The following is a 52,549-nucleotide window of genomic DNA, read 5'->3' as shown; positions in this document are numbered from 1 at the left end:
CTGATGAGGAGAGGTGATCTGCTAGCAATAAAGATCACAGCTGCTAGCTTCCCCACAGTGCCTGACCTCCCCCCAGTACAGCTGCTGTGAGCTTCCCCAGAGAGTGCCCTCAGCCCCCACTGCTGTCAGCTTCCCCCAGTGGTGCTCTGACCCCCCAAAGCTGCCATCTTTCCCTGACGCTACCACATGCCCTGTATTTTCCAGGAGAAATTTCCCACCGCAGCCTCCATACCCTGGCTGGCTGCCAAAACAGCCCTTGCTGCTGCCCCCAAAATGGCCAGAGTGAAGCGTCTCCATCATCCAGCCCAAAGCTGGAGAGCAAGGCAGCGGCAGTGTGTGTGTGTGTGTGTGTGTGTGTGTGCGCGCGTGTGTGTGCTGGGGGGGGCGGGGGAGCGGGGCGATCAGGCCAGTCTCTCCCCTTTAGTAAAGCAACTGCAATGAACACGCTGACCAGTGTGTCCAGGGCAGAGCTCTGGGAGCCAGGACACATCCCAGGCACCCACTGCCTCCACCAGCAGAACGGACACAAAATGCAGTCCCTCCTGCTCCTCAAGAGACAAGCCAGAGGAGCCGTCTCCAGCCTCAGGCGATCCAAGAGCAGGACTGCAGGTGGCCAGATGTCATGAAATTCAGCAGAAGGGACCAGCTCCAGCCTTGGCTGAGACACAAAAGCAGGTTTCCTTGTTCTATCAGGAAACTGCTTTGAACCAATTCCTCTGGCCATCACCCCTGCTAGAGCAAAGCAAAGCACGTCGGTGCCCATTGGCCTCCAAGGTGCTTCTGCCTGTGCTGCCCCACCTCATGCACTCGCCTGGTTGCCTAGTTATGATGTCCCAGTCTCTGATGTCACAGTGGCTGGTGACCACCGGAGGAGATGGTCAGGTTCTGACGGGCTCAGTTGTCTGCCTTCCCTCCACCTTTCAAGTCAGGCTTGCTTTAGTGCATTGCCTGCAAGGTGTACTGGGAAGAACCCCATCTGAGCAGCCTCTGGTACGGAAAGCAATCTGAAGAAGGCAAAGTCCCTGTTATCTGGAGACGTCAGCTGCTGTGCAAATAGCTGTAAGCAGCACAGATGGTTGCAAAGGGAAAGTCTTGACACTGGGGATACCCGTAGCTGTTTGAGACTGGAGGGCATTTTCATATTTGCAGCGTGCTTGGAGGGTGAAATGCTCTTCACAGTCCTCCTGGGACACATTTCCTGGGGCTGCTGCTTGGTGCAGCAATGGTTTTCCTGTGGGAAACACTACAATCTTTGTGGAAGGTAAATTTCACACAGAAACCTGAGCAGCTTCACGTCTTGCCCAGCAGCATCTCTAAGCTGGCAGAGGAGGTGGCCTTGGATGGTACTTATAAGCCGTGGCTTTACCGAGGTGCTCCTCAGGTGCAGATAATCCCCCCAACCTCAGAACCCATTGTTTTGGGTCCTCACCATCTCTTGCAGCCTCCCCCACCTGCTACCTTCCCCTGAGAGGTGCACACCATATACCTCCGCCTGGCACAGACACACACCACCGTGCCTCTCCTCACCCCTCCCTGCTCTGTGCACGCTCTGCACCTCTTTCTGCACGGCCTCTACCACACATACATGTGTTTATGCAGGACCATGAATCCCTACCAGGCAAGAGAGCATGAGATTCTGTCTACCTTGCATCTCTTCTCTCAGTCAATTGACAAAAATCAGAGAGGGGAAAGGAGAGTCTTGCAAATAAAGCTTGGAGTTGGCTGCACCTCACACTGTGGCCTGGGACCCATCGTATTTCCCATGTCTTCAAAAGGGGACCAAACAACTGCTCTATCCCATGTGGGGCAGTGCATCCATACATCTGCAAGGTAGAAATCTGCAAGTGGAAGGCAAGAAGGGAATGGGAAGGGTCTTCATTGTACTGACTGTGATACCGTGAATCTAGCCCTTTCCCAGAGCATGGTTACTCCCTGCAGCAGCTTCACAACGGAGCCATAGCACCAATCCCAACCTGAGGGCTGTAGTCAGTGATCGACTTTGCAGGGGCTCCAAGCGATGGGTTTTCCAGCCTTTCCAGTCTCCTCCTGAATGACCCTCTGCTTTGCTCCTTCACGGCGAGACATGTCCTGCCACAAGGCCAGTGCCTGGAGAGCCCAGTTTAGACTGCCGGCCCATGGTGGATGCCAGGACCCACAGGAGTCATGCTGGGACAGAGACCTTTCCTCTGGGAGTGTTCAGAAGAGGAACACCGTGCAGGAGGCCAAAGAGGAGCAGCATGCTCCCCTTTCCCCCTCCCACCTGGCTGCGGAGGAATTCGCCAACTTCATCGACTTCCTCACCGACAGGGGTGTGTTTAACAGCCTCTGCACAGTCCTAGAAGAAACCACCCAGAAAATAAAGGAGGTCAGGGTGGCATACGGAGAGCTCAACCGCAGCCCAGAGACGGAGTCTCCAAGGTGTTCCTGTCAGAGCGAGAGGATCCATTTCCGCTCCTGCCACTACCCTGCCTCCTCCAGCTTGGGAGGGGACTGGGAAAAGCAGTTCATGGCCAGAGTCGGGCAGAACCCACAGTGGAGCATGCTGGACACCTCTGCTGCCCAAATCGCATGCAGGAAGGAGAGGAAGAGGACAGAGGAAGCGGTGAGGGTTTGCCACCCAAAGGTCTCTCTCTTTTAAATCTCAGCGCCCTGGGCCTTTTCCCAGACTGGAAAGCCACAAAGAACATGATCCGATTTGACTGGAAACTAAACGTAGAGTGTTGTGTAGAGATAACACGCACCAAAATCTCAACATTATCCCTTCCCTGTGAGAGCTGCATGCACTTGTACACATGACCAGCTCTGTGTAATGTCCTCCTCTGCACCCAACAGTAAGTATTTGGGGTGTAAGGGAGTGAGAGAGGAAGAAGGTGGTAAATCTCTCTTCTTGGCTTTCATCACTTGAAAGCTGAAGCCCAGCATGGGCAGAAGGCACTTTTGTTAAAGGCGTGTGCCTTGCAAAGGATGCTTATAGTACTGGGCCTTACCTCCTCTTTGGGCTACAGCGAGGCCCTGGGGGATGTGGCAAAGGCCCTTCTACACAGAAGCCCTCACCCCACAACGACTTGAGCAGAAGCTTCAGGCTCATACACTGTGAGCACATCCCCAGAGAACAAACCTGGTGCTATAAGCAGGACAAATGCGTGGGGCTAGATCCTGGAAGAAGAGCAAGTACATGCTGCTTTGCTCTAGATTAGGCTCATGTAGTGTAGGTATCAAAACCCTCCCATAAGCCAGGCATTAAAAGACTAACAGTTTTAAAATTCGGACTGAGACAGAGACATTGTGTATGTTCTGCTACCTTCTGAGCTATTCAGAGCAGGCTTGGATCACGCTCTTAAGGGTTTTTCCCACAGCTATGAAGATATAATAACTATCCCAAAACAGAAACTCTTGGAATCCACAGTCTGCTCATTTCTGGAGGGTGGCGCTTAAAACAAATCTCCTGAGAAAAATCACACTCAAATTACAAGAACTGTGTGGCTGAATGAAAGCTGCAATCTGGTTCTGACTGTCCTGACCCTGCCCTCATGCCTGGAGAGGCACAAGTGCCACCTGTGTCATGAGCTCAGCTGGGCTCACAGTGCTGCCCAGCTCTCTGCAAGTGTTGGGGAGCACGTGCTCAGCAGCATCTGGAGGTGTCCAAACCAGGACATTGAGCTGTCTGAGCTGAGCTCCACCTCGGGGTCAAGGTCTGAACTTGCCCACTTAAAAAAAATGAATTCCAGCAGACCTCTCATTAAAAGTCACTGAGGCTTGGACTTCAGACTGGGCTTTGGCGCCTCTTCAAACCAGAGGTGGGATTTGCTTAGTTTAGTCTTCCCTTACTGCCTCTCTGTGCGTCACGGATTTCGTATTTCACTTTCCTTTGACTCATTCTCTTGTTTACTCTGGCAAGATCTTCACCCTCTTCCTTTCTCTTGCAGAGGGTTCCTCAAAAGGCAGCTGATTTTCTGCCTCACAAGACCAACATGAGACCCCCACCAGGGGCTAGCAAAGACCGTGAAAAAGAAATCACAGCTGTCCTGAAAAAAGCAACCCCACATGAAGTTTCTCATGGTCTTCGGGGCCATTTTCTCTCTGCCACTCCTCCTTTCTTCAAAGAAAAGACAGCATTATTCTCAGCCCTCCAAGATATCACCAAGGAGGTTGTTGTCCAAGTATTCAAAGCAGCAATGGAAGAAGGGTCCCACCTCCCTGACAAATCCCAGGGACATGGGGAGACCAAGCCAAAGACACCTGGGCAGGAACCTTAGCCCAAGCTCTGCTGGCTAAAATCGCTCCAAGACCACCACTGCAGAAACCTCCACCTAGACCAAACAACGTGCCACCTCCACTGCGGAAGCGCAAACTTAAAGCCAAGAAATTGGAGATGGCCAAAGAAAACCCTCCAGGTTCCCAGGTAACTTTCTGTTTTTCCAGCTCAACCAAAACAACATCCTTGCATCAAGCGTATGTTGCAGATGTTTCTCTTGTTCTCCCATCCAGCTCTGCATGATGTCTGCCTGAATTGTAACTTTACAATGTCTGCCTAAGAAGCAGATCTTGCTTCCTTTACCTTTCACTAGAATGACGTAGTTTTCAAATTCAGGTATTCTTAGGGTTGTCCCTAAGATACTGCTTTTGGAGTAGTCACACGCTAGCCAGTGAGCTCTCTTGGCACAGCAGAGACACAGGTGCTTGATGTCACTGCAGCTCTTGTTTTTGCAGTAGGCGGTGCATGTCCTGTGCTCTGTGTCTTGAAGGCAAATTCACTTTTGGGGTAGGCAGATACCTGTAAGACAACCTCTACAGGGAAATGGGGCACAAAAATCGTCTCCAGCAAGACAGTCGAGGCAGGCAGGTCTCAGGACTTCAGTGAGGCTCTCTGGGGGCTCAGGCAGCTGCAGGACTCACGGTTCTTATAGCCATAGCACCTCTCTAAGCCTTTACATGAACCCTTGAGCCACCAGACACGCACAGTCCCAAGGTGAGGAAAGAACAGCCTTCCTGCACTCAGGGATCATAACCTCAGTGCTCACTGAGAGTGAATTTTAATCCCTTTGCTACTGCCGTCCTTCAGCGGGCAATTTTCGCTCTGCTGTATTTCTTCCAGTGTCTCTCATGCAGACTGAAAATTAAGTCGTAGCTGAGGCTGAGCTGAGCTCTAGCATCCACGATTGCTGAGCAAGTTTGAAAGGCAAAGCTGCTGCTTTCTGTTACAAACACCTCTGATGCCTCAAGCTGCTGAGGTCCACTCAATATCCAAAGACGCTGGTCAGGAGAGAGTTGGGGCAGGGAGCCCTTTGACAAGACAAAATGATGGCTCTCAAAATAGTGACTGCTTAACTGTGGGTATTAATTGTTTAATCTAGACTCCCACATCCCATCAGCCAGTATATCCCACCAAAACTCTGTCATGTCTTCAGCATAAGAGGCCATTTGCTCTTTTCCACTCCACAGGTATCAATCCCATCTTGCTCCCTTGGCTTCAGTGTGCATGGTCCAAGCAGGAGCAGAGTCTAGCCCGGCTCTGCTTTTGATCCATGTTAATCAGAAACCACTACTACCAATGAAAACACACCACGAGGGGGTCTTCATGTTTAGAAAATATTTGCTAGTTTTTACATTCCCAATACTAATGAAATATATCATTTTTGATTTTTTTTTTTTCCTCATGCTGATTCTCTCTTGGCAACTGCACATACGGACAGGTGGGACCTCATCTCCCTCCGAGGACCCTGCTTGCTAAAAGGGTGGCAAGGAAGGATGCGTCGGGAGGAGGCAAGCGTTTCCAAAGTCAAGAGGAGATTATCGAGTCTCTTGTGGAAAAGGCGGTCAGGCACATATTACACAAGGATAAGCATGAACAATCACTTTCAGAGAAACTTGGATTTACCCTGGTTCCGGTAACAAAGGTACTCCCTGAGATGGAGTCGGGCTTTAAAAAACTGAATGGCACTTGCAAACGGTTAACATCACAGACTGACTGGGCTGAAGCGTCTAAGCAAGGAAATCTGAAGAGTTCTTTGAAACCTCGAAAGCTGATGGGCAAAAAGATTTCTCCTCCACAAAAAACAATTCTCAGCAAAGCAGAATTGCCCAAGAAACCCATCAGGCAACATGCCACTCCTCTGCCAGCGACCACAGAAATACCGCCTCCAAAATGCCCACAAGTGCTACCCCAAAAGGCAAAGGACTCAGCACAGCTGGCCACTGTGCAACTTCTCAGGCAAACAGCATCTTCTGCAAAACCAAGGATCACAGATGACAGCCCGAGAAAACTACCTGTTTTACCAAACACTCAAGTCAACACCTCTGCAAGGCGCTCCTTACCTCCTCCAAAGCTGGTAGGCAAAAGGCACTCGCCGTGTTCCCAGACATTGCGGGAAATCGGGCAGAGCCTCCCAAGTCCTGTGCCCACTCTGAAACAGCTACTACGACCCAGGAGAGCCTCTTTCCCAAAGACCGCAGAGAGGGCACAGACACCAAAAGCCCGCTGCTGTTCTCCCCCAGATTTGAAATTCTCTCTGTTTAAACATGGATATTGTTGCACAGATTTTTGTCCAGTGTATGCTTTGTCTTTACCAGTTCTACTTATAGTCTTCTGAGATGTATTCAGTGTGAACAATCAGAATATCAGGTTTTGGCTCCCTCAACCTTCAACAAATGTCCCCAGGGATGAGAAGCTCAGCACTTCCACAGATTCTTTGTGCATTATATTTTGTTTTTTTTTTTTTTTTTTTCCTGTGGCTTCCATCTCTCCTTGGGAGACAACACTACTGTTATTAACACTGTTGGTCATTTGTACTATGGCCGTGCTTCAGGGTCACAGGGAAGAAAACTCTGTGTTAGCTGTGGGAATGGATAGAGATGCTTGATGTGGGGCGAGGTTATAATTACCACCAGTTCATCAGTGTGGGCGAAAGAAGGACACAGAAGGGAAGAAGCCGAAGGTGGCACAGACTGTTTGCAGGCCTGATTCGCCACAGAACATGTTCCCGCTCTGTCTTTCTGACCCCACCTTCTTCTGGCGACTATCTGAACAACTTCAAAGAAAACTTTTTTCCCACAACAGTCTTCACTAATTTCCCAGTTGCTCAAATATTGTTATTTGGGAATTCCAAGCGCTAGGGCATGTTGAACTGTGTTGGTTCCCGTGGGGTTAGCCAGGCATCCAAATGGTTCTCTTAGCGATGATTTCCATTTATCTGCTTAGACAGAAATCCAGGACCTTTGCAGGTGAACATCATTCATCAGCATTTCACCTTGAGTGTTTCTTTAAGTGACCTCTTTCTGCGAACCCAAAGCAGTAGATTTAGTGCACAGGTGCAGAGTGGCCTAGAGAAAGGACTGCTTCATTTGGAAAAAGCCTCTTGCCTAGGAGATCCCACAACAACTCTGGCACCCTGTTCCAGTGTTTGACTACTGTCACGGTGAAATAATTACTCCTACTATCTAACTGGAGCTTCCCTTGCTCCAGCTTCTGCCCATTACTGTCCCCGTGCGCCTCCAAAAAAATCTGGCGCTCTATCTATCTTCTCTGCAGCCTCCCACAAGGCAGCTGCAGACAGGGACAAGATCACCCCTCAGTCCTCCCTTCTGCAGGCTGGACAAGCCCATTTCTTCCAGTCTGCCCTCGTGCAGCTGGTGCTCCAGCCTCCCACCATCCGCATGGCCTCTTCTCGATTTGCTCCAATGTATGGCAACATCTTTCTTGTCCCAGGAGCCCCAGACTGGACACAGTGCTCCACCTGCCCTCTTGGAAGTGCCGAGTAGAGGAGAAGAACCACTTCCCCCGCCCTACATGTCTGCTAATACAGCCCAGGGTGCAATTGGTGGTCTTTGCTGCAAAGCCACACTGGTGACCCCTGGTTAACTTGGTGTCCAACAGCACCCCCCACGTCCTTTTCTGCAAAGCTGCTTTCCAGCCCCTCTCCATCTGCAGCCAGTCTTGCTGCATGAGGTTCTTCAATCCCCCAAAAGCAGCACTGGGCATTTGCTCTTGTTGCACTTCATGAGATTTCTGTCACCCTGTTTCCCCCAGACTGTCAGTGCCCATCTGAACAGCAGCTTCTCACCCATTTCAGAGAGCTTTGGGAACCTTCGTGTAGGCAACTTCAATGAGCCCTTGATGGCTAACTTCTAGATGACTAAACTTAGCTGAAGAGAAGCCCACTTCAGGTAGTGGCCTGGTAATAGGGGAAACATTTTACTGTTCGTGTCTCTGCAGTATTGCCTACCCAGCAAAGGTAAAGTCTATTGGAGCAGGGAAACTGGGGTGAAGACCCCTGCCCTCGGCTGCACGGCCAGGGCACTGGACAGGTGATGTCTTTTTGTCTGGCCAGGCTCCAGGTGTGGGGTAGAGGCCAGCTCGAGGGCAGGAGCGCCGGGATTTTCATGGGCTTCCAGTGCAGCCGTGACTGTGCTGAAGGCAAGTGGACAGACCAGGCACATGCAACTGCAAAGGCTGGGGGTGGGAAAGGCATGGGGGGAAAGGGGAGCACGGGGGGCAGTGGGGCAGGGAGAGCAGCCCTGCTCAGGGCCCTGCAGCTGGGCCAGGGAGGGCTGATGGCTCTGGGGCTGGCTGGGCTCTGGATGCTGCTTTGGCGTCAGCTCCATGCTGGGAACGTTGGGGTTTCACCCTTTGCAGGGAGTAACCTGCGCTGGGGCCATGAGCGGGGCCCTATCTGGACCCAGGCCATGTCCTGCTCAGAGTCAGAGGAGGACGAGGGAGTGTGGGGATGGCCAAGGGCTCTGTCCCTTGCCCACCGGCAGAGCAGCCTGCAGGACAGGCGGAGACTGTCTCTGTGCCCGCAGTCTTTCCATTCATGGAGTGGCAGAGGAGTTTTGGTGGGAAGGGACCTCTGGAGGTCTCTAGTGCAACCTCCCATGCCAAGCAGGGCTGGCTGGAGCCCTACGGTCTTGTCTGGTGATCACTGGGCTGTGCCTGATGCTGGTTACCATCCCCAAACCTGCTCTGTTCCTCTTGGCCGGGCACTGCAGGACAGCACCTCTCGCCAGTGGGTCACTGCCCTGCCTGCCTTGCCGCCATCCTCGGCTCCCAGATCCCCTTCCCGTACGCAGCAGCTCCGCTCTCGCTGCTCCTGACAGCATACTCTTTGTAGCAGCAGCCCAGTCACAAATGGTGCATAAACACTTGAGCTGCGATACAGAAAGCCCTGCTCTCCTAAGTGCCCATCGTAAAACCAGACCCAAGGGGCTGCCTTCACTTTTTCATCCAGATAACACTCTGTGCAGTGGTACCTGCATAGCGGGTCCAAACCCAAATCACTCCTTCCATATTTAATCTGGCTGTCAGGCAAGAGTTGCTGTGGGGCTGTATGGGGACCTTTTGTGCCCACAGCCTTCTCTGGGATCTGCTTGCATCCACCTTTCTTTGCCAACGCTTTTTTGACTGCAGTGCACAGGTATGTCTGAGGTAGAGATGGGGAGTCAGGTCAGCAGGACGGGGACTGCGTTGGGTGAGGGCCTGAGAGGGGCAGGGCCAGGCACAGGCATGTCCACAGCGTAACTCAGGCCAGGCCCAAGGACAAGGGCAGCAGCTCCCCGGCAAGGGGGAGGAGGCCCCGCAATGACACCCGTCACTCTGTCTCCCCTGCTCTTGTGTCCAGCAGATCCCCCTCCCTGTCTGCCTGCAGACCCTCCATGCCCACCCCGCTGACCAGCACAGCACGAGAGCCCTGGCCCTGCAGCCCCTCCGGCACCTCCTGCTGCTGCAGGGACAGAGCAGCCTGCCCCGAGCTGCACCACAGAGAAACCTGTTTCTCGTTCTCATTTTCCATCGCTGAATGCTGCCCTGCTTTTCTCCTGGGACATCCCTGCTCCCCACAGAGCCTTTCCCCACGTGCGAATGTCCACGCTGGCCTGTCCAGCCATGCCTGCACCCTTCCCTGGTGCTCCCCGCAGGGCCCCACACTGACACTGCTGCTCTGCAGCGTGAGCGAACTGTGGGGCCACAGGGGAACTCCTGACTCGGCACTGGCCATGCTGGTCAGGTGGCAAGCGGGCCCAGCCACACAGGCATCACCACCACTGACACTGCTGGCACGTGCCTGGGCTCATGGACAGTGCTCAGGGTGACCCCAAGGTGTCTGCAATGGCAGGAGATGTGTTTGGGTGGGCACTAACTCCAGCCTGTGGTGCTTCATGGAGGGGGCACGAATCCCTCTCCAGTCCCCCTTCCCACTGCCTCCGGGGTCCCCACTGCCTCTCCGCGGGTTGCAGAGCCCTCCTTTCCCTGTGCATACCTGGATTTAGTGCTGTACATTCTGGTTACTCCACCATGGACTGTCTCTCACTTTGTGAGGCTCCACTCACTGCCCACCCACAGGCACACATTGTCCCCTGAGCTCTCCTGGGGGTTCAGATTCCCCTCCAGAAGTGTGGCCATCTGCCATCAGCACTGTCACCTGTGTGATAGCCCTGGGTGGGCAACTCAGAGACCATTCTCCATCTCCACTGGCACTGGTCACTGGGGAATGAGCCCCAAATCCAATCCGTGGTCCCTAACAGATCACTTGGAGACTCTGAGCTTGTCCTCCAGAGCCCATGGAGTTCACAAGCAGAACAGCAAGCCCTTTTGTCGTGCAATCCCATGGGAATATTCTTGACTCCCCCCTTCTGAAGAAAGGCCAGACTTCAGGCACATCACAGAGGAGATCCCCTTTTATTATAGAAATGTTGCTCTGGAGACCAGCTCAGGCATAAAGGTGCCCAAAGCCTGCTCCTGCCTGTTCTCACAGGAATGCACAGGGAAGCACAAGCCTACCACCAGCACGTTAGGAGAGCGCTTAGCCCATATAGCCACACTAGAGCACAGCAGGACCAGGTGGAAATAGGGAGAATAACCCTGAAAGGAAAAAGTCCTGCTGGCTTTGCTGGATGTGTCTCCAGGAAAGATGCTGGTCCCATGCAAAGGCTGCAACCCAGAAATTCCTGCTGTGGCAGTGGGGGGACGGTTGTGAGGAGCACAGGCTCTGTCCCCACAAGCTGTGTCCGGACTCTCCTCCCCTCCCCTCCTCTCCGCTCCTGCTCTGCTTTGAGTGTTGGAGCAGTGTAGAGGCAAGGGACCAACCCACAGTGACAGCTGGCTGCCAGCCTTACAGAAGAGGGCAGTGGAATCACAGTGTGACTGTGGCCAGGGGAGCTGAGCTCTCCTAATGGACATGGGACCCATGGTCTCAGCCCACCTGTGCTCATCCGAGCCTGACTCTCTTCCCCTGAACTCCCTCAGTATCAGTGCCGAAAGCGACACTGCAAAGGGAAACTCCCCTCATTGCACTGGGGGCATCTGAAGGAGCTCAGACTAGCGGGCTCTGAGGTTCCCCCATCTCTGCTGATGAAGGGGGAAGCCTGGCTTCCTGCTTCAACACGGTCTCTGCGTCAGATTCAGATGAGAGTTTCCTGAGGAGAGGTGGCATGAACCAAACAATTATTCTTTTAACAATGATGTAAAAGAGAAAAGTAGGAAAGAAAGACCAGAACAGAGCCTTGATGCCAGATACCCTGCGAATGATGAGTGGATGCATGTGGGACAGTTATGGGTGCTGACATTGTCCCGGTTGAATCAGTTTCTTCAGTGCACCCTTAAGCTCCTTGTTCCTCAAGCTGTAGATGAGAGGGTTCAGTGTTGGAGGCACCACCACGTACAGAACTCCAACCACCAGATCCTGAGTTGGGGATAACATGGAAGGGGGCTTCAGATGGGCAAACACAACAGTGCTGACAAACAGGGAGACGACAGCCAGGTGAGGGAGGCACATGGAAAAGGCTTTGTGCCGTCCCTGCTCAGAGGGGATCCTCAGCACGACTGTGAGGATCTGCAGATAGGACAGAAGAATGAAAACAAAACATCCAAAGGTTAAACAAACACTAAACACAAGAAGTCCAATTTCCCTGAGGTAGGAGTCTGAGCAGGAGAGCTTGAGGATCTGGGGAATTTCACAGAAGAACTGCTCCACGACATTGCCTTGGCAGAGTGGTATGGAAAATGTGTTCCCAGTGTGTAGAACAGCAATGAGAAAACCACTGGCCCAGACAACTGCTATCATTTTGACACAAGCTCTGCTGCCCATGAGGGTCTCGTAGTGCAGGGGTTTGCAGATGGCGACAAAGTGATCATAGGCCATGACTGTGAGAAGATAATTTTCTGCTGAGAACAAAAAGAGAAGCAGAAAGACCTGGGCAGCACATCCCAAGTAGGAAATGGCCCTGGTGTTCCTCAGGGAATTGGCCATGGATTTGGGGACAGTGGTGGAGATGGAGTAAAGGTCCAGAACAGAGAGGTTGAGGAGGAAGAAGTACATAGGGGTGTGGAGGTGGTGGTCACAGGCGACAGCGGTGATGATGAGTCCGTTGCCCATGAGGGCAGCCAGGTAGATGCCCAGGAAGAGCGAGAAGTACAAGAGCTGCAGCTCCCATGTGTCCGCAAACGCCCGGAGCAGGAACTCAGTGGGGGAGCTGCTGTTGGACATTTGCTCCCTCAGGGCCCACGAGGACTATCCAAGGAAGAGGAGACAGTGAGAAGACAGGAGACAGTTTTGTATGAGCAAAACTTTTGTGCAGAACCCCCCCCCCCCAAACATACACATTATCTACCCTCATCTTGCCAGGAGCATCACTGAGCTCCATGGCTTGAGCTCCCCTTTTTGCTGCCTGAGTTTGCCGTGAGGAGCAGGGGCCTCTTCCCATGGGCTCCAGAGGGGGCAGTCCTGACCCACAGCACTGGGGACATGGGAGCACAGGTGACTAAACTTTCAAAGTCACAGTTTTAGTCAGATTTCATCCACTCACAATGTTGAAGGGCTTTCCAGCATCTTCACTCTCCGTTCTAGACAATGCGTGCTCTTCAATAGCTTTAAGGATTCTTTTGTTTTCTTTTAGATTCCCCTGTCATCCCTGAGGAGGATTCTTGGAGACAGAGATCCTCAGCACTGCAGCTGCACTTAGAGTGAATAGCTGTGATTCCTGAGAGGCCAAAGGCTTCACTCTGTCTTTAGTGCAGAGCGAGGAGAGCTGGCGTGTCCATCAGTCTTGTTCCCAGCTGCCCTGTGCTTGCACCTCTGAGGCGGAGGACATTTGCACTCATGTTACCATAAAAAGAATTGACACTGCTGAGAGCAGAGGAATCGAGTTTCAAAATGCAGATCACCAAGCCCAGGAGCCTTTCTCAGAGTATCTGAGGAAGGTCTCAGTACTCCCCTTTTAGCCAGGAAGACATCGGGGTCATTCCACCTGCCCACATGCAGCATTTTCACGGCCTTAGCATCTAGGTGGCTTCTGCATGGGGCACCTTGATAACACGCAGATGCAATGGGAGAGCTGTGCCCTTCTGGAGGGTAACTTGAAGCTCAGCCAGACATCCCCGAGAAACAGTCAGACATCCTAAAGATGGGGTGTCCTGAAGAGAGAGTTGGCTCCTTCCCAGCCCCCAAACGGCATTGCCCGGAGCCCCACAGTTTAGAGGGGCACTTGGGCACTTCAATGCCAAGGACATGTCTGCATGGCAGCACCTGCAGGATTGGTGTCTGAATTGCATCTGAAATGCCCCTGCCCAGAGAGTCCAAGGGGAAGGACAAGGGCAGCATGGACAGGTGGGGAAACACACAGCAATAGCATGATATTTCTTCTAAAGGAAGAAGGGACATGGAGAGACAGGGGACACTCAGAAGTTTCTCCTCTCCAGATGTCCATCTGCGAGGAAACAGCCCATGCCCTGGACCCCACAGCCTTGAGGGCTGTGCTGGGAGAGGAGATGAGACATTGGAGCTTGTAGTTTCCTCTCACTGACCGTGACTCTGCTGCCTGGAGCTGTGCCTGCAGGGAGCTCTTTCTCTGTCCCATATGTCATGTCAGTGCTCACAGACCCCATCCCACCCACTGGGTGCTCAGCTCTGCCCTGCAGACACCTCCCGGGGGCAGGGCACTGCCCAGGGGCACCTCGGTGTTTGCAGGGGCTAAGGAGCATCTGAGAGAAACCTTGATGAAGCTGGAAAGGTGATGCTGGTTCTGTCTGTAGGCTGAGGGGTGCATGAAGGCATTTGTTCCTCTCTCACTGTCACTATTTTGCAGTCTCAATCCCCCGTTTAAACCTGACAGATCCCAACAAAGAGAATAAAACTGAAAGCAGAGACTCCTGATTCCCTCTCAGGTATGCCTGTCTTGACCTTCCTTTTGGAAAGCCACCTCCAGAAATGTTCTCAGGGTGAGCCGGAGCTGAGAGCAGCCCTGACCCATGCAGCACCCTCTCAACAGGAGAATGAACATGTCCTGCTGGTGGTCAGTCATCCCACCCAGAACTTCTCCCCACAGCACCGTGGGCAGGCTGAGTGCTGACCCTTGCAGGAGGCAGAGTCACTGTCCCGGACACACAGCACTCTGGGGTACAGGGACACTGCTCTGAATTACAGCCCTGAGCAGACCTGTGTGCACACCTCTGCTTCACACCCTGCCAGCATCCCTGGGAGAAGGTAGGAGGACGCCGTTTCCCTCTGACAGAGTGGCTGGGAATCCCTGCTCTAAAGCACCTCCTGCCCCACACAGGAGGGACTGGGATACCCATCCTGACAGACCCTATCAGTCATGGGATGTGCTAGCTTTAGAGAAAACCTCAGGATGCCTCAGCTGCATTGCCCTGCAGCCAGAGACTTACTGTGTTAGGGGCTGTGAAGATTTCTCCTCCAGTGAGCTCTCAGCCGTCTACCCACTCCTGATTGCCTTGAACTTCTGTCTCACTCATCTTGCTCATCTTCTTCATCTCATCTTGGCACTTGCAGGTAGTGCCTGGAGCCCTGCTGCCCTGCTGCCCAACTCCCTCCTCCGGGGAAATATTCACTGAGGTAGACTAAAATAATCTTCTTTTGTCTCTCTCTAAATGCTGAAGGGAGACCCATTCCAGCATTGCAATTTGTCACATCAGAGGGTGCTTTTCTAAGAGAGGTGGCAATGTCTCACTCTGGAAGACCCTATTCCCATCTCTTAACTAGGCAGGACACCTAGACAGGGACAAGAAGGCAGTTCATTTTCCCATGGTTCAAGTACTCTTCAGATGAGTCAATCCAGGCATCTCATGCTGGTTTAGAAGCCCCTGGCCTGCAGGGGGATTCAGATCCCTCCCGTGAACTCCACAACTCACAGGACGTGGGATTCCCCTTGCCCAAGCTGAAGTGTGAACAACAGAGATGTCTGCACGCGAGCTCCTTGTCTAAGCTCCCATTATTATCAGTGGAGATGGAGGGTGGGAGTCAGTTGCTCACACACAAACACCTTGTGCTATTTGAAGAGACAGAGGTGGTCTGAGGCATGTGCCAGTGTCTGCTTGCTCTGATGGAGCAGCTGGGAGACCAGCATCCTTCTAGAGCATCAGGTGGAGGCCAGCTGGGGAATTTCCTTGGTCATCTGAAATGGCACTAGGTGCCTGCTATGAGGAGAGCTCCACTCACTAGGAAGCTGAGACACATGCAGATCCCTACGCTGCAGACCACTGATATAATTCAGTGCAGACCCTTGATTTAATGACATAAAAATAGGCCATAGGCAGGGCCATGGCAGGTGCCTGGGGTGTGCAACACAACCACATGTCTCCAGGAGATACAGCATGGGACCTACAGGAAAACCACGCCCTTTTGGAGAGGTTGCTGGGCAAATGCCCCAGGGCATCTTAGCTTTCCTACCTGTGCCCAAAAAGCTAAATCCTACCACTGCCTTCAGGCAAAGTCCATCCAACCTACATCCAAGAGTGCTGCATAAATGGGAGGCACATCACACCAAGGTCTCCACTGTAAACCTACACTCTTGAGCCCTGCTAATTCTCCTCTCCCGAAACGTCTTCTCACCCCCCAGATGATATGAACAGGGACTGTGCTATTGATGTACAAGGGTGGCTGGATCACAGGCTCTCCAGGCCCAGGAACTTCTCAAAGCACCTTGTCCTTCCTGGACATTGGCTCACCTCTGTCAAAGGCTCCCAGATGCTGCAGAGTCAGCTCAGGCAGCAAACTTCTCTCCTCCCATTCCTGCACGGACCAGCTCTGTTTCTCCCTGGCTTAGGGTACTGCAGGGTTTGCTCTTTTAGTGGGAACCTTGTTTCACCATTACTACCTACGGCTACCTATGCCAGCATGTCTCTGCTCTGAATCAAAGTGTTTGCATACATGAGGTAACAGGTTTCCCCATGATAAATCTTGGGGCCTTGAGAAACTTGGAGATTTGGCCAACAAAAGCCTCATAAAGTTGTACAAGGAGAAGTGGCAAGTCCTATATCGGGGGGCAGAACAACCCACGCATCAGGCTGGGACCTGACCAGCAGAGGAGTGACCCTGAGGAGAAGGGCCTGGATGTTATGAGATATGCCATATGACCCAGTGGTGCGGACTCACCACAAATGGGACCAGCTGCATATGGGGCTGCATTAGGAAGAGAGTGGCCACCCACTTTTTCTTTTTTTTTTTTTTTGGCTTACAGAATAATTGATATCAACATTCTCCAGTTGATATTGATCTACAGGGTCTCTTAATGAAGTCTGGACATGTAGGAGAAACACTATTCTTCAAGTCAGACATGCATGGACAATCTTCCTCCCCAGCTGCCCAACCCCATCTTTTCCCATCAGCCACCTGGCACTTAAATCATTCTTAGCTTTTTCCACTGAAGTCTGCAGCTGAATATTACAACTCATAGGCACCAATTCCCACCTGCTTTCCTTAGACAACTAGCTGCAAAGAGACATGGAAGGATTTCTCTTAATGACAATCAAACAAAAGTAGAATGTGATACAGCTGAAAAAAATAACAAAAAACACACTCCTCAACTCTATGTTAAGTCCAAGCTTCCTCCCGTGAGGTCTGCTTTCCATAAGGGATAACCTCCCTAGAAATGCTTTAGACAGAGGGATAGGAAAGGCTAGATGGAAACATAATTAAGCAGTTGGCTAAAAAGACAATTATACAAACTACTGGAAGACAGGGTAAGTTTTCAACTCCCTGAAGCTCAAAGCACAAATAAGGTAGCTGACAGGTATCTGAATGAACAAATAGTGACAGGTGGAGGAAAACTCTGCCAAGTGAATATGTCCAAATGGTGTGCTGAAAAGGCTACTTTGGAAAAGTACAAGTTAATAAGGAGACATGTAAATTTGTGAAATATTAATGAAATGAAATACACAATAGTACAGACCTCTGTAGCAGTGGTAATGCAAGTCCGGGGGAATATTTCTTCTCCTGAGATTCATACCCTTCCTGAAAACTTCTGTTCTGGCATCACAGGAAAACACTCACATTTTATAGAAAGTATCCAATTATTGCAGCTGATGCAAATGTGCTCTTATGTTTTAAATGTTGAAAAAAGTTCTTTGGCTTTCCAGGCAGAGCTCAGGTGTCTAAGCACAAGCATGCAGTGGCACTTGGAGAGGCCCCAGTGTATCATGTGAGGCACCTGCCAGGGCCTGGCAGCTCTCACAGGGGACCTGCAGGAGACCAGAGCCCCTCGGAGCTGCAGATGGAGGCTGGGCAGAGAGGACCAGGGCACCTGCAATGGCACCAGATGCCTGTGACCCTGTCACTGCATGACACCCCAATTCTAAATGTCACTTTCCTTTTCAAAAAAAAAAAAAAAGAAAACAGATCGTACAAATTCCCCCCAAAAGACCAGTATATAAAAAGGAAACATAACCCAGAAGGGCAAAAAGATGTCAAAGTACTGAAAAAGTTGAAAAATACAACAAACAATTTTCTTTGCATGAGATCATGTTCTTAATTTCTTTCTTTTTCCTTTTGTATTGACATTTTCTAAAAATGTCTGTTATAATCAGGACTCCACCATTACACAGCTGTTCTGTCTCTCATTGTGACCAACCAATAACCCCTGCAATGGGAGAAGGCTCAGAGGGTAGGTGCCCATGAAGTTCAGCAACAGTGTAGGATGCGGCTCGTTAATCCTTGCTGTTGCGCAGAGAACTGACTTTATCTCAACACAGAGGGGACCAGAGGGTGACCTTTGTTTTAGGTAAGTAGCCATAGCCATTAATTGGACCAGATGTAACTGTTTCTTCCTGAGCTGATCAAAAGCATGTGAACGTCTCCCTGAATTAGCCAGACCAGCATGGAGGAAGTGTATACGTGGCTCAGCCCAACATCGAGTATAAAACCTCAACAACTAACAAAGGAATTTCAAAGAGAGCAACGGGCTTGAGCTGGCTTCAATCCACGTATTCCTTCCCGGCAACTGGGGACACCCAGCGTCGTGACAGTGAGCATATTATAGAGACCGGTAATGGGAATCACATTGGTATTGTGATTGAACTGCATGAGTGTACTGTGATTTCAGTATATTGCTGGATCACTCTGCTAAATCAGGAATCCCGTGTAACATCAAATATCTTCAAAGGAAACTTTTAGATTAAACATTGCACTCCCCGTGTGGGGGGGATATCTAAAAGAACCTAGTCAGAGAGTACTGGACTCTGACACTCCTGCAAAGCCCGGTGCCTCTGCAAATACCCCCTGCCCAGGGCTGTCCACGCCACTCCTAACTCTTTGCACAGAGCAAGTCGCATCCTGGGCTGTCGAGCTTTCTCGACTGACAGAGGAAAGCAGGGTGACCAGCTTCAGTGAAACGCTCTCTTTTGGGATGGCCAAATTTGCACAAGTCTCAACAGAACTGTCTTATTGTGATATCTTAAAGGTGTCCCAATAAATCTAGCCACACTCCCCTTTCAATCCCTGCATGGTAACTGAAGTGCGACTCCAGTTTAGACGACAACAGCGATGAGACTGATCTCACCCAGTGCCAGACCCCTTCAGTGCAGAGGCCTCTGTCCAGTCCAGCTGTCCGGACTTCCCTTTCTAGTCAAGGGAGAGAAAGAAGGTGTCTCCCTGAGAGGTCTTGAGAGACTTCTGGTGACAAGCTAATGCTCCTGAAAGCTTCCCATAGCTCCTAGGTCACATTTCCCAGCATCATATGGGATCCACAGGGCATCTCGAGAAGCAATAGCCTCTATATGTTGGCAAATGAATGAAGGCCTAAATGCAAACATTTAGATATAAGGTGAAAGCTATTTTAAAGTAACTCTATGCAAGAACAGAAAAATATCCACATTTCCACAATTTCAATAATTTTTTATCAATCTGAATTACTTTGTTCTTTCTTTTTTAGTGCCAAGCACTATGTGATGCACTGCAGCAATTACTTGCCCTATGTGAGTATACAGAGGCAGAAAGATAGAGAGACATGGATCTGTATATACAGTTTGTCATCAGAATGCATTTCCTACCGACACTCCGAATGGAGAAGATCTGAGGAACTGCTATGTCTATATAGGCATATTTCCCATCTCTTCTTCTGCCTCTTCTTCCCTTACAGAGCTCTCCAGGGGCAGATTCATTGAATCACAGCACTTAGGGCTTTTTACATTCATGTAAAAGACAACATGAGGGCCTCTGTCCTCAAATTCACTGCCATGCCGTCATCATTGTACATGTGGTGCTATTCTGACTGCAGCTTTCAAGGTGTCCCTGAAAAGAACAGGATGTAGGAGGAAAAAGTGAGATGGAAGGGTCTAGAAGGGAGCGCTAGAGGCACCAGACGATTGCAGTAGGTCCATGAAAGTGCAAAGAAAGCTTTTACATGTCCTAAACCATAATCGCTTTCATTCTAATGAAGAAGAAAGTTGCAATATGTCATTGGCTATGTCCTTCTAAGACAAGACCTCAGGAGGCAATGGTGGCCAGGATTAAAATTCCCATTGGCTTCAACAGCATGGGGATTTTACTAATTCACAAGAGAGATGTAGTTTGTGGAAAAGGAAACTAAGCACAACAGAAAATGATGTGACTCTAGTGAAAGTCAGCTAGAAGGGATTCCTAGCCATGTCGAAAGAACAGAGGAAGTATCTCCCTTTTACACCAGGGCACTCCTCTTAAATGTGTCTTAATTGGAAATGATGGCAAGAAGAACTCTCTAGCGTTTGGAAAACATGCATAGAAAAGCACTGGATAGAGCTGATAAAGATGAAAACCAAGAAGAACTATTTTCTTTCTTAAAAAAGAGAAATTATTTTGATCAGACAACTGCAAGGCATTCAGTCTCAGTCTGTCTTTTTTGACTTGTTCTGATACCAGGAATGAAACACTGCACTCCCCAAATGGCCCCCAGTGTTTCTCATTGGCGGTTGTTAGTATTTTGTTTACTCTATTTTCTGTATTTTCCTCACACAGAAAGACCCAGAAGCAACTGAAGCACCCAAAGACTATAACGAGGTTGTACTACTTTGCCAGTGGGAAACTGTGATTGTCTGAACTCCAGTTTTTCAACTCTAGGTTAAAAGCTGTCATTGCATCTTTACATGTCTGTCAATAGACTTCCCTGTCTATAATAGACTTACCCTGGCCAAGAAGCACAGAAACAACTCCTCTGCTCTTACTAGGAAATGAAATGTGAGGAAATATTCCTTCACTCCTTCTAATTTTCCAAATATCCTTCAGAAAGGAAACAGAGAGGAAGAACGAGGTCTTTTCCAAAGTATTCATAAATGCGCTATATAATATTGAGTACACCCACTGTGATGAAAAGAAATGAAAAACGGAGAAGTCAGGTCTGTGATTACTGTGGTGTACTGAACCACAGTTAATGTAAGTCTGTCCTACTTTTAGAATGACAGTGTGTGAAGCAAAAAAACCCATACCTTTTTCTTTCATGGTAACTCCTTTATACAACTAAGGATTGGAGGACATAAAAGCAATAGCACTCAGAAGTACCATCTTGTCCAGTTGAAATATAGGCTATGAAAACACATGAAAGGTGTATTTGCTAATATTAAATATAATTGACAGGTGCTGGGAAATGCAAAGAGTAGTGAAAGGAATTTCAATGCCTGCTGAACATTTTGTCTTTTTGCTGTTGCTGTTGTTGTTGTTGTTGTTGTTGTTCTCCTCGGTTTCCATTCCTTATTTGACTTTCCTGCCTCATGAGCTGATATTTAACCAGAGTGCCAAACTCTGCTGATAAAAACTCTGCCCAAATGAGGCCGTTAAAGAGTTTACATATCTTTGGGTTATATGACTTGTCCTTCACAGAACTACAGCTATGTGGATAAGCAGGATGTGACACCAGGGACGGAATTACTTCAGAAAAGGAATCTCTAACAGTAAAGATAGCACATTCTTTTACAAACAATATATTCCTTCCATAACTGGGTCACATTGACTTCGGCAAGGCCATTGCAGATGTTTTGTGCTAGACAGGCCTGCTTCCACACAGCTGTGCCTAAAAGTACCTGGGGGAGGATTTGCAGAAACATAGAATGGTTGAGGGTGGAAAGAGACCTCTGGAGATTGACCAGTTCAACCACCCTGCTCAAAGCAGGGTCAGCTAGAGCAGCTTGCTCAGGACCATTCCCAGTTGGGTTTTGAATATCTCCTGAGATGGAGACTCCACAATCTCTCTGGGCAGCCTGTTCCAGTGTTCAATCACCCTTACCGCAAAAAAGTTTTTTTTTTCTCAAGTTTAAATGGAATTTCTTGTACTTTGGTCTGTGCCTATTGCCTCTTTTTCTGCCCCTGGATACCACTGAGAAGAGCCTGGCTCCATCTTCTTTACTGCCCCCCATTAGGTATTTATACACTTTGATGAGATCCCCCCGGAGCCTTCTGTTCTGCAGGATGAAGAGTCCCAGCTCTCTCAGCCTCTCCTCCTGTGACAGATGCTCCAGTCCCCTCACGATCTTTGTGGCTCCTACCTGGACTTGCTCCAGTATGTGTGTGTCTCTCTTACCCTGGGGAGCCCAGGACTGGACACAGCACTCCAGATGCGGTCTCACCAGTGCTGAGTAGAGGGGAAAGATCACCTCCTCTGTCCTGCTGGCAGCACTCTTCCTAATGCAGTCCAAGATGCGGTGCTTTGCTTTGCTGCAGGGGCACATTCCTGGCTCCTGTTGAACTTGTATTGGGTCCAGAATCCACCCCTGGGGTATGTTGCTGGTGCCTGGCCTCCAGCTGCCCTCCATGAGGCTGATCACAACTCTCTGAGCTTGGCAGTTCGGTGAGAGTGACCATTGTCATGAGCCCTCCCTGAATCCTCCTTCTGCAAGCTTAAGTGTGGGAATGTGAAACAGGCCCTGAGAGTCGAGTGCTGCCTGAGCACTGCTGGACTTTTCCCCCCATAGTGACTCAGTTCGATACAAATGAGCATGCAAGAAGCAAGGAAAACATTAGAGTAATGCAATATCACTTGCATATAGATAGACAGATACAACATCACTTTGTTTTAGAGGCTAGAGATGGTTTTTGAGGCTTCAGTGTAATTAACTACATCTTTGTAGTTACGCCTTCCCCCTCCACCCTGGTAAACTATCTTGCACTGAACTCCAGCCTAACCATTTTTGTGAACTTGTTCCCCTCCTCCATTGTAACCCTCCCTCCATTTCCCTTAACCCCAGTCAGCTGGGCATGTGTCATCCCCACCATCCTGAGGATTCCTTCCACCCTTGGGAGACAAAAGGCTTCCCACCTGCTCCTCTTACTTCTTGGTGGCAACAATTTTCTATGGCTCCTAGAAAGGCTGCAGGACCATTCAAGGAGGGATGTGTCCTCCCCATCCCAGGCTGTGAGTCATCAGGTGTTGTGGGGGAGCTGAGCCTCACGCCTGCATCAGAGGGGACCCCCCCCTCTGCCCCTGACGCCCACCCCCGTAGCATCCCATGAGTAGCTCTGAGGGGTGCTGAGGCCTCCAGCTGCCCTGGAGAGCCCAGGGTGTGGGGAGAGCCGCAGGCTCTCGCACCAGCCCACCGACCCTGCATGATGCCAGGCCAGCACAGTGAAAGGCCCTGGATGTGCCTCAGGACATCTGCACAGTGGGACGGCAGACAGTGCAGCATGCAGGGACTTGTGTATTTCTCAAGGTGCTGCTGAAGGCCAGGCTGGAGACCTGTCCCTGGACAAAGTGGCCTGGCACGAGGTGCCTGCCCCAAAGCCTCTTCAGGATCTGCTCTAGAAGAATCCCAAGCAGTACAGTCCTGGAGGGAAGAGGGATCACCTCCCCCAAGCTCAAGAATGAACTATCCTGACAAACTGAAAATCAAGAAGAAGCATCAGGAGGCCTGCAGGTATGAACCAGGAGCTGCTGACAAAACTCAGATGTAAAAAGGAAGTCTACAAGAGGTGAAAGCAGATACAAGTGACCTAGGAGGAATAGAGAGACACTGTCCAAGCATGGAGGGATGGGGTCAGGAAAGCCAGAGCCCACCTGGAGTTGAATCTGGGGAGGGAAGTGAAGGGCAACGAGGAAGGCTTCTACAGATCCATCAGCAGCAAGAGGAAGGCTAGGGAAAATGTGGCCCTGCTGCTAATTGGGGTAGGGGCCTTGGTGACAAAGGAGAGGGGAAAGGTGGAGGTATCTCCCTTCTGTGTTGTCCCTCTGGCAGATCTCGGGGTAGGTCAAGCCTGCCTGAGCACCAGGGCCTGTGAATAGGAGGCTTCTGCTGGTTGTCCGAGGAAGGCCTCATCTACTCCTTCCTGACCAGGCGGTCTAGAGCAGACACCCACACAAACATTGCCCATGATCTGCCCATTAATCCTAACCCATCAGGTCTCGACCAGCTTATCCTCCATCCCCAGGCAGAGCTCCATGCCTTCCCGCTGCTCTCTCACACAAAGGACAACTGCCCCTCCTTGCCATCCCAGCCTGTGCCTCCTAAAGAGCCTCTGTCCATCCCTCCCAGCATTACAGTTGTGTGAGCTCTCTCACCACGTCTCCATGATCCCAATGAGATTGCAGCCCTGTAAATGCACACACATTTCTGACTCCTCCTGTTTGTTCCCCCACTTCCTGGCAGGGTCTACCAGCAGCTCTCAAGTGAACCCCCGCTCCCCTCCCAAAGTGGGCACACAGCACTTAGGTGTTGTCTCTCTCTGCAGGAGTTGAGTATCTGTGACACTGTGTTGGGGCTTTTTCACCAATGGGTCAAGTCCCTCCGTGGTATCCCTGACCCAGCATGGCTCACCTGTGGGCTGCTGTTCCTCAGGGTGTCCCTGCTCCAGCGCAGGTTGCCTTTAGACCACAGTATCTCAGAGGTGTACCCTCCGGGAATGGAGCATCTCCTTCCAAGGGCCTCTCGTCCTGCCAAGGGCACCACGGAGAAGATTCTGGCTCCACCTTCTTTACTGCCTCCCATCAGATGCTTATAAACCTTGATAAGAGCCTTTTCTGAGCCTTTTCTTCTCCAGGCTAAACAGTTCCAGGTCTCACAGACTTTCCATGTATGAGATGCTCCAGAACCTTAATCATCTTTGTGGCCCTTTGCTGGACTTGCTCCAATATGTCCACGTGTCTCTCCTGTACTGGGGAGCCCTGAACTAGACACACCAGTCCAGAAGTGGTCTCACCAGTGCTGAGTAGAGGGGGAGGATCACCTCCCTTGACCTCCTGCCAACGTTCTTCCTAAGGTAGCCCAGGATACCATTGGCTTTTGCTGCAAGGGCACATTGCTGGCTCACAGTCAACTTGGTGTTCACCAGGACACCCAGGTCCTTCTCTGCAGATGGCACCCAGCCTGTACTGGTGCATGGGGTCATTCTTCCCTAGGTGAAGAACTTGGCATTTTCCTTTCCTGAACTCCATGAGGTTCCTCTCTGCCCTTTTCTCCAGCCTGTCAAGATCACTCCGAATGGCAGGGCAACCATCTGGTGTATCAGCCACTCCTCCCAGTGCTGTATCATCAGCAAACTTGCTGACGGTGCACTCCTGAAGCCAAGGGCATGGGACAGAGCTTTGTAAGCTCCTGACAGGGTTCTCCTCCTCCAGGAAATGGTCTTCTAGTTGGGCAGCAAAGTCTTGTCAGAAGGGCAGTGTCTCTGTAGTTTCCTTCTCCCAAGGGGGACCAGGGAGATGCCATGACTTTCTCTGGGTCAAGCCCCAGCCCCTGCTGCAGAGACACATGGCCTGGAAGACCTTGGAGCCAGCCTCCGGGTACACAGAGCAGCAGGAAGTCAAGCTTCCAGCTTCTGGTTGAAAGCCAGTTCATGCTCAAAGCTAACAGGCGTGTTTCCAGGAACCATTTGAAGCACAAGGACAGCAGTTGCCTCAGTGATGAAAGCTTCACACTTGCTCTACAGGCAGTGAACAAAATGAAGAAAACCCTAGCTGATCAGTTCAGTACTGAGCTCCACCTCTTGGTCACTTCCTTGGGTGTCACGGGTCCTCCTCCCGCTCCTCACCCACTTCTGTCTACCAAAAGCTCTCCCAAGCCTCCTCCACTCTTTCTGTCTCCCCATCACGTTCCCCAGAGCCCTTTGGACCCCTTGTCCCCCCTGGTTTGGCCCCATGGGGGAGGAGGGGTCCCAGCACCACTTGTGTGCACCCCTGTGCACCCAGAGCTGTTAGCTGCGGTGGATGGTGCTTCCCCCCACCCAGCAGCACCAGCCCTGACCCCAGGGGATGGCTGTGGTGGTGCCAAATGCTCCCACAACTGGGGTCACATCTGGCACATTGTTCCAGGTGTGGTTGGAGACTGGCCCAGCAGAGACCCCCACCAGGAACAGCTGCTCTCTGTTCAACCTTGCAATTATAGAACGATGCTGAGTGTGGATAAAATGCCACCCTGACTGGTGTACATGACCACACTCACTAGAGACAGGTGGATATATTTCATAAGGACAATTACTCATAGCACACATTCTTCAGAATTCCTTCACGCAAACCCTTTGCAAGCAAAGTGCTGTGGTCAAAATGGATCCCAAGATGCAGGAAGACTGGCCAAATGTCTCTGTGCATCAACCCTACATGAGGTGATACATCAGCTGGAAGCACAACGACATGGGTACATGCTTCCTGAAAGACTGGTGAGGAAATTGAGGGGACGCTGGGCTGCACCAGCCACTCCTCTGCACCCCCTGGATGTACTGGAAAATGAAGAAATGGGTTGAAACAAGAAGAGATCTAGAGCCCAGCTTAGACAAAGACAGGGTCCAATAGTCCCCTGGGAACACTGGAGTTCAGTAACAAGCCTATGGACAGAGGCTTATGCTCTGCTGGGGCTGTCCACACTGAGCACAGAGAAGGTGGACTAAGAGCCTGCCTGTACTCAGGGAAAGGGAAAGCCTTGCTCAGTGTCACCACGGATGAGATTGCTCTCACTGAACTTTAGGTGAACAATTCAGAGGTCAAAACAGAGGTGCCTAGTCCTAACCTAGATGCATTAAGATGGTAAGAGAGGTCTGCATTATGTTGGCAGTTATAACTCTGAACCCTCAGGTTCACACTTCCTTTTGGAGGGGTAGAAGATAGTCAGGTGGCCCTTAGGAACCAATGTCTCACCCCTGAAGAGCTCCCAGAGGTCTGCAATGAAGATGCCTAGATGTCAGTCTGTCACTCCAGCCTCCCTCTGCCCTTAGAGAGGAGGAATCTGTTCCTCTCCTCTCCTTTAGAAATCCATTCTGCGAAAAGTTGAATCATGTCCTAAACTCCACTGACTAACCTAAGGCAACCTAAGGTGTCTACCTCTTGAACATTTAAAATCTATCCTTTCGATGTCCAACATTAGAAAGATAAGGCAGGGAGTGTGACAGTAGCTCCACAGAAGCTGCTTTCACAGGTTACGTTTCTTGATAGCACCTTTTAAGATTTGGTGTTTCTCTCTCTTAGGCTGCCTCACAAAATGGATCTACATTTCTGCAGGGATTAGGTCACCTGGGTACCAGCTATCATTTTAATTAATGTCCTGTCACCCTCTCAGACCGACTCTGCTGAGGAGCATCTCAGGAAAGCACAGAGGACCGTGATTCTTCAGGGAATGCCAAAGGACTTTGGGTGGTTTTACTTGAAAGGAAAAAGAAAATCAGAGCTTACTTCTGTCTGGCAGCACAGTGCATCAGAACAAACGGCATTAGCAGCTGACTCAAAGAGGCTCTGCAAGAACCTTGAAATGAGACATGCCAGATTGTTCTCTCAAGGTTGTGGGAGGAGAGGGAAGGAGATGATGGTCTGCAGAAATTCTGCTGGCCTTCTATTTCCCCTTGATAGTGTTTCCTGCACATAGATTAATGTAAGTAACTGCTTTGCTGCATTTCACCTCATTTTCTGTTGACTGCTATTTTTGTTGTTGTTGTTGAGTTCCTAGACTGCCTGCCTGCCTGCCTGTGACTGTCCCCCTTTGCCTGTGATATTTCTCAGGCAATGAGACCTTGCTGACCAGTCTGTGTCTATGTGCCTGGGTCTCTAGCCCTTCCTCTGCTTCAGCTTGTTGGCCAGGTCCAGCTAAGCTGCACAGAGTAGTATTGTTCTCTCTTTTGGGCTTATACAAGTTCCGTGAGCAAAAGCAGCAGGATGGAAAGGAGATGGTCTATGTAGGGGTAGACTGTCCTGAGAGGACTGCATTTAGAATTCATTGTCTTCAAGACCTCAGGTAATGAATTCAGGACCGACTCCATATCAAACCAAGCTTAATTTTTCCAGTGTTCACAGTAAATAAATAAATAAATAAAATGGTCTTTTGAGTCTCTGTTAGTTTATTTGTCTATTTGCTTTACAGGATAGGGCTTTCTTTTATCCCCAGCTGAATGAATATCCTTAATCTTTTTATCTCTTTGGTTTTTTCTTTTTTTTTTCCCCTCTCTCTCCTTTGTATTCCTTTCTTATTTATTTTTCCTTCTGATGGCCAGAAGGTTTTATCAAAATCATTTCTCAGCAAGAAAGATTGCTGTGACTGAAGAAAAATCTGTTTATAAAGATTTCTGCTCTATATGGAAAAGTTTCAGCTTGGATGGAAAGACAACAGTTTTAATCATAGAATGCTTGTCTTCCCTCTTTTTGGCTTTTTTTCCCCCTGAAAATAAAATCATTCCCAGGGAATAAAACTTTCCTCTTATCTAACTCTCCCATTCACCTTTATTTTCCATATGCCTCCTCCTTTATCACCATCCTCTTCTGCTTTCTCTCCATTCCTTACCTAATCAAAAAGTTAATGTCACTTTGAAGAGATGTTTTATCTTTCTCCAGGATGCATTTTATCTCATCCTAAAATATAGGTTTAAGATAGACTAGAGAAAGAATGATTAAGAAATGTCTATTTTTTCTCCATTGACTCTAAAGGGACACTTGGGTGAGAAGCTCAAATGCAAAAACTTACAGGTTGTTAATAGTGGATTCCTACTCTAACCTAGAAACTAAGTTTGTTGTTACTGTTTGAAATGGTGTCTCCTTACTCTATGGTGTTTCTCCGTGCCTCTCCTCTCTTCTCTGTTTTCCTTACAAACTTTTTGTGAGTAACCCCATGTACTTATTTTGTTATACTTTTACATTTCTCTACCTGTCCCTACTTCCTCTAACCTTCTGAGGAATCGTTTCCTCCACTCACCATCTTCTCTTACTCACTGCAGCTCAGTTGCAGATATGTTGAACCATACGACTGTCACAGAGTTCCTTCTCTTGGGCTTCCCCTCCCTCCACCATCAGGAGTACCTAATAGCAATCACTTTCCTGGCTTCCTACCTGGTGATCTTAGTTGGAAACCTGCTGATCGTTGCCCTCATTCTTTCTGACCGAGACCTCCACAGACCTATGTACTTTTTCCTCTGCAACCTCTCCTCTTTGGAGATCTTCTTTGCTACATCCATCATACCCAAAACAGTAGCAAGCTTGTTGATGGACAGCAAAGCCATCTCCTTCCCAGCTTGCTTAACTCAGTTCTATTTCTGCACCTTCCTGGGTGTCATCAAATTTGTCCTTCTGGCTGTCATGTCCTACGACCGTTATGTGGCCATATGCTACCCTCTTCAGTACCCCATGCTCATGAACAGCCAGTTTTGTGTTCAGCTCCTGTTGGGGTCATGGACTGCAGGCTTCCTGGCCACCATTGTCCCCACTGTCCTAGTTGCCAGGTTGCCCTTCTGCAATGCCAATCATATTGACCACTTCTTCTGTGACGGTGTGCTTTTGATCAAGTTGTCCTGTGCAGACACACGGACTGTGGAGCTGATAAATTTCATGAACGCTTTCATCATCCTCTTTGGCTCACTGGTCATGACAGCAGTGTCCTACCTGTACATCATTAACACCATACTAAAGTTGCCCTCAGCTTCATCGAGGAACAAGGCATTTTCTACATGCTCCTCTCACTTCACCATTGTCATCTTGGGCTATGGTAGCTGCATCTTCCTGTATATGCGGCCTTCAAGTCACCACATTTCCTATAACAAAATGGTGGCCCTGCTCAACACAATGGTAACTCCTCTGATGAGCCCCTTCATTTTCAGCCTGAGGAACGAGCAGATGAAGAAGGCTCTCAAGGTGGGCTTGAAGAGAAGCGTGATAATCTCCAGGAAATGTTTTTCCTTCTGAGAAGAGATTCTGTAAGTGGAGGGAAAAGGGAGGGGGGGGGATGGAACAAATGATTAGGATTCATTTGCTGAAATTGCACCTTTCTTTCTTAGCAGTGTGAACTTTCATAAAATCACACCAGTTTCTCTCCTGAAACATATCACCATGATAAGACCTAATCCTCAGATAGGGATGCCTTTCAAATGGTCTAAAAGCACTTTACAAACCCTGGTGAATACCCTGGTGATGGTGTTTTCTAAGTGTGGAAACTGAGACAGAAAGCAACAAGCTGAGGAGTTCCTCCTTCCTTGGCACACCAAATTCTCAAGACGGTTCACCTTCCTCCAGTTTGAATGCAGCTTCTCCTTGTCACACAATCTGGTTTCCCCTGCTTATTTTGGTGGCAGAACTTTGTTGAACCTCTTTGCCTTTAGAAAGAGACAGAAAACAGGTGGAACAACAGAAAAAGAGAACAATAATGGCTTTACTTCTCTGCTAAGTGGCACTTGCTTTCTCCCCATTAATCTCCTCACTGGGACAAGAACATAGACAAAATAAAGTCTAAATTACCCACCTAACATCAGCTCTCTTTTAAGCTGCAACTAAATCCAGAATATTGGTCAGTAATTTAATTGTTGAGTAACAATGCAATTGTCCACAGGTCAAGCTTAATGAAATAAATGCCCAGTGCTTATGATACAATACTGTTAGAGCCAATACTTCATCTGATAGAACAGATTCACGCAGTAGAATTAGTTTGTCCACTTATAAACATTTGTAACTTAAATGCCCTAAGCTGAGTGCATTGCCTGCCCTCCTTTGATTGTGGGGAAGAATCAGCAGTCTAGAGGATTATATCATCTCCTCTTACGCTAATTGTCCATAGCATTTCAGAGGAACTATACTGAGCATAGAATTGGAAGCTCAACTTTTTCATAGGAAATACCAGGTGCGCTGAACCACACGCTGGGCAATGTGTTATAATTTGCACAGGTGAGGGACTCCAGCTCAGTGAGGTGCATCCTCTGCAGCCCCAAGGATTAGATCTAGACCTTAAGTTCTCTCCAACCCCTTCACCAAACAAAACCAAAGAAAAAAATCCTTTTCTCTAATCCTTGTCATGGTATTGCCATTTTGTCATTTTCATGGATTCATTTTCACTCACGATTTGCAAGACAAATATCTTGTTTTGGAATGAGAATCAAAAGCAGTATTTGTTTATCCATTTTAAATAAAAATATGACATTATCATTCTATCTGAGAGACATTTTTGTTATTTAAATCACTCACTCCCAATAGTACAGAAGCACAAGATGGATGAGTTTAGTCTTAAATGCCTAGCATGGAAATTTTGAAGTTATTTAGTTGGATGACTCCCATCCCCTTTAAGTTGGCAAAGAATCCCACCAAGACATCTTCAGTGAAGAGACTTTGGAATCACAGATAGTGCTTTAACTTAGTTATCTTAGGCATCTTATTGTGAAAAATCCCCCTCAAAGTCACTGTGGCAGTAATGTCTCTGATCTTTCTGGATAGAAAGCGACAGTTTGACTATCTGTGTGAGAGCCCCACCTCTGGTTACAGCACAGAAGTAACAGAACCTCACTGTTTGTCCACTGCTACCTCTACACCAATATCTTAGGTGCTTGCTTTGCTCTGATGGCCTGGCCTCCAGACTGTTCACTTTATTCACACCAGGGAAAAGTCCAGGTGCAGTTGTGGGGACAGTTCATTCACGAATTTGCTTCTTCCATTGAAGGAACAGGTCACTCCAAGAGCTGTCCCTTGCAAGGGGTACAAACAAGACTGTGCTGGGTGTTGCTTCCTCTGCTCTGTGCAGAAGTCGAACTGTATTTTATGCCCTAAGGCATGCAGCACATATCCTCACTGCCACGCTATAAAACAAAACAAAGCACATGTTTTGTCAGCGGTGATCAACAGCCCTCACTTGATTTCATGTGCCTTGAATGGAGGAAACACACACAAAACTACGTGCCTGTGTCTCTGGGCTGCAGGGGCACTACGTGGGCCAGCAGACACCCAGGAGGCCCAGAAGTTAAGCAATATGAGCAGCATTTCCTGACAACAGGGTCTGCTTCCTGTAATAAATGTGCACAGTAAATAACAGACTTTCTTCTGTGGATAAAGGTCCCCTAAATAGCTATCCACCTCCCTGACACCTGAGCTGCATGAATAATGGATTAGTGGGTAAATTGAAAATGAAATAAGTAAATAAATAAAAAAAAGGCGGACCTTGAGGACTTTGCTAAATGAACACAGAAATATTCTGGTCTACTGCAAAGCCTTTCTTAGATCTAAAATGTTACGTTCCTTCTGAAAGTACTGACAACAGAAGTTGCATTCACCCCAGCCAGCGAGAGGGTGGCCCTGAAGCTCTTGTGTTGCCTACTCCTGTAAAGGCGTCAGTAACATGCTCCATGAATGTGACAGGAGAAAGTAAGTGCCCAAAGTAAGTTTCTAAGATCTGCATGAGAGAACGTAGGCCAGAAATCATTTGTATTCCATTACTTTCTTTCCGGAAGACTCTGCCCATGCTGCCATCCAACAGGGTAGGTCTTCTTTCTGTGCAAAACTTTCAAACATTTTTGCTTCCTTCTAACAGAAATATGATGATATTCCTCTTTAGTTTCCTCCTAAATTATAAACCAGCTCAAGTGAGATAAATAATTTTGTATAGCTGCCTATTTCTGTTCCCAAGTATAAAGGGAGGCCAAATGATTAACACAAACTAAGACAGCTCAACTCCACAAGTGCAAAGGCCACCCTACCAGACTTCTGCTAAGTCACTGTTTTCACAGAGGGACTCCATATGATCTTTTGATAATGCACCCTACAAGCTTGGGAAGAGAGTTTCCCCTGTGTCAGTATGATTCCAGCCCCCCAGTTTGTTGTGTGATAAGCACAAAAGAACAATCTATGGATAAGCAGTTTGTAGCAGCATGGGTGCCCTCTTCCCTTTCTGCTCCCTGGAAGACATGGACCTGGCTGCATATTTCAACACTACGCAAGTTCAAGACGGAAGTGTATTCTGGAAAAGGAACTAAGGGGTGGAAAAGGAATGGTCATGAAGGGACAACTGTTGAGAGAGGAAGCTAGAATTAAAATTTTCAAAACTACCTCTTCATGCCATGGTAGCGACTTTTTTAATCCTGTAAACATTACTACACATCTGGCACTGATTTTTTTTGCCATAATTGTGAATATAATTCATGTACCTGCTTCCCAGCTATCCTAAACACAGGAGTTGTTCCAAAGCTATATTAGAACAGGAAAATATTAAAACTCAGCTTGCTCTTTCTCAGATCAGGTGACAACAGGCTGCTCAGTTTTGGAATCTGTCTCCTGAATATGTCTACTTCATGCAGATCACTGAACCATCTCTCTTGGGATGAAGACGCACATTCAGACAGATGCAGGCATGCATGGTTAAATGCATCTTTTCTGTCATGATATGAAAGATAAAAAAGAACTGGTTGGGGATGGGATTATCAATGGCAACCTGAGCATCTTGATTAGAAGAGTGAGGGCTGTGTAAAAGACAGAAAACCCTTTGCTAGGGGTTGGCAGGGTGTTGGGTTTTGGTAAGAGATACACAATGATTAGGGTGCTGTAGAAATTTTTACTACAGGGAGGTGGAAGGAGGTGGCTGAGAAAGCCTTCTGTCTTTCTCTGGTAGAAGGGGTTCCCAAAACAGTGAATAGGGTACTAACACATCCCATGCCTGGCAGAATTGAAAGGCATGGGAATGCTGCTCAGCAATTACCAACATAATGAAGTGGATATTCCCAAGGAGAGTCATAATGCAGATAACTAGAACCATCAGGAAGAGGAAGGTCTGAAATTCTGGGACATTAGTGCACCCTAGAAGGCTGCTTTTGGTAACAGATGTCCCACCGTCCCACCTCTATTCCATAGGATAGCACTAGATGGCCACTGGAAATGGACATTCATGAAGTTCATTTGAAACACGCTAGTGTAACTTTGTTAGGCTTAAACATGAGAAACAAATGAAACCAGAATACATCATGTGCTCATTCAAAACTTTTGTGCTTAACAAAACTCTTAATTTCTCCTACTAGCCACCCTGCGGATTAGAGGCAATGAGAAGCTCATTAGGGTTCCCACAGTCTTACAAACTCCCAGGGGAAAGTTGCCCAGCGTGAAGTGAAATCACAGGACTAAAGTGCCTTGGAGGTTTAATGGGGCTTGCTGAGGGCTGTTAGAGATAGAGCTGCTGCCAGAAGTCCATGTCCCTCCCCAAGCACTGATTAGACCAGACCATCAGAGGCACCACTTGCAGGAAGACAAAGGAAAGGGACAGAGGTTCTTCCCTCAAGAAGCACCTTTGATGTGGGGTGCCTCTTCCATTTTTGACACACGTGCCCTCACAGAGTTTTAATGCTTTGCTTCAATGCAGTCTACACATCCCTGCAGCCCCAGCCCTGCATAATTCTCCCCACATCATCCTCCGTCCTCAAGCAGTGCCTCTCAGGGATGAAATATAATCCTTGCAACTTCAGTCTTCCTGATACTCCTCAGGCCTAGACTGCAGGCCCCCTGCAATCTGACCCCATCTGTTGGTACCCAATGTCTTCACAAGGAACCTCATGGTATCCGAAAACTGCTCCGCATCCCCCAGATCCCACTGTTTGAGTGGTGCCTCTCAATCAGAAATCACAAGCCACTCTATGTAACACCTGCCCTTTTTATCCCTGAACTTCCACTCACCACCAAAAGTTTTAATCTTCAGCTCCTTCTTCTCCCGGCTCATGAAGTGGGCACTTGGGATGCTCTGTAGTGTGTAAAGTTATCTGCATGGGGCTGGTAAATGAAACCAGGGCATGCAAGAAACTGGCAGCCACCTGCTGCAACAGCTAGATAACAGGCTGGATATCCTAGGACATGTAAAATGGCACTAGACAGCTGCTTAAGCCATTGAAGGCTGGTCGGTGGAATTACTCCCCAGCCCTATGAACTGAGTACATTTCCATGTGAGATCAACTACGCAGCTCATGTGGAGCTACCTGCACAAGAACACCCACAGTCAGGTGTCTAGCTCTCTGAACTGAATCTTCTCTGAAGCATCTTCCTTAGGATGATTTGCATCCCATTGGAAAATCAACTTATTCTCTTCATTGATGGCCAGGGTACATCAAGCTGTGGCTGTCTGCACTTAAAATATCTCAGTTTAGCCAAGGCAGAATCTCTTCCTGGGGTCTTCATTTCTCAAGGAGAGAGAACACTTTTTCCATCCAACCCCTCTCCCCACCCCAGCTCACCCCCTGCAAAAAAGCAAAGCAAAGCAAAAGAAACAAGACTTGAGAGCTGGAGAAAATGCTTTGCTGTGAGGGTTTCAGATTCTGCCTTAGGCACAGGAACTTCCTCCCACGGAGTCCCCTCCCCAGCTTGCAGAGAAGGGCAGGGATGGGGTGCAGTAAGGAAACGTAGCTTGCGAGCTCTATGGCAGAAGCTGTGAGAAGGGGTTGGATACTGATGTACTGTTTAATAGACTACAGTCAGGAAGCAATCAAGGGGACATTTTTCCCTGAAGAACTTCAAAAATGAACCCTGAAGAGAACAAAATCTACAAAATTGAGATGATCATTGCTGTAAAGGAAGAAAGAAACAGCTGCTGGTAAAATGGTATGGCTGGTCCATAAATTGAACAGTTGCATAGAAGCCTCCCAAGTGTGCACACCTAATTTGGGGGAATGGAGTGGGGGAAAAAAGAGGATAGAGGACAGTGCTTTTCACATCGTACTGCCTAGCAATGCCAGCACCAGGGTTTGCCACCAAACCCAACTCAGACTTTGCCATAGGGCAGGTGAGGACCCTGGAGCACTCAGGCAAGTGAGAGCTGGGGCTGGCAGAAGTACAGTACCTGCACAGCTGGATTAGCACCAAAGATAAACTACCTTTGGAACCGCGCTGCTGGGTATGGCATGGCACTATCCTTCACAGAGAGGCTGTTCACTGCCCCTCTCCATCCTGGTGGATAGCAGGAACAATCTTACTCACCCCACAGCAAAGCTTCAGTGATTGACTTGCCAGCCATAATCCTGGTCTACATGGTATAATTAAGAAAACAAAGCTTAAAATAGATGAAAACTTCAAAGCTTTTGTACAGCTGGGGGCTAGTGCAGGGGAATTAGCTGCCTGATTTAGAGTTAGGTGTCAGCTCAGATCTTAGCTTAGCTTAAGCTCAGAGCTAAGATTTAGACCTGAGCTTGCACTAGATGCTCTGGCAACTGAAATTAGGTGGAAAAAATTCACCTGCATATCTCCGTATTCGTATTTTCTTATTCCTGGGGGTAGTAGGACCTTAATATCCCACACCCAGATACTTGATACTCCCAGTCTTTTGCAGTGCAGCCATTTCAGGCCTTCTCTGAATGCCACACAGCTGACACCTGAGAGAGCACTGAGTTACTTGCCAAGGCTTACACTGTGGAGCAGGCAGAAGGCAGAGGCAGGACCTATCAGCCACTTCTGGAGTTGCATCCTTGTTCTTCATGTGTCCTGTATGAACAGAGAGCAACATGGAGCTCCAACATGAGCACGGAACTGCAATGAGATCAAACTCCCAATGACACACTGAGGAAGAGGACTAAACTGTCTCTTTTTTGTTGGCAGTTTGCACTATGTTAACCAGATGTGGACCTAGAATAAGATGATGCCCAGGATGAGATGGGAGCTGGGGCATTTCTGAGCAAGAAAGGAACAATTTGGCACAAGCTTTTGCTTTTGCAGAATTGAGTTCTTATATTATTCTTTGCTCTATCCAAGCACTGCGTGAAGGCAAACTGGACCTGATTTGTCCCAGGTGAATGCATGTTAAGCCCCCTTTCTACAACTAGAATGGCAGCTGTGATGGGGAATGAGAAACAGAAGCGATAAGTGCAAATAGCTAAAGAATGGAGGAGGTGCAATCAGTCTCAGACAATTGTATACACCTTGGAGAAAGCTGCAAAGTCTAAGCTGCTCTTCTGTACTTCCTCTGGGGTCCATGGAGAGAGCCTTCCTTGAGGAAATCCATTGCTTTCTCATTCATTTGTGCAGAGCACTTCTGGTAAATCACTCTCTTCATAATGTTTCCTGTTGGCCAAGGGGACCATGTCTTCATCTGGAGGAAAGATGATGGTCCACAAAGGGAGCAGATACTGCTGGAGTGGTTTCAGCTGCCCACATGAAGTCGGATAAGTCATGCTTCCTAAATTCTGCCTTTTCTTCCTGGGGAATCAGAAGAGAGGCTCGATGATAAGGTCAGATGTAGCTATTATATTAAAGACATCTATACTTGGGCAAGAGAGATCCTTCGGCAGACTTTCAGGTGGCAGAATTAGAGAGCAGTGAAGCCACTCCATTCTGACTGGACATAAAGGAAAAAATGACCACGAGGAGAGTCAGGTGTTGGAACACATCGCCCAGACAGGCTATGGAGTGTCCCCTCTTGGAGGTTTTCAAGACGCCACAGGACAAGCCCAGAGCCTCCTGGTCTGACTTCACTACACACCATGCTCTGAGCAGCTGCGCAGCCTGGATGACCTCCCAGGGTTCCTCTCTCCCTTTCACACTCAGTGGAGAGGCAGAGGAGTCTCCTTGTCATGAGGTGCAAGTCAAAGAGAGCTGAGAGGAATCATGCCCTCCTGCTCCCCTTGACCTAAAGCAGGGGCGGAGGAGAACGCTGTGCACCTCCCGTGTAGGAAAGAGGAATCCTGTGTGCGAGTCTGTAGCAGTAACTTGGCTTCCTCTGGCTCCCAGCAAGTCAGGTACCTTTGCCTCTGGGAAAGGTCTGGCTTTCCTCTCTCCTCAGAGGGCAGAGCCTGGCACCTCTGAGGGTGAGGCATGGCATCCCCCATTGCAAGTCTCCAAACGCCTGCTGACTCTGCTTTTCTGCCCACTGAGCACTCATGGAGTGTGCAAGGAGAAGCTGTGGCACCTGTCTCACTCTAGTTCTGCCCCATGAGTTTGAAGAGACCAGTGCTCATTCCCCTGGCTCGTGCTCACTCTTCCTAAGAGCATGCTGAAAGGCCATGGAGGTGTGGGCAAGGGCAGCTCAGAGCTTTCATCCCCACAGGGCTTCAGTTACCCAGGGCTCACTTTCTGCAGCACAAAGAGAGAGCTGAGCTGCAGCAAGGACCTTCAGGAGACTCACTTGTGCCATAAACACCAGAGACACTGCAGAGCAGGTGACATTCAGGTGCTGCTGAAGACTCACAGCAGGAGATGTTGAAAGACAAGTGCAAGGGCAGAGCAAGGAATGAGCCTTGGCTCAGGGTCTGCAGACATACTAGGAAAGAGGGGGATGTAGTGGGGAAAAGGCCGAGGGGGAGACCCAGGCCTTGCCTTTCATTCTCAGTTACCATTGGAGGAAAGGTCACCACACCATGCTGAGGATTACAGGCAGGAGCTGTATTTGCTGAGGCAGATCTGGGTGTTGCTAATGTGCCAGTGGCCCTTTGCGCAGTGACAACCAGGGAGGGAGACATGTGCCTCACTCCAGGCCTTTCCTTGATGTCTTCTTACTCCAGCTCACTCCTTCCTCTAGAAGCCCTCTCTGAGTCCTTGACACTGCTGAACAGAGATACAGGGAGCATGGCTGTGGTGCAGAGTTAGAGCTGTGTGGTTGCTGCAGGGCATCAGCTGATGGGCACTCACACACTTCAGCTGAGAGAAAGAAGAGTTTGGGCAGAGTGTATGGGACCACTGTGCCTATACATGTGCCTTAATTTCCTGCCTCTCTGAATCTTTCTCTTTCTCTCCATCTTGCTTTTGTTTTAGGGATCAGTCTCAGTCTCCCAGCTCTCTCACAGCTGACTCTCAGCCATCCACCAAAGATGTGATCCACAGGCAGCAGTGAATCTGGGACACCCTCCCTATGGAAGCACCTTTGGCAACAATTCATCCCCGTATAGGCGGGGTGAATCACTGACTCATCCATCCCAGGAGCTCCCTGGGCTGTCTAGATGGCTGCTTCAGCCGTCTCCAACGCACTGTACAAGGTCTAAAGTTTGCAGCAGGGAATCACCAGGGACATCATTTTATCTGACCCCAGTGTTATGAAAGGGCAGAGGAGGAGTGGGCAAAGAGCTCTGTCTTGCAGCCATGGACTTTCCCTGGGCAGCTACTCAGGCATGTGTTGGGGGTTACCATAAGCATGTGCTTGACCCTGCTTCCACACTACCTCAGTCCCTACTCACCCTCGGGTCACTCATCCGCCTTCATCACAGTGCTGAACAGGGAGCCCTGAGAGCTCAGCTGGAAATGCTGAGGTCCAGGTGCTGTGCTGCTGCTGCTGCAGGTGACAGCTCAAATGCTCTCAGAAATTAAAACCGAGGAGGAAAAGATGTGCAGGAAATGAACTTCCCTCTCCTTTTCCCTTCTTCCCCATACAACGGTTCTCTTCCTCATGTTGCTTGGATGGCTCAGGTACCCCTTCTCTGGCATTCACTTTTTCCCCTCCCTTCTCTCCCAAGTTACACAACTGCTTGTAAGTATCTTCTCTAACAGTCCATTTACAGTCCCTTCCAAGACTGAGCTAGTAACTCCTGACCACTCTTTGCCAACAGAAAGAGATGGACTGTCCAGTGCAGAATCGTCTCCTCAGAAAGCACGTGTTTCAGGGAGTTGAGACCACTAACTCCGTTCAGTGTGCATCCTTCTTCTGTGAGAAGAAACAACCTTTGGCATGATGTGTTCCCCTAAAGGCTATTTTTGCATGACGGGGCTTTTTCTCTCTGGCACATCTGCCTGTTGCTCGAGAGCAGAAGGATTTGGCCAACAGCTATGCTGCGTATTACCGGGAATAACTTCAGGCATAGTAGGCTAAATACGAGCAAATGTACATTCCTTTTTAATCCACACAGTGAAAGAGGCACCTCAATGGAGCAGCTCATCTGTCTCATCAGAGGAGGTTCCCCTAGGATGAGCAGTTTTGCCCTCCAGAAGAACCTGTTCCTGTCCTTTCACTAGGAATGAAGCCCCTAAACCAAATGTGAATTCGGTCAGATGAGTGCAAATCTCATGTTGTCTCTGTCAACCTTTTTACCACAAACACAGAAGCGCATGCTCTTTCTCTGCGGTTCCCTTCCTGCCAAATGGGTTTGACAAGAAGGACCTGCAGTGCTACAAGGAGAAAGAGGAATGGAGCAATTGGACATCTCCAGTGGAGTTCCTCCTGCTGGGACTGGGTAATGTCGCCAAGCTTCCGATGCCTCTCTTCCTCCTCTCTCACATGATCCACCTGGTGACCACGTTTGGGAACATCCTCGTTGTTGTGCTAGTGGTGGCACGCAAGCGTCTTCATACCCCCAGGTACTTCTTCTTGGGGAATTTCTCCAGCGTGGAAATCTGCACCTCCACCATTCTGCCCAGGCTGCTGGCCAGTTTCCTGACTGGGGACAGAACCATTTCTGCTCATGGCTACATGACACAGTTCTATTTCTTTGGCTGTTTTGCCGCTGCTGAGTGTGACCTGCTGGCCACCATGTCCCTGTGATCGGTACTTGGCCATATGCCAACCCTTGCTCTGTGCAAGCCTCATGAACTGGAAGGTGTGTCTCCAGCTGGCGTCTGGGTCTTGGCTAGCCAGATTACTAATGTCTACAGCAGTGACGTGGTTATTTTCTCAGTTACAGTTCTGTGGCCCCAATGCCATTGATCACTTCTTCTGTGGTTTTACCCCTTTGCTAGCGCTCTCCTGCAGTGACACCACAGTGCCTACGCTGGTTACTTTCGTAATCAGCTTTCTGGATGTAGTCTTCCCTTTGCTATTCACTCTGGCATCCTGTGTCTGCATCAGAGCTGCTATCCTGAGGATCTCCACCAGCGTGAGGAGGCAGAAGGCTTTCTCCGCCTGCTCCTCTCACCTCACCGTGGTCACTGTTTTCCACGGGACCCTCACCATTGTCTATATGATACCCAGAACAGCTCTGCTGAGACAGCTCAATAAAATGCTGTCCCGTTTTTCTACACCATCCTCACACCCGTGGTCAGTCCACTCATCTACAGCCTGCAGAACAGGGAGGTCAAGGGGACTCTTGGAAAGGCACTCAGGAAAACTGTGGCCTCCACACAGAGCTCATACTAGTTGTGATCCACCAGGAATGAACTGACCTAGCATGGCAGACTTGGAAATGCATGTTCTGTGTATCAGGTGTAGCTTTCAAAGTGCAGCACATGGAGAAGTTTGTGGAATGGGAAGGGGGAGAAGGGAATAAATGTCTTAGGGGAATATAGGCCTGGTGTAGAAGAGTGCAAAGAATATCCCTGGCTGTCTTCTTTCTTTAAAATAAACCCCATTATCATGCTGGAAGCAGGAGCTCTTGAAATGTCTTAGCTTTCTTTTTCTGTGAAGAGCATAAAGGAATTCCAGCCGTAATGTGAGCTCCTTCCAGGGTCAAGCATTGACGTATTTTCCTGTCTGTGGGCTCCTGAGATGGTAGCCCTGTCGCTCAGCTGCACATATTCCCAGAGCAGAGGTCTGTATTGTTAGTTACTGTTCTGTTCAGTGAAGATCGCCAGTGCAACAGAGTTGACTGCACCCATGCATGCACCTCCTATGGGTCAGGATGGCCTCAGGTACGCCGAACATCGATGTGGGCAGGGGTCACAGAGCTGGGGCCTAGTGAAGAGGTCTGCTAGGGACTGAGGCAAGAGGGGGAAAACGGAAGCAGAAATGGGAAATGTGCAGGCATGTGAAAGGGCTTCCAGTGCTCACGTGTGGCCAACAGCACTGCTGCCTGTGGTTGAGGCCGTCAGTGAAAGCCTGGCTGTGAGTCAGCCCATCCTGAGGTTGGTGCCTAACGCAAGCCCCATGCAGCACCTCACTCCTTCCACGGTCCGACCAGGGAGCCTGGGCCATCAGAGCAAGCGGAGAAGGCTCCTGGATTGGCCTGTTGCCCTGCTGAGATGAGCCTATCCCTCAAGCCTCCCTCCTGTGCGTGCCTAGAGCATGTCCCTCACGCAGCTTTTGGCACCTGGGCTGGCCTTCTGAGGAGATACAGCTCTCATCTGTGGAGACACAAGCATATAAGAAGTATATCAACAGAAGCTGATTGCGATTTGGTCACCAGAGGCAGGGCCTGACTTCATCTTCCTCTGAGCCTTTTTTCTCAGCCAGCCTCCCACCACCCTGCGGTCCCACCTCATCTCTTTTGCCAGGTCAGTCCTCATGTGTCTTGCATCTGCTCTGCAGTGGGAGAAACCTTACTCTGAAGTGGCTGTTTTCCCTCCCATTGCCCAACTAAGTTGAGGCATGGAATTCCTCTGCACATCCCAGATACCGCAGGGCTTCTCCATATTGACAGTGATAAGTGGGCAACTGAATCAAGCCTTTCCACTGGACATGTCTACATTTGGGAAGATGAATCCCATCCCTCCTTTCCTCTGAGGTTTCTTGCAGAGGGGAATTGTGAAAGGCGATCTCATAGTCTCAGCCCCTCTAAAAAGTTGTAGGTCCTTCTGCAGAGGAAAGGTACATTTTCTGGGTCTTATTTTCCCAGTACTTTAAGCAGAAACCATACTGCCCCCTTCTTCCCTTTGCATCATTTCCTACACACACATACACACACACACACACACACACGCACGCACACTTTAATTACTCATTTGCTTCCCAGTGGCTAACACAGATCTTATGAAGGGAGCCTTCATATTTTCTTCTTTTCCTATCCCCAATCCTTTCTCCTTGCTTTACTCCCACAATTGATGCTTACCATGGCCTCTGAAGATCTCCTCAGTCTTTCTTTGCTTTCCCTTGTCTGAATTCATAGATGAAAGCCTGCATTTTTTTTTCTTTTTAATAACTGAACCAATACCGTCCTGCTGCAGTGGGAGATGAAAAGACGAGGGTGTTGATAATACAGGAAGCTTCTCTAAGAGTCAGGTGCCATACCCCAAGGGATGAGTATGGCATAAGTGTAGAGTGACAGAAATCAATCATGAAATTCTGCATACCCTGAATTTCCTCCAGCATATAACTATAACCAGTGTGTAGATTCTCTGGGTGGCATTCATCTACCTTAACTTCAGATATTTGAATGTTGATCTCTAAGTCTTAACACAGTGGTACTGGCTCTGTTACACACTTAAGAGCAGCATTTGCAGAGGATTGTTCAGTCTCCAAGAACTGATGTGTTGGATGCCCAGGAAGTGGTTTCATCATTCCAAGATTCCTTTTTCTCCCCACAATAACTTTCTATGGGGATTGAAAGTGGGGACTTTGAGCAGCAGTATGAGATGGGCTCTCAAGCAGAAACATAGTGAGCTCTTGACACACGCTGACTCCCAGGCAAGGGGAGTGATGGATCACACGGCGCTCACTCAGGACAGTGATGGGCTTGGCTTGAGTGTCCTTGGGCGGGTGCTATCTTCCTTTCAGACAGAAAGAATGGGTACCAGCAGGTACAGTCATCATCTCTGATGCTGCCCAGTCTGCTGACCTCCCCCCACAACTCCTTAGCTTGGCAGCACAGCTCCTCAATGAGCACACATCTCCTGCAGGCTAGAAAACCATCTCTCACTGCCCAAGCCTCAGCAAGAGGCCCCAGGCACTCCCTGCAGCCCAAGACCTGCCGAGCTGCATCCTCCTCCTGGAGCTCCGTCTACATCAAAGCATTAGGAAGAGCATCGCCAGCAAGTCTGGGGAGGTGACCCTTCCCCTCTACTCAGCCCCGATGAGACCACACCTGGAGTGCTGTGTCCAGTTCTGGGCTCCCCACTACAAGAGAGACGTGGGCATATTGGAGCAAGTCCCGAGAATGGCCACAAAGATGGTTAAGGTTCTGGAGCATCTGACATACAAGGAGAGGCTGAGAGAGCTGGGACTCTTTAGCTTGGAGAAGAGAAGGCTCAGAGGCAATCGTATCCATGTTTCCAAGGATCTGTAAAGAATAAAGAAGGTGCAAAGAAGACAGAGCCAGACCCTTCCCAGTGGTGCCCAGTGACAGGAGCAGTGACAAGAGGCAATGAGCACAGACTGAAGCACAGGAAATTCCACTTGAACACAAGAAAGCACTTCTTTACTATGTGGGTGGCTGAACATTGGAACAGGATTCCCAGAGAGGTTGTGGAGTCTCCATCTTTGGAGATATTCAACACCCAACTGGACAATGTTCTGAGCAACCTGCTCTAGCTGACATTGCTTTGAGTGGGGGGGGGGGGTTTGGACCAGATGATCTCCGGAGGTCCTTCCCAGCCTCAACTATTTTATGATTCTGTGATTCTGTGACACTGGAAAAGCCTCTAGCAAGGCTCTGAACAGAGGTTTGGTTCAAAAGTAATAAACCTAAAATGTAGGTGCCCACTTATCATTAAAGGCCATGATTCATTTGGCCACAGATGTCTGTTGCCATTGGAGATGCCCTGGGACACCTGAGATATCAAATGGAGCTGACAGAGATGATGCTGGGCCTTGGGAGACCCACGCTGTTCTGGAACACCTAGCTGAAGACCAGGGGAATATTTGGGGAATCTCCAACAACAATAGGCACCTGTGCTTAGAAAACAAAAGCCCACCTAAGTCCATCCAGGACTGTCATCAGAGCTTAGGCGCCTCCCTCCCAGGTTGACGCCCATGTGGTAAACACCCAAAGGTAGATAATGTAAATCCTGCCCTTCAAAATTTGCTCAGACTGCCCAACCAATGTTGAGCGGGGTTATACCGAGAGGAGATAACCATTCCATATGATGCTGCAACCAGGTAGGAACATTTAGTTGAGGGTTGTTATTAATTAGGGACAGCACTGATGTCGCGGATGAGTGAGGAGTGATGCACTTCACTCATAAGAGAGAAGCAGCAATATATTTTATTGAGGTAAGGTTGCATTGCACACAGAAATGCTTTATGCTGTTTGAGATTCCCTGGCTTCTTCGAGGTATCTGCATGAGGCTGGCAGATTGCGTGCAGGTTCCACAGAGTCCCATGCTCTTTTGGGTGCAACACCCTGCGGTACAGAAATGGTACAAGGCACCTACATTGGGCTGAATCCTATCCGAAATGTCCAGCTGTTCTCTGGATCAAGCTAGCACCATTGCATAGCAGCCTTATCTACCTTGTAGAGAAAAACCTCTGGCCTGCTGTCCTATCTTCCACCTCATAGGCTCAGAGTGTGCTTCATAGGCTACTGTGTATGTCTTTGGGATGCCCAGGGTTAAGGTGATGACACTTTAAAATTACTCACCATAAGCAGAGAGGAAGAACAGAACATTTTAGGCTCTAACTGTGGTCCTTCTAGTCAAAAGAAGAAGTAAGAAAATATTGAATGCATTCCTGTCTTCACTCCATCTCTCTCCCTTGGAATATGCCACTATTCATTGCTATTTAGAAAACATGACAAAAGTTTCATACATATGTAGGAACAATTTTGAGGATTGAGGAAAACATTTTTCAGGCTGATCCTGATCATAATATGTTTGCCTTCTTTATTCCAACTTATGCAGTAGGTGTAATTGCACAGTTTGGGCTAGTGGTCTAGGAGCGTATATGCTTGCGTTCATGAATGTATACACATAGAAAGCTACTTAATTGATAATCATCTTAGCTGGAAAGCTGTTATCATGAAGCAGAGTGAAAGCATTCTGGAGACTGCTGAATTATGAAGAAAACCATAACTCTATGATGATCAAAGACACTTTTCTCCATTTCATCCCTGCTGGAAACAGGATGATTTACTTCTGAAATTAATGGCTCGAGATGGTTTGTCAACAGCTGTTCACATACCTGATACCCTGATGTCATCCAGTGAATGTTTTCACTTCACTTGAGATCTCCTTTCACCAGATTTGAAAACATTCACTTCACTTCAAGTAGCTATCACTGTAGCTGAACAGGTTATCCAGGGCTCCTATACTGTCAGCGAGAAGGAAAAGGCATTTCTAGGGTGAGCAGTTCAGCTTAAGACATTTATCTTTTTGATGAGTAGAATTTGTTGAGTTGAAACCTAATGAAGTCACTAAGTTGTTACATAAACCCAACCCAATCTACCTGTGTGTAACAACCAGCGTCACTTAACACCAGTTCATCCTGAGAATTTTTTTTTCACTTGGTACAAAAAAATAAACATGAATTCTTATTCCCACTTTCTGTCTTCCAGCAACGAAGAGTTGATTTTCCCCTGTGCGAAAATAGTTGGAATGAGTAAAAGTTAGGTTTTCCTCATTTCACTTCTGTATGTTTATCTGTAAACTTGGAAATTGAAAGGTTTTTTTCACTGTTTGGTTTGGCATGTTTTTTTCAAAAAAAAAAAAAAGAATTTCTCTACAATGATATTTTTAAAGAGTTTTCTTTTTTTAATGGAACTTTCCAAAATTCCCCATTTCTGTTTGCCAAGAGAAACAAGGAGAAAAGTGAGCTTTCAGAACCATCCCAAATCCCTTCTGCTCATTTAGCAGAGGGAGGAAGCCATTTCCTTGTGAGCTGCCAGGTAGATCCAGCTGTGCGGAGGCAGTCTGAGCACATGTTTGGAGATAAAAAGAAGAATCGGATCCTCCATCATTACAATTCTCCACGGTTTAAATGAGCCAAACCATGAATTCTCATCAGGCTGTTTCTGTTGAAAATTGCCTGTAGCAGGCAGATGGAGATAAAGCTTTACGCAGTCGGAAATACTGAAAAGAAGCCTTGAACGAGCATCTCTAGATGACCATATGTGACAACTCAGTTGCTGGTAGGCATTTAAGATTCATTCATGATAAAGGCAGGTCTCATTCAGTTGTAAGTAGTTTCTACATTCCTCTGAACAAATGTCTGCTTCGATGTGGGAATTGCACCCCAGTCTCCACTGACCGCACTGACTAGTTCTCCATGATCACTGTGGTGGGAGTGCAGACACCTTAGGTGGGTTCGAGACTAGCGTAGATTTCGATGCACCTCCCCACAAGTCTGCAATGGGAACGCCAGTTTCATTTGCCTCCCCATTGACATTTAGCACCATCGGAGGTGTTTCAGGGATCCTGCCTGCCCTCCAGCTGCTGCTCCGGAATGGCACAGGTCTCTTGTAAGTCATCAGATGCTGTGACTGCAAGGCAGCCAAAAGAAGGTCGGATACCAGCAGAGAGAGACACTCAAGGTTCATAAGGAGTTAAACAGGACAGATTTAATAAAGGACTTGCGCTCCAGGCTGCACAGGGAGACCCAGGAACCACGAGGAGGGGTCGCCGGCAGGAGGCTGCTGGAGGTACGAGTAGGATGCACAGGCAGGACGCACGGGTGGGACGCATGGGCGGGACTCGACTTGTTCATAAGGGCCCCTTAAATCTCCTAGAACTATTTCCTTATCTCAGCTGTGCTAACCTTGAGAAACTGCTGTGCGGGAAGCAGCTAGACGTTGTTGACAAAACGGAATGTGCATGCCTGGCCCCGATGGGAATTTGGGCAGTGTGCAGTTTCACACGCTGGGCCTGCTACCACCTACTCTGCCAGTCACTGACTCCTCGCCAGGTCTTCCGCAGGTCTTCTCACTACACTCCACCCCTTGACTGACAGAGATGTGGTACTGGTGCCACCAGCGTGCGGACAAGGTTCAGACTTGCCTTTCTGGTATTAGCCTAACTAAACAGCTAAGATGTACAAGCAACTAAATCATAGCGAATATACATACATACAGTAAATTATAACCTGTATGCACACAAAAGTGATCAGCCCAGAAGACCAGGAGCATAATGCATTTTCCCCATAGTCCTTAATTTGACAGCCCTGATGACAGTCACTGCCAGGGGGTGTCCCACATTGATTCTTCAGACTTTACATCGTGTAGTCCTTGAAGTAGGCTCTTTATCTTGTGGATGTTGGGCTCCATGTGCTCACTACAGTTCTGTCAGTGTCCCAACTGCCATCAGCATACAGGATTAGGATGGAGAGCAGCAATGTCGCAGCTCCATCCGGCATATTCATCAGGTCATGGTTGTCTGAGCGAGAGTCTCCTAGAGGGGAAATAGACTGGGACACTTTCCCCTTTAATTAGTCCCGGGTGGGTGTCTCCTGGCCCATCAGCAATAATTTTCCCTTCCGGCTGTTCAGATTTAGCCAGATCATGCACCCACACAGCACGCCCTGTAGACTCAAAACCACCTGGTTGCAGGGTGAGCCACAAGGAATCTGTTCCCTGGATAGTGGGGACCCCTATCTGCTCACATATCAGTTGGGCTGTTTGGTCTCCCTGTGTACATCGCAGGGGTTGGGATCAGGTGTAATGGATCGCAACCTTCACCTCCTCAAGGTGGTTTGAGTAGATGACTCCTGCCTTGATGCCCCCCTCTCCTGGAGAGCTAAACTAGTACAGGGCACCACGTGACCCTAATACCCTTGAGGTATGGTGATGGCCAACACCAAACTCACAAGATGACAGCTTTCCGATTCTAGGGTTCTTTCTTTGTGCGACAGTTGCAGACCCAAGCCTGCGCTGCGGGGCATGGCTTGCCTGGGGAGGCAGGCTCGGGGGTGCAGCTGTTGCACTCTAAGCACACGCGGCCCCTCCTTGGATTCCCCCTGGACATGAGCATATGGGGTAGAGGCACGCGCTGGGCAGTCATTGAGGCAGGCAGTTGCCTGACAAATGTTTTGCTCCAACCTGTGAGGGTACCAGGAGGGGACAGTTTGCACAGCTGCTCTTTGAGCAGCCCATTCATTCGCTCTATCAATCCTGCCCCTTGCGGATGGCAGGGTATGTGATATGTCCAGGCTATTCCTCTCTCTCCAGCCCAATTTTGAATGTCATTCCCTGTGAAATGAGTGCCCTGATCACTTTGGACTTCCACCTGGGAGCCATATAACCCAGTCAAGCCTTCTAGTGCCTTAATGGTGTGAGCCTGGGTAGCTGTGGCGCAGGAGTGGGTGTACAATAGACCAGAGCAGGTATCTACAGAGCTCAGGACATATCTGTGCCACTGGCCCTCCGGTAAAGGTCCAATATAATCAATTTGCCAAACATAGAAAGGTTTTTGTCCTCTGTGGCTATAATGCTTTTTGGTTTGCAATTGCTGTGGAGCTGAGCGGGTACAAGGGGGGCAACGCTGCCTGGCCTGTTTTTGTGCCGCTGGCAGCTGCCCCTCTGTGCACGCTGCTGGCAGGGCAGTGGGTGTCGCGGGTCCCCCACTGCACTCTCCGGGCTGCTCGCCGTGCTCCCCCACCCCCAGGGGCTACGTGCGCTGTTCTGGCTGCAGCTGCAGCCACCACTGGAGCAGCTCTGCACTGGGTTTGCCGTCCACCTCCCCCCATGGCACGCCAGCTTGCAGCAGGGCTTGGGACATAGTGCCACGACTCACCCTTTCTTTCTTTTTCACGTCCACACTTTCCCGACTTCCTATCTCTGCTAACGGAGGACACCTCTGCTAACTGAGATGGAAGCGCTGCAACTTCCCCCACCATACCTGCCCCCCCACCAATCACAGGTAGCACCATTGCTTTAAGATGGGGAGGGGCAGTTCGCAGCATCCTAGTCCAGATGGTTTTGCTCATGGGGATCTGATCTGGTCTGGTAAACTCAGTGGAGTAAATTCCGGACAGCATTCCTAATTGCTGCAGCTGGTTTATTCCTCCTGCCATAGCAGTCCACCTGGTGAGCCCGTCATCGATGTCCACAGCAGTCAGCCAGGTTCACCGCACCATGCCCAGCACCCACTCCATTAGGGAGGGGGAAACGTTTCGGTTTTGCTGCTGCAGGGTGCGGAGGGTGTTGCACATCTGGCATCCTGGCACAAAGCCCCCGTCTTATCAAGTTCCCCTCTAATAAAATAAACCACATCTGACCCAGCATCCCACAACCTTAACAGCCACTCTAATAACCCTTCACGGGGCTGCTGCCTGTAGTGCCCCTGCATATCCTGCAGCTCCGATGCTTTAAAATCACTGGTAGTTGTGGTCCCTTCAAACTGACTGCATGCAGTCTGGTAAGCCGCTGCTCTGCCTCCGGCCGGGCAGCTGCCTCCCTTTCATGCTCCGGGTCTGACTCTGAACCAGGGAGGTCGTCACAGTCCCAGATATTGCCATCCCAAATATTCATTCACCACTTCTAATTTTTCAAATATACTTCAGAAAGGAAACAGATGGGTCTTTTCCAAAGTAGTCGTAAATGCACTCTGTAGTACTGAATGCACCTTTTTGATGAAAAGAAATGAAAAAATGGAAAGGCTGCATCTCTGATTACTATGGTATACTGAACAAAAGTTAGTGTAAGTCTGTACTACTTTTAGAATGACAGCGTATGAAGCAAAAAAAACCCCATGCATTTCTGTTTAATGGTAACTCCTTTATACAACTAAAACTGGAGACCATAAAAACAAGCACTCAGAAGCACCATCTTCTACATCTGAAATATAGTCTATCTAAGAAAGAAAACACATGGAAGCTAATATCAAAGGTAATTCACAGGTGGTGGGAAATACAAAGAGCAGTGAAATCAATTTTAGTGTTTACAGAATGCTTTGTCTTTATATATATATATATATATATATATTTATTTATTTATTTATATATATACTCTCCATGATTTCCATCCCGTATTTGATTTGGGCTTTCCTGTCCTGTGAGCTGATGCTTAACTAAAGGTGTAAGATACTCCAGATCTCCAGCTTGAATGATTTAGATCATAATAGGTCACCTTTCAGGAAGGGTTCCTTGGAGGAGTTTACTGAAGATAACACTTCTGAGATCTGTCAAATCCCAAGTTTTCTTGGACGAGAGGCATAGCAGTTGCCTCTCTCTCCTGTTAATAAAGGCTTATTGGGGGGTACTAGCAATAAACATGATTGCTGTGGACACTCCTTTCTTCTAATATGGCAGTATTCTAGAAACTCTTTGCTTCTAAAGCAGTAGTATCCCCCACTTAGCACTTAATTAACCATCCAAATAACTCCCCAGTGCAGTGAAATAAGGGGCTGGGGGGGGAAGGGGGAGGCAGGGTCCTGATCTCTCCCTGCCAAAGGGCTCGCTCCTTGGGCATCTCTGCTGCAACCTGCACACTGCGCACTGCCCCGGGCACCAACACAAGACAGCCAGGGGCTGACATCCAGGTGCAGACCACAGAGAACAGTTTTGACATAGTGGGACTTTTTTCTCTAACACAGTTAACAAGGAAATGTTCTTGTCATGACGGAGTGCTCAGAGGAACTCTTGTGAGCGGCAATGCCACAGCTGTTATCTTTCCAAATGGGTAAATAAGGAAAATTCAGAGCAGGAATGGCTCTGTCCAAAGAGTGAGGAGTTGCATGGACTGTCCCGGGCAGGCAGTGGTTTGGACCACTAAGCTCTGTGCGAAACATAAAAGTATTTCTTTTTAATGGTGTGGGCCTGATTATAGCAAAAATGTTTAGAAAATGTCAATAATAATGAAACAAGAAAGAAATTTTAAAAAGGATGTAAACAAGGAAGTGTTTAGTCACACTTTTCAGTTTTTAACATTCTTTGTTCTTATAGCCCTCCTTGATTATGTTTTTTTGTTGTTGTTGTTGCTGGTGGTGTATTTTGTTTCTTAATATACTGGTCTTTAGAGGTGATTTTGGTGGTCTTTGTTAAGGAAAGTGATTTTCAGAATTGGGGTGGGATGCCGTCACAGGGTCATGGACGTCTGGTGCCATTGTAGGTGCCCTGGTCCCCCCTGCCCAGCCTCCTTCTGCAGCCCTGAGGGGCTCTGGTGTCCCACAGGTCCCCCGTGAGAGTTGCCAGGCCCAGGCAGGTACCTCAGAGACACCGGGGCCTCTCCAAGTGCTGCTGGGTGTTTTTTGGGTAGACACCTGAGCCAGGCCTGGAAAGGTGAAGAACTGTTTTCAACATCCAAAAAATGTGAACACACTTTCATCAGCAAAAATGATTGACTAATGTCAATGTCAATGTTTTCCCATGATGAAATAGCGGAAATTTTCAGGAAGAGTATTAATCTCAGGAGAACAAATGTTGATCTGTCCCTCTCAACCTGCGTTACCACTGCTCTGTCCGTTATGCTGTGGATGTGGTCTTAGTAATCTCTCACATATTTGCACATGTCCTGATTCAACTGATCATTTCTAAAGGCATCTTTGCATCAGACTGTCTGGACTTAGGCACTTTCCATAGCTGCCCAGTTTTCCTCCTCCCCCCTTTACTCTTTAGCCATTCAGATACCTCTCAACTCTCTGGTTGCTGCTCTGAGCTTCAGAGGGTCTGAAGCTTGCCTCGTCTTTCAGGAGTCGTATTGTCTCTTTAGCCAACTCCTTAGTTGTGTTTCCATCTCTCCTTTCCTATCCATCTGTCAAAAACATCTCAGGGAAAGTTTTTCTTGTGGAAAGTTGACCTTACTGGAGGCAGCTTGGCCTTAACATATAGTTGGGGAGTGTATTTTGTATTTTATTAAATTCTATCACCTGTTGTATTTGTTTATTTGCAGTTAAGAAAAATCCTCCTGTGTCTGCAACTAGTTCTCTAAGGAAAGCAGGTGGGAATCAGTACATAGGAGCTGTAGCATTCAGCTACAGACTTGGGTGGAAAAGGTGCGCTCTAAGCCCCCAGCGTCTGATGAGGGAAATGGCAGGGCTGGGGAGGTGAGGAGGAAGGCTGTCCGTAAACATCTCACATGAAGGAGGCTGCTTTTCCTACATGTCCAGACTTCCTTAGGGAAAATGAATTCCCTTCTTGTCCCTGGCCACGTGTCCTGCCCAGTTAAGAGATGGGAATGGGGGCTTCCAGAGTGAGACATTGCCACCTCTCTTAGAAAACCACCCTCTGATGTGACAAACTGCAATGCCGGAATGGGTCTCTCTTCAGCATTTAGAGAGAGACAAAAGAAGATTATTTTAGTCTACCTCAGTGAATATTTCCCCGGAGGAGGGAGTACAAAGGACAAATTAAGTCACATCTTCAGCTGGGCCACTGTTCCCAAGGGGGGCCAGGCTCCTGGGACAGAGGGAGCTCCTGGCAACCTGGCAGCACTGCTGAGAGACAGCTGCGTGCAGGAGCAGCTCTTCTGCAAAGAGCAGCAGGGCTCCAGGCACTACCTGCAAGTGCCAAGATGAGATGAAGAAGATGAGCAAGATGAGTGGGACAGAAGTTCAAGGCAATCAGGAGTGGGTAGACGGCTGAGAGCTCACTGGAGGAGAAATCTTCACAGCCCCTAACACAGTAAGTCTCTGGCTGCAGGGCAATGCAGCTGAGGCATCCTGAGGTTTTCTCTAAAGCTAGCACATCCCATGGCTGATAGGGTCTGTCAGGATGGGTATCCCATTCCCTCTTGTGTGGGGCAGGAGATGCTTT

General features: G+C 48.8%; 1 protein-coding gene across 1 annotated transcript; it reads left to right on the top strand.

Annotated features, from left to right (window-relative positions):
* Positions 1-28,479: 28,479 nt before the first annotated feature.
* On the top strand, positions 28,480-29,328 carry LOC136996314 (olfactory receptor 6M1-like; the record flags this gene model as incomplete). Its single annotated transcript, XM_067317243.1, has 1 exon — positions 28,480-29,328. A coding segment is annotated over one exon (849 nt), but the record flags the coding sequence as incomplete, so codon positions are not given.
* Positions 29,329-52,549: the final 23,221 nt, after the last annotated feature.

Source organism: Apteryx mantelli, unplaced genomic scaffold (genome assembly GCF_036417845.1).
Source record: "Apteryx mantelli isolate bAptMan1 unplaced genomic scaffold, bAptMan1.hap1 HAP1_SCAFFOLD_34, whole genome shotgun sequence".
NCBI lineage: Eukaryota > Metazoa > Chordata > Aves > Apterygiformes > Apterygidae > Apteryx > Apteryx mantelli.
Note: the sequence above shows the minus strand (reverse complement) of the source record. Positions and strands in the feature narration are given on the sequence as shown.